We start from the raw sequence: 72089 nt of genomic DNA on the forward strand, positions 1-72089 counted from the left end.
AAGTACTATCCCCGCCAAATATGAAATTTTACTAGTATGTTACCAAAAACGACTTTTTCTCCCCCAAATATTATAAATTTTCAAAAAATATATCAAATGTAAATATCGTAAAAATAAAGTATTAAATCAGTTATGTAAAATTTGTACCTAAAGAGATCTAAAATTTTATGTTATCAAATGTAAGTATCTCACTTTTTACCACAGGCATATAAATCTTCAAATACCGGCTTTACTCTTTCCATCCTTCAAATTTGCCACTAGAAATACTTTTCAATGCTTTCCACGTTGGACGACAGTTGATGTGATCTTGATTATTGATATGAGATAATATTCTTATATGTCATTTAATTTAATCAATGCATTTATAATAATCTAATTAATTTACCATATCACATATCAATATGTTTTCAATCTCAGGGCTTTTTATAAAATTAATTACTTACTTACGTGGCTTCTAAGTATTTCTCAATGGTTACTAATCGGGATAGGAAAGAAAAGAGTAAAATAATACACACATATGGGTTACAATTATAATCAAAATATGGTTTATTTTATTTAAATGGCAATCACTGCAAATGGCAATCTTATTTCCTTTTGGTTTCCAATTGAAAGTTTTTATTAACATTTAACTATTAGGATTTATTAGCAACAATTCTATTTAAGTTTGATGAAGCTTTTCTGATATTATTGATTATGTTCTTCAATTTTAAATGTGGTATTTAATACGAAATACCCATACATTCATGTCCAAACAAATGAGACTGACCTTTTTCTGGTGAACTGAGAATGTCTTCACACAAGACCCGTTTCCTGCTATCCTTGGCTGCGATCAAAACCTCGTCCTGGCTTCCAGTAATGTTCTCCTTTGAAAACTAGCTCGTATAGCTCCCGTTCCTGCTTCTGTCGTGATGCCGTGTTTCTACCTTTTTCGAAACTTCAATCAGCTACCGGGACACTCTTGGCTCAAGGAGGTTCTTTACTCTCGACCTGGCCTACCTCTCGTTCCACGATAGATACTCCACACTCACGGAACTATACCGGCTTTCTCACTCTCCGTAAACTACCGTCTACTACTGGACTTCACTTCTCGACAGCTCAAAACATTCTGCCCTCTATTTTTCATTCATTCCCCTACTTTCTAAATATCCCTTCCAGATTCACAAATCAACCTTCCACCACCAACTCTCATTCGCAGTATTCCTCAAAACCAATTTTTAATCTTTCTAAAAATGCTTAATGGATTTCAAAAAAAAAAATAGTTAATTCCCATTCTAAAATTACTTTCTACTATTTACAAAATTTAATGACCTATTATCTACTTCAACTGAGTCTTATTTAGCATAGGCTAATGATCGAACCTTCCGCGAACAACGATAATGACCTATTATGTATTTCAACTGAGTCTTATTTAGCATAGGCTAATGATCGAACCTTCCGCGAACAACGATAATGGTACGCGCCATTCACTTTGTTTATTCTCGGCGCATTGTCCCGAGTTTCGTAAGCTTCTTCTAATCACTTCTTAAAATTACATATAACAATTTGTTGTATACAGGTTGTTCTAAATTTATATGCCCGTGGTTGAGAAAATTGAAAATATTTTATATTAAATTGAATTCTGTTTATAATTATCAAAATTTAATTTTCATATCAAATAGAAATATAACAGTATGTATGTGGAAAAGTTAAACCGATCTGAATTTTTTTTTCTGTGTTTCAATAGGGTGTGAGCGCCGATTCAGAACCGGTCTAATTTTTGAATTCTGACTACCCGTAAGTTAGCTAGAGGACTAAGTAGATACAAAATAGCATATTTTTTGGGCGTATATATCTTAGGTTCAAGAAAAGACAGGAAAACCGCAAATACACCAAATTAATAGGGTTGAGTTAAGCTTTCAAATGGCCCTTAAGTGATCAAGCTGAGACATACGCACTACTCACCATAGCCAAAAAACTGAAAAATTAAACTTTGAAAATTTTGGTTTTTCGACAATTACTCAAAATTTCAACCTACGAATTGCGCCAATAACTGAGCGTTTGTAGAAGGACTCAGGATGCGTCTAACGGTGTATACCTTATATCTGGGAAAATTCGAATTTTTAAGTTATAGGGTTCATAAATATGATCAAATCTATTTCTTACGGGAAAAACGGTTTTTCAAGCTCAATAATTCCTGTAATACGTTCAGTTATCATACTCGATCTTGGATGCATCAGATACTACTTGTCAATACGTTTCAAATTCATGTTTAGTGATCAACATCAGGTAAGCCGTTCAGAAATTATAGAGTTCCAAAAGTATAATTAGTCCAGGAACTGAAATTTTTCACTTCGCAATTTTTACAGAATGGATAGATTTGTTTAAAAATTTGACAATAAGTAGTGGAGAGTCCAAGGATCAAAATCTATATGATGCCGAAAGACGCTTTTACCAAGGGGGTAGTTGCTACCTCATCTCGAGGGTGGAAATTTTTTTTTTATATTTTGACCGCAAATGCTGGTAAAAATATTAATTATAAACAAAAAATGTTCATTATACATTTTTTTGATAAAATTAATAGTTTTCGATTTATTAGTTATCGAAGCTGTTAGTTTTATATCGGAAAGAATACCAGATAACGGCAGTTCTCGCCAGTGGCGCAGAAATACACCCCCCTACACGCGACACTATTATATACACGAAATTTTCAATTTTCTAAATCTGACTGAATTGAAAATTGTGCCAACTCCCATCTTCAAGTTCAGAAAAAGACTCACCCATTCATATGTCAACCATCCATTTTGGTCCAAGGGTGTCGATTTTACGGCCCTTCCTATTTAGGGTCTGTTTTTCGTTCTGGTCCCCAAAACTCCCAAAAACTTCGAAAATTTAAGTCCAACCTTTGCGGTTTCTAATAGAACTGATCATTACCTTTCCAACGCATGTCTAATTTTGAAAATCGGTTATACCATTCAAAAGTTATAGAGCTTAGAAATGTGACTCAATTTTTATTTAAAAAAGGGAAAATGTTTGTGGATATGTATGTATGTGTGTTTGAAAGTTAAACCGATTTGATATTTTTTCTCTGTATTTAAAGAGGGGATCAGGGCCGATTTAGAACCGGTGTAGTTTGTGACTTTTGACCACCCATAAGCCAGCTATAGGACTTTGTAGGTACAAAACGGCATATTTTTTGGGGGTATATATATTCGGATCAAGAAGAGGCAGGAGAACCGCAAATACATCAAATCAATAGTGTTGACTTAAGCTTTCAAATGGTGTCTAAGCCGTCAGGATCAGACATACACACGGCTCAGTATAGCCGAAAAACTGAAAAACTAAACTTTGAAAATTTTGGTTTTTCGACAATTACTCAACATTTCAACGTACGAATTGTGCCAATAACTTAGCGTTTGTATAAGGACTCAAGACGAATCTAACGATGTTTACCTCATATCCGGGAAAATTCAAATTTTTAGGTTATAGGCTTCATAAATATGATAAAATCTATTTTCTGTGGGAAAAACGGTTTCGAAAGCTAAATAATTCCTGTACCTAATAGCTTCAGTTATCATACTTGACCTTAGATCCATCAGATACTACTGGTCAATACGTTTCAAACTCATGTTTACTGATCAAAATCGGTTAAGCCGTTTAGAGAAGTTATTAAGATACAAAAGTATAATCCAATTAACGATTATTCCTAAAATGGTTTATGAGTTGTAGTGGTTACGACGCTAAATTTGATCTGGCAACGGGCAATCCGACTTCATTTACCGGCCATCTCAATATATTTTTTTTTCAATCTATTTCGAATAGAAAAAAATCTAGTGTACATTCGATGGACACTAGATGATTTGGGAGATAATGCAACAAAGGTGACCATTTATAAAGCTTGACGTGTAATAGAGGAACATTGCATTCAACTTCATACATTTAATTTATAAATAACTTTGAAAAACTCCTGATACAAGAATAAAAAACCGCTAAACGCCGTAAAAATGAGTGGCGCATAAAATATTCCAGCTACAAAAGATCTGATATGAATGTTACGTGGCGCGAAAATGGATTTTCATTTGATGCAAAACAAAATTCTAGTTTTATTTTAAAAGATTTTTCCATAATATTTGCTAATTTTGAAGTAAACGCGAAACAAAAGAGTTTCAAAATTCAAACTGTATCAAAGTTACTCTTTTGTGGCGCGTTTACTTCAAATTTAGCAAATATTATGGAAAAATCTTTTAAAATAAAACTAGAATTTTGTTTTGCATCAAATGAAAATCCATTTTCGCGCCACGTAACATTCATATCAGATCTTTTGTAGCTGGAATATTTTATGCGCCACTCATTTTTACGGCGTTTAGCGGTTTTTTATTCTTGTATTTATTTATACACAGGGTACAAAAAAAATTTTTTTGAATTAAATTTATTGACATAATAAAAAGAATGTGTGTAATTGATTTAACTCAAAATACATTTTACTGCTATCAGAAAACAGGAAAAAATGTTTATTTGACAAATAAATATTGTTTTTTGTTTAAATTCAATATTAAAGCCGCCACCCACCTTCCTCTTGACAGTTTGAACATTTAATTTAAGCGAAAAGTAATGAATATTGTTCAAATAAACATTTTTTTCTGTTTTCTGAGGGCAGTAAAATGTATTTTGGACTAAATAAATTACATGCATTCTTCTTTTTATGTCAATAAATTTATTTAAAAAAATATTTTTTGGACACCCTGTATAAATAACTATGTAAATGTTTATATTACTGAATAGAGAATTAAATTACCTTTCAAATTGGCTATCACACGACCCCTATTCCCATTTAAAAAATCATCGATGACGTCATCGCGCCCAAATGGGTGACGTCACTAGTATGACATATGTTTCAAAAACTCATAATTTAAAAATAAAAATTGACCTGTTGCGGAATTTTTTTCCAAAATCGTCCATTCTCGAGAAAATGAATTTATTCCAACCTTTACGTGCTCACTGTATATTATAATAGCATTGATGGAACAGGTTAATGCAGCAAAGAGTGGTGGAAGAACCAATAACAATGCTTTTTATTTTATTAAACAAGGTACAAAAGAAAGGGAGTGCAAAGTTTTTTTCACTTCGACTTTATGTATTACTTTAGGTCTTTAGGTAGAAGTCTTCGTTAAGTGATGTTTCAATACTGAAAGTCGAAAAGGATACATAGCATTTTCCTGTATAAAATTTCCTTTAACGAATTTTATTTTAAAATGGTCAACTTCTTCAAAGAAGTATGAACCATAAATCCTAACAAAATATTCTCTTAGACATTGAAATTAATAGGGTGTATCAAAATGAAATTCCAATTGCAAGAAAAAGTATTAAGATCTAATGTATCTTATTCGATCGAATGCAATTGTTAAAATTCACAGTAAATTTTACATCAACTTACATTCCATGTTTTTATTCTTGTTTCTATAAACAAGGTTTTTCTATAACTGATAATCATTTTAAGATTCTTTTTTAGTTATTCGTAAGAAAAATATTGTTGTATTCATATAGTATATCTTTAGTACGAATAAAAACATTATTAAGAAATAAAAAAAAACGTTTATTTTATGAACTCTTTATGCCACTACTTACAACCGACTATCTTTGCCAAAAAACTATAAAACTTCAATTTAATACTGGCATATTTATATCAAAGTTCTCGAAATTCATACAATGGCAAAAATGTAATATCTAAACTTTCATTTTCAAGTATTAGGTTTCTTCTATCGACCTCTTATCCATAAAGTGTAATTTTGAATGGTATTTGATGACGTCATGAAACTTCATGGTTAATTATCTCAGAACTTCATTTTTGCGGTTTGCCACTAATGAACTCAGTGAGCGACTTGTTAGTTATAACAATAATATAATAACATAAAATTCGAAGAGATTCGTTCAAGAATTTGACTATAATTGAGGCAAAGAAAGTATTCTCACGTCTATTCCTATTTCGGTCGACCTTGTATGTAGATAGGAGATGTTCAGGGGGTCACTCACCCCCTGACGAGGGGGTGAAAAAAATTATGTTCAAAATAGGTCTGGAAACGGATACTGTGACTAATTATAAGCAACTTTTTTCTATAGAGAATTTTCACTAAGTCAATAGTTTTCGAGTTATTTGCGAGTGAATGTGTTCATTTTTCAACAAAAAAAAAACCACGTCTTTATACGGTTTTTCGCAAACAACGCAGAAAGTAGTTAGTACTCTAGCGACAAAAACAATCTTAGCAAAAATATAGCATATAAAAAAGTAAAAAAATAGTGTACGACATGAGATATATAGACTTAGTACAAGCAGAGTTGTAGCTAATGAAAAGTAGGTTCATATTCTTTAAATTTCAAATCGAATACTTCAACGTGGAATAACCAAAAAATAACGAATTGTTTGTGGAAAACTCATTGCAAGTTTTATTTTTATTTTTAAAAAAGCTTTGGTTCCTTTATTTAAAAGAAATAAGGTTGGTCCATTTTTTTTTGGTAAAAAAAATGGGAAATCACCCTCTAATTAGCATCTCAAATGAAATGAATCATTACCGCTTCACAAGTTGCCTTACTTATGTTTTATTTATATGATCTGTAAGTTTTATCAGTTCAAAGTGCTTATTTAGGTTTTAAAGTGAAAAAATTTTGTTTTAAAGTAAAATATTTAAGTGTCAAAAAAATGCTTCTTCTTCAAAATAACTTTATTTTATAAAATACTGTATAAAATTATTAGCAATACCATAAATCTCAGTGAGTAAAAAAATGTAGGTTTTGGTTTTCTGAATATTTTGTATGTTTTCTTTTACGGTAAGTCAAAAATTAGTTAAGATACGGCTGTTCAAAATTTGCATACACTCGTGGTTAGTGACTCATTCAAGCCCGTTCAACTACAGCCCTTTCAAAAATAAGCACTTTGAACCATGAAACTTACAGATCATATAACTCAGTGTTTCCCAAAGTGTGGGTCGCGACCCCCTGGGGGGTCGCAATGAGGTACTAGGGGGGTCGCCGGAAATTTCCAAAATAAGACAAAAACACTACTTTGTTAAATCATGTATTTTTATTTTAATAAAGCCGTAAATAAAAATTAACAATTAATTATCAAACGAAACATAAAACTAAATATTGAAAGTCCTTAAAAGTAAAAGAAAAAAATAAAGTCAAATATTACAATGTTAATGAGACCCATGCGCCTGTTTTTTTGAAACTAGTCTTTCAAATCTAGGCTGTGTATTTGAGACACACACAATTATATCGTTTTCAAGTACGAGACGATTTCTCACTTTTGTTTTAATGGCAGTCATAGACGAGAAACTTAACTCACATAAATATGATGTTACAAATGGAACCAAACATTTTACAGCTTCATTCGCCAACTGAGAGTATTCCTGCATCTTTTTGGTCCAAAATTCATCCGGGTTCTGGGAAAAAAATTGGAGCTTCAACATTCCATCACTTGATATTTCAATAAGTTGTTCTTTCATGTTTATTGGTATTTTAGCATGTTGAAAAGAATCGGCTAAAAACGGATTCAGTATCCATCTGCAACTGTCATAACTGTTTTGAATTTCTTCGGGGAAATAATCACAGAGCTGTTGTTTTAAATTAAGCAAAGTAACTTGCATGCCTGCATAAATTTGTTCAAAATTTGTAGCACTGTAACATACATTTTCTATAATTTCCTGAACGCACTGGAATGAATCGAGCTGCTTTTTGTCAAGTGAAGTTGACCATAAATCGATTTTTCTTATAAACCCCTTAATTTTATCTGTGGCTGTAATTATATTAATGTCGCGACCTTGCAAATTACTGTTCAAAATATTTAATTGTTCGAATATATTAGCAAGGAAACCTAGTTTCAAAAGTCAAATAGGATCGGAAAATTGATTTTCATATGGGGACTTCTCATCTTTCAAATACATTAAAAGCTCTGCTCTTAAGTCAAATACTCTTTTTAAGACGTTGCCCCTTGAAAGCCACCTTACTTCGGTGTGATAAAGAAGATTTTGAAATATAGCACCCATGTCTTCGCAGATTTTTCGAAAAATACGGGTCTGTAAAGCTTTTCCTTTAATGGAATTTACAACTTTAATGATGGATTTCATAACACAGTCCATTTCAGGAGGTAAAGCTTTTGACGCCAAAACTTCTCGATGTAAAAAACAATGTCTCCATGTGGCATTAGGCATTATTTCTTGTAATCTGACGACAAGACCAGATTGATATCCTGTCATAGCTTTAGCGCCATCTGTGCATATAGCAATACATTTTCCACAGTCAACAACATATTTACTTGTGCGTTTCACAAAACTGTCGAATAAACATTTTCCAGTGGTATTGGTCTCCAATGGGGAACAAAATAAAATATCTTCTTGAATGCCATTATTTGTATCATATCTTACAAACGTAATAAATTGGGCACAGTTAGATATATCCGTGGATTCGTCCATTTGAAGAGAGAAGTACGTGCATTTATTAAGATTTTCCACAACTTGCGCTTGAATATCTTCTGCCATATCACTAATTCTTCTTTGGATAGTATTATTTGACAGAGGTATTGTTTTTAACTTTGCAGACTCTTTTTCACCAATTATTATAATATGTACCATTTCAACAGCTGCTGGCAAAATCAGATTTTCAGCAATTGTGTGCGGATTACTAGTTTTGGCAACGCGATAAGCAACTTTATAACTTGCTAATAATGCTTTTTCGTTAGTAGTGGTTGCCAATTGAAAAGTATCTTGCTGTTTGTGAAGGACGTTCAGCTTTCTTTCAAAGAATTCTACGGGTTTGTCTTTTTTATCTGGATGTTTGCTATTTAAATGTCGAAGTAACTTTGATGGCTTCATGCTTTCGTTTGACAATACTTCTCCACAAATAACACATTGTGGTTTATTGGAAATAATGGTAAAACCATATTTAAGATATTCATCACTGTAAAGTCTGTTTTTCTTTTTATTACTGCCACTTTCAGACGTAGATGGTTCTGCACTTCTTTTTAAAAACTTATCCATAATTTGTAATTTATCGTAGACGTAAATACGTAAACGGGAATACGTAAGTCGCAAAATATTTACGCATTAGTTAATACCGCTGCATTCGCCACAACGTGCTGTTTCGAACTGAGGTCTCATTGCACATCGCCGCTTATATAAAGCCAAAACGAGGCTACGAGAACGTTCCAGAGTGCCATCTAGTAGCGAAGTAAGGAGTAGAGCCTTCGCGAATATCATGGAAAAGTATTGCGATGTAGACACAAAGATGTCGCGGTGTACAATGTGCAGTCGACTTTTTATTATTTATTTTTATTGTAAATGCTAGTATGGCAGAAGTACTACTAGTGTACTAGTGGGACAGATCGCAATTATTAAAATAATTGTTGAATTTTTTAAATGTATTTAGTTTGAATTTAAACAGTAAAGTAAAATAAAATTTGAGAAACCATCAGTTGTAAATAAGGCACGCTATTTTTGTCGCTATTTGGGTTTGGGTGATGAGTAGGGGGTCGTGAACAATTTTTTTAACAAAAAGGGGTCGCGCTTTAGATAAGTTTGGGAAACACTGATATAACTAATACATACACGTGTACCTATGTATTACACGAGTAAAGCAACTTGTGGAGCGGTAACGGTTAATTTCATTTGGGTTGCTAATTTGGGGGTGATTTTCACAATTTTTTTTACGAAAAAAAGACCAACTTTATTTTGAGCGTAACTTGCTTACTTTTGATACCATTTGATACTTTTGAAACTTAAAAAAAACACAAATGAAGCTTTTTTTAAACACTTCAAAAAAGTGATAATGATTGTTTCCCAGAAAGTGCTTCATTTTTTGGTTATTTCGGTATATAGAGACCTAATATATACACCATTTTTGAAATTTTTTTAATAAAATATGTTTTATAATATATATTTTTACTAGGTTTATTCTTTTTCGATAAAATACTTACTTTTTGAGTTATTTAAATGCGTGGTATTTTTTGTTGAAAAATGAACATTTTCACTCGCAAATAGCTCAAAAATATTAACTCAGTGAAAAACCGCTATAGAACAAAAGTTGCTTAGAATTAGTCAGTTTATCCATTTCCGGACTTATTTTGAACGTATATTTTTTCACTCCCTAGAAGTAGGGTGGTATGTCAAAATTGCATGTAAATTTAAGCGGTTCTTTAAGGCTCTGGGTACATAATTCGCAAATATTTTACGTGTATCCCTACTTTTTCTGTCTTTACACGGCAAATTACGTGTAGTAAAATTCACACTGGTATTGATATGTAAACATTACTAGAATGTCATTCTACTTGAAAATGTCATCATCAATTTAAGGAGATGGGTTTTGAATGTTCTTGGATAACTGTTATTTTTATAATTGGAAATTATTAATTCAGTTAATAAATGTGATAATTTTTTCACTAACTATGTATTCAGTGACTGTAATAATTTATTTGTACAACAAAGACTAATACTCAATCGAGAAAAGAAGAAAAGTGTTAAAGTGATTTTTTAATAATATATTGTTATGGAACGCTTACAATTTTGAACATCTTTAACAACAAAATACTTGGATCACAGAATATATTATCCTGATGTATTCTCTGCTTGGATCTTCCACAAATAATACACAATAAATAACTTTTTATTAAGTTCACGTCTTAAATCAATTATTTATCAAATACACTATATTTCAATAATATTTAATCAATAACTCAATATATTCCCGATGCAATGTCAAATATTTAAAGTTGTCGCTGATTGTCAGTGTCTGACTGACAATATATGCTGACAATATTATATTCGGCTGAGTGCGTTGTAAGACAAAGATAGATTTGGAACATATTACCACGGCATTGTGTTTATTTTTTTCGAATCCTGAAAAAACCAATAAATATTTTTGAAAAATTTAAACGCAGAATGAAAGACTAAATTATTACCGAGGGCCGAAAGTCCCTTAGAATAAATAAAAAGTTTATTTTGAATAATATATTTGAAATTAAAAATCACACTAAATTTTCTCTTAGTTTTCCACCCCTGTAACTTATTAAAATAAACATTATAGAAGTTCTCAGGGACTTTTGGCCCTTGCTAATAACGTGATCTTTCATTCTGCGTTTAAATTGTTCAAAAATACTTGTTAGTTTTCTCAGGATTCGAAAAAAATGAATCCCCATTTGAACAGCATTGCAGCCGAAAATACGTACCGATCCTCTTAAAATTTAGAGGTTTTGCGATATTTTACAGTTAGAGTATGGACTATAGTAAATTTTACAGAAAATATGCAATTTGTTAGTATTAAAAGTTCATTGGACAGCACGTTGATTTACTCCAAATAATTCTGCTAGCTTTTGTGTAGTGACAGTTAACATTTAAACAAGATCAATAGCAGTCTCTCCAAAAACAGCTATTTTAAGTGTCTAAGATAGCTAGTTCAAATGTGTTTGTGTTTATTATTAGTATGTTTGTTTGGTTCTTGCTTATTAAAAATTATATAAGGTTTGAGATAGAGATAAAGGCAGTTTTTGTTTTTATTTGACTCAGAGTTGGACCACCATCTCCATATAGCTATTTCAGCATCTATGCATCCTCAGTGAAGCTAGGCAGTCACAACTCTGAAACAAATATTAACAATCCTGCTATTTAAGGGAAAACATCGCGATGCAATCTGTACACCTTTTGAGACGCAAAGCAGCGGCATCTTTCGTAATACGAGAAAGACGAAACGAACTAGATACAAAGTTTGCTACTTTTATACAATTAGAGTAATTGAAATAAAAATAATAAACAATATTTTAAATCCAAGACTTTTCGTTAAGAAGCTGCTTTCTGGCTGCATCCTGTATCTCCGGCTTTTACAATAGCTTCAGTTGCTACTTTTATACAATTAGAGTAATTGAAATAAAAATAATAAACAATATTTTAAATCCAAGACTTTTCGTTAAGAAACTGTTTTCTGGCTGCATCCTGTATCTCCGGCTTTTACAATATATAAGCACAAGAGACGACGAATATAGAAGAAAGCAAATAAAGCACCAGTGTGTCCTTTATTTGCTTTCCTCTATATTCGTCGTCAAGGTAGGTCAGGGTAAAGTTGGAGAAAATGTCGGTGAATACGGCTTAGGTAATAGAAATGAAAGGGGTGATCGTTTAGTTCAGTTTTGTCAAAGCGAAGATTTAATAATAACTAATACATTCTTTAAATTACCCCCAAGGAGACTGTATACGTGGACGTCACCTCAACACACACAAGAAAAAGTAATCAGAAACCAAATAGATTACATAATGGTGACAAAAAGATACCGCAATGCCGTGAAATCTACTAAAACTTACCCTGGAACTGATATCGGTTCGGATCATAATCCAGTAGTATCTGTGTTAAAAGCTAGACCAAAGAAAATGAGAAAAACCATCATCCCAGCGTTAGACTTAAGTCAGCTTAAAAGTGAACACCGACGACAAACAGTGCGCGAAGAAATCAACACCGACCTCAGTGTAGCAGAAAACCAACTCCGCAGAACAGACAACATAGATGAAAAACTGAAGTACATAAACACTATAATAAGAACTACGGGAAAGAAACATCTAAACAAATCTCCAAAGAAACATAAGGTGTGGATGACACCAGACATACTAGAACTAATGGATGAAAGACGCAAATTGAAGAATAATTCAGAAAAATACAGAGAGGTTGATAAAAACATAAAGCAAATAATAAAGAAGGCCGAAGAATCATGGATTAAAGAACAATGTGTAGAAATGGAAGACTATGAAAGAAAGTATGACACATTCAATATACATAAAAAAGTAAAAGAACTTACAGGAACACAAAGAAGACATCAAATAATTTTGCTTAAGGACAAAGACGGAAATATTATTGTAGACTTAACAGAAAAAATTAATAGATGGAGTGAATACATAAGAGAATTGTTTGAGGACAACAGAAATAACATTGACAAAGTAAATGGTGAAACGGGACCTGAAATCCTAAAATGTGAAGTAGAAATGGCACTTAGAATTTCCAAAACTGGAAAGGCAAATGGACCCGATGAGGTTCCTACTGAATTACTAAAGCTCTTGAATGATGAATCAATAGGTATAATATTGCACTTATTTAACACAGTATACAATACTGGTATTATACTTCAAGAGTGGCTGCTGTCTACATTCGTTACACTGCCAAAGAAATCCAATGCAAAAGAATGTTCAGAACATCGAACAATATCTTTAATGAGCCATCTACTAAAGATATTTCTAAAAATCATCCACAACCGAGCTTATCAAAAGTTGGAGTCAGATATTAGTAATACACAGATGGGGTTCAGAAAAGGACTACGTACTCTAGAAGCTCTCTTCGGTTTGAATGTTCTTACACACAGATGCCTAGACGTTAATCAAGAAGTACATGCATGTTTTATCGATTTTGAAAAAGCGTTTGACAGAGTACGCCACGATAGGCTAAGAGACATTCTTGAAAGGAAAGACATAGATAATAAAGATCTGCGAATAATTCTCAACTTATATTGGAATCAGAAAGCTAACATCAAAATAGAAAACGAGATATCAAAAGCAATAGAAATACGTAGAGGAGTAAGACAGGGATGCATTTTGTCACCACTGATATTTAATTTATATAGTGAAAGCATCTGTCAGGAAGCCCTTTTGCAAGCAAATGAAGGAATCGTAATCAATGGAGAGGTTGTAAATAATATTCGATACGCAGACGACACTGTACTAGTTGCAAGAACAGTAGAAGAATTACAACGATTATTTACAAACATAAATATTGCTTGCAACAATTATGGCATAAACATTAATATCAAAAAAACCAAGTATATGGTCTTCAGTAAAATCATGACACAACCAGCACATAGTATAAACGGCATTCAAATTGAAAAAGTATCAAGTTATAAATACTTGGGAACTTTAATAAACGAAACTGGAGACCAAAACAATGAAATAAAAAGACGTATCGAAATTGCCAGGGCCATCTTCATAAAGATGAGAAAATTCTTCTGCAACAGAGATATAAGCATCCCTCTACGATTAAGAATGCTAAGTGGCTACGTATTTAACACGCTATTATACGGTGTAGAGGCCTGGACTCTCAAACAGAACAACATAAAAAATATTGAAAGTTTCGAGATGTGGTGCTACCGTCGAATGCTGAAGATAAGTTGGGTTGAAAGAATCACAAATCTTGAAGTAATACGAAGGATAGGAAGAGACCCAGAAATTTTATTAACGATAAAACGAAGAAAACTCGAGTATTTGGGTCACCTGATGAGAGGTCATAAATACGCATTACTTCAAAATATAATGCAAGGAAAAATATAAGGAAAACGGAATCCAGGAATCCAGGATGCGGAATTTGAGAGAGTGGTTTGGCTGCACCACTAATGAACTCTTTAGGTCAGCTGTAAACAAAGTAAGGGTAGCCTTGATGATTTCCAATCTCCGATAGGAGTGGCACAAGAAGAAGAAGATATTCGTCGTCTCTTGTGCTTATATATTGTAAAAGCCAAAGATACAGGATGCAGCCAGAAAGCAGTTTTTTAACGAAAGGTCTTGGATTTAAAATATTGTTTACTATTTTTATTTCAATTATTCTAATTGTATAAAAGTAGCAACTGAAGTAGTAACTGAATAAAAATGTTATACATTTATATTTTATATTAGTATTACCCTTTTGAGTAACATAGGTCCCTTTTCTGTTGGAATTTACCATGCTGAACAGACGGGATCGTGAATTGCAAGTTCTAGAATTGCCTCTTGTCTTCTTCGCTTCAGCATCTGACTAGCAATTTTTAAAGCCATGGAGGTGTTACCAGGAATATGGTCCAATAAGTTTTCAATTAAATATCTTTTAAAAGGGCACGCGAGCTTTCCTTAATACGACTCTACCTTATCGGCAGAGTCTATGAGAAGTGTACGGTAAATTGAAGCTGTAATTACAAAAAAAGGAATATGTATGTCTTTGTACTCACTTTATAACGCTCATAATATTACGGGATCTGGATTTCAATGCATATTTTTTTTTATAATTCTCGTATCAAAGTTACGCGTGAAGTTAGTCGTATTGATGACAGTTGGGGAAACGTCCGCGACCCCTTTTAAAAATATTTTTAAATATTTTTATCAGGATGAAAACTTTTACTTTTATTTAGCAGATGGCGCTACGCACCTACTATAGTCTGTTCGCTAAACTCAGACGCAACTGGCTACATATTTTAGTCAATAATTTTTTTGTTTTTTGCCAATTTTGTAAAAATTGGCGAAATTACTAACTATTTAGTGATTATTAACTATTTAGTAATTATTTTTTGCCTATTTTACTAACATTTGCAAAATTACCGACTAAAATATCTAGAAAGTTGCGTCTGAGTTTAGCGCACAGACTATATATACCATCTCGTCAGTTGCAATGCGTGGACTAATAGAGTCGAAAATATCTACTTAGGACAGAGATAGCAACCTATGCATTTTTTGAAGAACCACTAAAAAGTGGTAAAAGCGTCGATAAGTGTGCTGGTTCCACTCTCTGAACTATTTAAAAATTAAGACAGTTTTGGCTTCGCTTTGCAACTGAATAAAAATGGTATACATTCTTATGTTAATTAACAATTTAATTGTTGCTAAACCGTTGATTTAATTTCCATTGGCTTCTGGAAACATTATCTCTACCAAAAGGGCTTTTATATCAAAAAGTTATTTAATTATTGATAAATAAATACTTACCTAAAATTTTAGTTGAAAATTACAGATTTTGTTGGAAAAAACCGCATTTTCCGTGGAAAATTTTCGTCGAAATAAATCGGGAAAAACATGCCTCTATGCAGAATATAATTACGGTGAATTTTTATTTGAGTGTTTTTGGTGTAAAGTTAAAATATTTGGAGTTATAGAGCAATAATAAAAAAAACACGATTTGGGGTGCCATTTTGTTTATAAAAAAAGTAACACACTATCTGCGGACGTTGCATACCTACATACAGGGTGGTTCATCTTATTCGCCTCGGTGTCTGTACGGAAAACCACTTGATATTTTAAAAAAAATTTCTTCACAGTAATATACAGGGCCATTAATACTACAATCTAAAAATAATGTGAATTATACAGGGTGCTCCAAAAAAGAGTGGTATATCAAAGTTATATTTTTTCTTATGGAATGCCCTATATATGATGACATTTTTGAATTGACCTTAAAAAATAAGCTATACTTTTATAAGAGTTCCCTATACCTAAATACAGGGTGTTTTGATTTATTTCGATTTTTATGAAAATGTAAGGTTTTAGAAAAAAATAAATATCTACGAATCTAAGAATCAGTAACAAATTCCTTTTTGGATCTTAATAACAGACTATTTAGCATACTTAAACAGATGCTTACTGCAACAAAATTTCTTACAGGGTGGTCAAAATATGAGATTGTTCTATTAACAAATTCAAGCTGTAATAACTTACTTAATTTAAATGGAACACCCTGTATCTTACCAGTCTATCGCGTAGAAAATATACTTATCTTTCAATTTGTATTAGAGTTTCCTATACCTATCTTTTTACAGGGTGGTCAAAATATTAGATTGTTCTATTAACAAATTCAAGCTGCAATAACTTATTTATTTTAAATAGAACACCCTGTATCTTACTAGCCTATCGCGTAGAAAATTTATTTAGCTTTGAATTCTTATTAGGGTTTCCTATACCTATCTCCCTTCATTTGTTAAATATTTAAAGATTTCCTAATTTGCAAGCTTTAAAAATTAGAATTAAGTAAATATGTCGTGGTTACATATTATCTACAACACATCACCAACACCGGCAATATACTTAGACATGATACTGTCAATAATACAATTTTCATTGTTATCATGTAATCACACAGAGTGTTGTATTATTTTAGTTGATTTTGGCCTACATGTGACATTGAATAATATGTTTCTATTAAACTGCCTACCCTATAATATTAGATGCCGTATTCTGGAAGATACTTAAATTATATTTCATTCCTTATAAGTATTTTCCATATCTTAAACCAACGGTTATTAAATAGTTTTATGAACACCACTTTTTGTTTGAATCTTTGAATCGCAATTACAGACAATTAAATGCAATGGCTACTATGACGAAAACGAGCCTATTGTACAAAAATATGTAAAAATGGGCATTTACAGAATAACATGGGAATTAACATTTACAGAATAACATGTGTATTGAGAATGTTTACATGGAATTGAAGAGATTCTAAATATCTTCCATTATAAAGAATAGAATATCGAGTATGTCATTTAAAATAAGAACACTCTGTGTGATTAAATGATAAAAATATGAATTTTATTAACAAAAGTATCTTGACTAAGATATTTAAGTATATTGCCGGTGTTGGTGATGTGTTTGTTGTACGACATAGGTACTTAATTCTAATTTTTAAAGCTTACAAATTAGGAAATCTTAAAATATTTCAAAAATGAAGGGATATAGGCATAGGAAACCCTAATATGAATTGAAAGCAAAGTAAATTTTATACGCGATAGACTAGTAAGATACAGGGTGTTCCATTTAAAATAAGTAAGTTATTACAGCTTGAATTTTTTAATAGAACAATCTAATATTTTGACCACCCTGTAAAAGATAGGTATAGGAAACGCTAATATAAATTGAAAGCTAAGTAAATTTTCTACGCGATAGACTAGTAAGATACAGGGTGTTCTATTTAAAACAAGTAAGTTATTACAGCTTGAATTTGTTAATAGAACAATCTCATATTTTGACCACCCTGTAAGAAATTTTGTTGCAGTAAGCATCTGTTTAAGTATACTAATTAGTCTATTATTAATATCCAAGAAGTAATTTGTTACTGATTCTTAGATTCGTAGATTCGTAGATATTTATTTTTCTCTAAAACCTTACATTTTCATAAAAATCGAAATAAATCACAACACCCTGTATTTAGGTATAGGGAACCCTTATAAAAGTATAGCTTATTTTTTAAGGTCAATTCAGTAATGTCATCAGATATAGGGCATTCCATAAGAAAAAATATAACTTTGATATACCACTCTTTTTTGGAGCACCCTGTATAATTCACATTATTTTTAGGTTGTAGTATTAAAGGCCCTGTATATTTATGTGAAGAAATTTTTTTTAAATATCAAGTGGTTTTCCGTACAGAGACCGAGGCGAATAAGATGAACCACCCTGTATATTATCAATATATAGAATCATAAGATTCGATTCCAACAATAAAATTGCGGGTAAATAATAACTTTTCCTCGTATTTTGCTAATTAACCCAGAGTAAATTAAGTTGATTTTGAGTTGAATATTCATGTACTCAAATATTTTTCTAGTAGCTGGACAAAGAATAAAAATATTTTTGAGTAACACAGACATCACTGAATTTATCTATTTGTAAATATTTTTTTAGCAAAAAATGTCGTTTTAAAAGACGTTTTAACAGTTCTTAAATTGAGTAAATAAATGGTTTGTTCGACTTTTATTGCGGAAGAGTATACTTATTGATTTTCTGACCTATCGCAATCACTTGACATGAGTGGCTACCCTTGCCACCCAAAATCATATTATTCATGTAGTCGTTTTAAGCTCAGATAATTTTCAATAATTAAGCGCAATGATTAATCTCAACGAACTATGTCGAAGTCCCATTACGGCGCTAAAGAGATGTTGGGGTTTGAAGGGCTCCGGAAATGAGGCCGGAGCAGGTTTCAGAAGTGTGACAGGTCAGTGCCTTTTCAGAGATTACTTGGTTTCCTGAAATGAGGGGTCCGAATCACATCTGCTGACGTCTTTTACTTACAATTTCCGAAATTTCGCCTTGAATTACTAATCTCGATCCCTAAACTAGAAAGAAAACTTCTACGGGAAGTTTTTCAGTTTGACAGTTCAACAAAGAATTGGGAGTTTTTATTTATTCATCTTTACAAAGTTTTACGTACGTTACTTATATTAATATTATTTATTTATTTATTTATTTATTAAAGAAAAGTTACCGCATCCACCAAGAGGTTATTAGCGGAATTACTTGATAAAAATTAAATTATAATTAAAGGTTAACAATGATTTTTAACAAATAACTAATAGCTAGATTTGGTACAAAAATATTGATTTAGATTAGATAGTAAGTCTTTTACTGAACAGTTTTCTCCTGATAAAGCTGGTAGGGTGTTTGGTAGATTGTTTATTGAACGTCACTGTGATATTTTGGACCCTCAATTAACAGATGGGTGACAGTAGTACGTAGGTCGCACCTGGGACGTTCACTAGCCGAAAGTAAATATGAGTGTGTAATCTTGGTGTGTCCTATACGTAGGCACGTTAGAACCGTTTGAATAAACCGTGAACTAGCACTTGTTTTCCACTGTCGTGTATCTGGTTTTACCGATCTTAGATTAGATTTCGACAGAAACCATTCGGGTTGCCACTGATCAATCACTTTTTATGAAGCACATATTTGTTCGGAATACACTGTAACTAGAAGCGAACGAAGGTGATATTTTGGCATAAATTGGTAACATTTATTTGAGAGTTGCGGTGATGCCACTTCATTTTTGTTTATATTCTTTACTATGTATTTGTTTCATTATATTTGCTGTTTTTATTAAGTACTTTAACGTAAGATTATAACTTAATTCTTGTTTTCTATTTTTAAAGTTTTTATTTATTTGCATTTAATATTAATTTGTTTTGCTGCATAATCCACTTCCGCAAAAATTGTGTGATGTATTGGATTTAAAATGAATTCAAGAATTTTTTGTAATTGGGCAACAATGTCAACTCAAATCTCTAACGTAGATAATGACGTGCAACGGTAAGTAAATTACACGGACTGTATATAAATAACACTTTATATGGGTATTGAGTAACTGTCGCATCTTTAAGATGTTTTTTGCCTGTCCTATTCTACATTTAACCTCTTCTTCTTGGTCTAAGGTTTCATGTATCCAACGTCCTAGGTACTTAAACTGTTTCTCTTGTTCAACCAGATTTTTGTTGACTAGTATGTTTATAACTGGTGTGTGCTTTTTTGAAATTACCATTGTTTTAGTGTTTTTTACATTCATCTTAAGGCCATATAGTTCTCCTTCTCGCACTACTTTGGTTAACAGAATTTGTTGTTCTTTTTAATTGCCAGCAATCAGTACTGTATTATCGGCGTACCTGATGTTATTCACGATTTTTCCGTTGACTTTAATTCCTTCTTGTGCTTCATTTAGAGCTCGTGCAAGGATTTCCTCTGAGTACAAGTTGAATAATAATGGTGATAGTATACAATCTTATCTAACTCCTCTTTGGATGCTTATGGTTTCAGTATCACCCATTTCGGTTCTGACAGAGGCGTTTTGGTTCCAGTAGAGTTCACGTATTGTATTAGTGTCATTTGGATCCAGGTTATTTTTTGCAAGCATTCTATTAGCTGATCGTGTTTGACTTTGTCAAAAGCCATTTCATAATCTATAAAGCACAACTAGACACATTTTTATTGATGCCGACACTTTTGCATGAGAACAATAAAACTGAACAAAGCTTCTCGAGTTCCCATACCGTTTCGAAAGCCAAATTGCTCCGGACCCATATCTTCTTCGCATTTTTTGTAAATCTGTTATGAATAATTTTTAGAAATAGCTTGAGAATATGAGGCATGCGACTTATTAATCGAAAGTCGTTACATTTTTTCCGTAGTTTGATTTAGGTATGTGTAGGCATAAACGTAGATGTTAATCAAACTTGTGGAATTGTACCAGTTGTATATACTGTTGAGGAGTCTTGATAATAGTTCTAAATCGTCTTCTTCCAAAAGTTGCATAATTTTACTATGAACGTAGGCAGGTCCAGAGGCTTTTCCGGTTTTCATATTTTTTAAGGCGTATTTTATTTCTGATGTTAAGATGGGCAAGTCGTTATTTTCTATGTTTTTTCTATTGTTTGAGAATAGGTTTTGTATGTATGTTTGCCATTTAACTCTTATGTCGTCTATTGTGGTCAGGACTCTATCATTGTTATTGTGCCACATTGCACCACACATTTCTTATGGAGAAGTCTATCATCATGTTTACTCTGTAGGTCTTTTATCTCTTTGCAAGTTTCTACAAGCCACTGTGCTTTTGCTTTCACTATCTTTTTTCTTATTAGTCTTTGTATTTCGTTATTCCAGTCCGTATTCCAGTCTTTGTTCTTGTGTTGTTGTCTCACATTAATTATTTCTAAATAATTAATTAGTTATCCATGGTTTTTTGCCTCTTTGATTTGTGCGTTTAAGGTTGTCTTCAACATTTTTTAGAAATACAGTTTTAAGTTCTTTCCAATATCTGGTTTGTCGTCGGACTCTTCTGGTACATCATTTTTCTGTTGTCTGTTTTTAAGTTCTCGACATTCGTGGTTAATTCTTTGTGATATCTTCTGTTTCGTTTCTACTTCCTTGAATAAGCTGATGTCTGGTCTCTGTTCCCTCTTCTTTCTTTTTATGCTTTTTAACATGTTTTTGAATTTAGCGACAAGCAAGTTATGGTCGGAGGGAACATCTGCATCGGGGTAACTTTTTGCGCTTTGTATGCTATTTCGGTATTTCTGGTTGATCGTAATGTAATATATTTGGTTTCTGAGGCAATTTTTATCATTGTCTTGTGGCGGATTTCCATCTGTATAGTCTGCGGGCAGGTAATTTGAACCATGTATTCATAATAGTAATATTCTGTTTTTGACAAAATTGAAACAGCATATCGCCTCTTTCATTTCGCTGACCAAATCCATGTTCTCCAATGGTATTATCAGATCTACCTTTTTGCATTGAGATTTCCCATTATTATCGATATTTCATGGTTTTTTTAAGCTCATTAATCCTTGTAGGTATTCGTAGAACTCTTCATTTTCAGTGTCGGGTTTATCAGTTGTTGGAGCATATAGCTGTACGATATTGATGTCGATTGGACTTCCATGTAATTGTAGAAGTAGCATACGATGCGAGTGGTAGACCACATTTTTAATGCATTTTCCTATACCTTCGCTTATTATGATACCAACTCCATTCCAGTCCTGTCTTTGATCGTTACCTGCCTGAGTGGTATATTGTCTTGTCAATTTTCATTGTTCCTGAATTTGGCCACCTCATCTCACTGATACCAAAAATCCGAATGTCAAGCCTATTTATTTCTTGGATAGTGTTGTATATTTTGCCGGCTTCAAACATATCTACTGTTGACATTCCAGGTTCCAATTTGTATCATTAGTCTATGTTTAACTCTTTCCAATTTCGGGTGGGTCCTAGCGTTCGAAGACCGTAAAAAGAGCTTTTGTCTTTTTCAATACGAGTTTTTATTTCGTAGCTGTGATTCCAGGTATCCTTAATATTATGTATGTTACTCCGGTTAAAGCACAAAAATTATTGGATATTTGATATTCTTTAAATTAAATAAAATAAGCATTACCAATTATATCGAACAGTATTTCGTAGTTTAATTGGCATAATCGTAAATGGAATAAAAGATATCCAATGTTAATTCGTTTTTGATTGTATCACATTTAATTTTGAAGCAAAGTAAGTAGATACTAATGAAAAATCCTCGCATTTCCGGAAACCTCATTTTAGTCACGCCTCGAAGATTTACTTTGAAAAATAAATTTTCGGCTGCCCCAGTTATCGATGGTGCAAAGTATTGTATCTGGAAGGGTAAAAATTAATTCCCCAGTTCATTTTAGTCTACATCAAACTTTTTTGTTCGTGATCAACTTACTAGTTTCACAAATCCTTTTTCGGGTTTCTGCACTTCATTACTTCGTGTAGCACGCACATTCATGTAACTTTCGGACTTTGTGACAGACATCGAGCTAGGATTTAAATCTACTTTTGGTGATCGGAAAAAGTATAATTTTGTAATCCATGGAAACGATTCGTCGAAGCTTTACATTCATTTTAGAGGCATGTAAAGCTGGTTCCTAAAAAAACTGATACGACTCTTATATTTATTATGACAGACAAATAATAAAATAAACAAACAAACAACAAGCAACTGATTACATAATGTTAATTCATAAATGGGCTGAATGACTAATGTCTATGCCATTAAATAAAAAAAATTCATAATTATTAAGGTCTGAATTTTGATATTATTTTTTTAATTCTTGCATTTTATAAAGAGTTTATAAATAATTGTTTTTACATAAAATAGTTGTTGTTATTATTTTTATTATGATTAAAGAATAAAACATACTACTTAACTCAACAATATGTATATAAAAGCAAGAATTGTAACCAAATTAAAAGATAAGTGGGCACTATCAGAGGCAGCAAAACATAAGCAGAACGACAGTTTTTTTGCTGTAGTTCGGTAGGTACCTAAAACATGCGATGCTTTAATTCTGCGCCAAGTTGTTGTCTTTCTTCCCGGAAACTGTGACATAATTCTTGCAGTTTTCGCATCTTCAAAAGGATTCTCTTCTAATCTCTCCAAAAGCATACGATCTTCATGAGCGGTAGATATTTTTGGTCTTCCAGAACCTTGCCTTCTTTCGAGAGTTTCTTGTTCTCTCCATCAGATCTTTTATTAATATTAAAAACTGTTATTCTGCTTACGTTAAAATGGTTCGCTACGGCAGATAGTTACAAACCATCTTCTAATTTCGTCATAATTCTTGCTTTTAGTTCTTTGCTAGCATGTGGAGCCAATTTTTGAGGTTGAACATAATAAGTTATCTGACAAATTTTAAGATTTGGCAGTGACAGTGGCAGTGTATAAATAATAAGTATTTATCCTTCAAAATACACTGCTCAATTTTCTACAAAATATGCTTCAAGAGTCGTATCACTTTTTTTTTGGAACCAGTTCTACATCGGATGCATCCGATGGTTTGTCGACAATGCCTCTGTATATACCTTATTTATTTACTATGCTCCATTGGCCTTGTAGGCCTAGGACTTTACAATTTTACACAATACACATGACAGTACATATTATCAACTAATGTCTTATATTATATAATTTTATTTAATTATGTAAAAACTGTTAAATTCCGGTTCTCCACTGCATCATATTTTTCGCTTTCACTTTCCAGTCTGTAATTTCTATAGATCCTATATCTTCCCGTAATTTGTCATTATATCTTTTTTTTGTGTATCTCGCCTCCTTGTCCCAATTGGTCTTCTTATCAGTACCGTTTTTGGCATTCTTTTCCTATACATTCTCTCGACATGACCTGCCCACCTGAATGTTTGTGCTCGTGTGCCCTTGTGTTCTTGTTATACTTGGTTCTTTGTAAAGTATCCATAATTCTTGATTGGTTTTTCTTTGCCCGTATTACGGTTTCTTAAACTGCCGATCTTTCGGTTACTTTTTGTGATGCTGTGCTTTAGTTCATTTTGCTCGTGTCCTTTTTCATCTATTACAAACACCTAGATATGTAAATTGCTCTACTATTTTAAATATACTCTCTTTTCCATCGAACGCTGTTAACTTTAGCATATCTTTAGGTTACATTTCTGTGTTTCCTAGCACCATGTATTTCGGTTTTTTTCATTTATTTCTAGACCGAAATTTTTTGCTTCTCTCACTAATCTTCTCATAATTTCTTTAATTCGTTATTCGTTTTTTGCTAGCAGCGTAAGGTCGTCGGCGTAGACCATGCATTGATGCTCGTTACGGTAGATGGTTTCTTGCGTTTCTATTCTGCTTTTCCTAACACATATTTCCAAAACCAGATTAAATAATACTGTCGATAGAGGGTCACATTGTCTAAGTCCTTTTTAACTACAAACTCTTCAAGATGTGTGACTGTTACTCACTATTTCCTTGCTTTCATATTTAGGGTCATTCTTATTAGTTTGACTAGTTTTTTTGGTACTTTCAGTTGTCTTAGTGCTTCGTACATTTTTTCTCTAACACTTTTATCAGAAGTCTGTTTAAAATCTATGAATATCGCATACAAAACAATTTTAGGTTCGTAGCAAGTTGTTTGGATTTTTTTTTATTTTAAATATTTGTTCTGTCGTCGATCTCTTATTTCTAAAGCCTGCTTGGTTCTCTTATTAGTTTTTCTGCGTATACTTTTGATCTTTTTGTCATAATCATTTTTGCACTATCGTTTCGTCCCGTTTTTAATGTAATGGGATTATCCAGGCTCTGGACCACACTTCAGGCATCTTTTCTTCTTTCCACATAAGTTTTATCAGCTCATATACCTTTGCATATAGTTTTCTCCCCTTGCTTTCAGCATTTCTGCACTTATTTCATTTTTACCTGGGCTTTTATTGTTTCTCACTTTGCTTACAACTCTTTGCACTTCGTCTTTAGTTGGTTCGAATATTCTTATATCTGTTTCCTCTATTTTGTCTTAGTTCTCCCCCTGATCTTCTTCATCACTGCTGTAGGTTGTTTTACTTTGGTATCCTTTTTCTACTTTCTTTCATCATCCAGCCTCAAAAGTCCACTGCTGAACATAGGCCTCCTCCCCTCGTTTCCATCCCCATCTATCCTGCGCCGCCCTCATCCAGTTTTTATTTACCTTTCTTAAGTCGTCAGTCCATCTTGTAGGCGGTTGACCGACGCTTCTCTTGTCTTCTCTTGGCCTCCATTCCAATAACCTCTTCGTCCATCGCCCATCTGTCATTCTGGCTACGTGTCCTGCCCATCTCCACTTCAACCTGGCTATCCTCTCGATGACGTCAGTCACCTTTGTTCTTCTCCTGATTTCTTCGTTTCTGATTTTGTCTCGCAGAGTTATTCCTAACATTGACCGCTCCATTCTTCTCTGCGTGACTCTTAGTTTGGTAGCCGAGGCTTTAGTTAAGGTAAGTGTTTCTGATCCGTACGTCAAGACTGGGAGGACACACTGATCGAATACCTTTCTCTTTAGACATGTGGGTAACTCACTTTTAAAAGTTTCTCTCAGTTTTCCAAATGCTGCCCACCCAAGACCGATTCTTCTCCTCAGCTCATGAGTCTGGTTATCCCTGCCAATCGTAATTTCATGTCCCAGGTATTTATATCTATCTACGAGTTCTATTTCCTTCCCACCAATACTGATATTCTGGTTAGGTACCAAATTTGTCATTATTTTTGTTTTTGAGATGTTTATATTTAAACCTACATTTTCTGTAGCTACAACGAGTTCTTGTACCATTTTTCTTGCCATACCTAGATCCTCAGTTACTATGACTATATCATCGGCGAAACGTAAGTTGTTTAGGTATTCTCCATCTATTTTTATTCCCTTTGTCATCCAATCCAAACTCTTGAAAGCATGTTCTAAGACCGTATTAAAAAGTTTAGGTGACATTGGGTCTCCTTGTCTAACCCCCCGTTCTATTTTTATGCGATTACTGTTAGTATGTAATTTGACAGTGGTTGTTGCCTGTAAGTATATTTTGTGTAATAATTTTGTATACCTATAATCTAGCCTGCATTCTTTAAGCGCCTGTAATATTTTGCTAAGTTCAACTGTGTCAAAGGCTTTATGAAAATCGATAAAAACTAAAACTAGGGGTTTATTGTATTCCACTACTTTCTCTATCAGGGTTTTTATACTTTGTAGATGGTCATTTGTTCCGTAATTTTTTCGGAATCCTGCCTGTTCTCTTGGTTGATGTCTCTAACTTTCTTTCCATTCTCTTAACTATTATTCGCGTAAATAACTTATATAAATGGCTGAGGAGGCTAATCGGTCTGTAATTCTCTAAATTGGCTTTGTCTCCTGCGACCAGTGTAAACCAACCCTATTCAAAGTGCGTCAAAAATATAAACCTCAACATCGCCACATATAATGCTCGGTCGCTCTCTACCGAAGAAAGGTTCGAAAAATGGAGGAAGAACTTCCAAAAGTGAATTGGGATATTGTGGGTATCAGCGAAGTTAGAAAAAAAGGAGAGAACCTTATCTCACTCCCATCAGGCCATCTGTGGTACTACAAAGGAGAAGAGGAATCGACAGTCTCTACTTTCTTTACCTCTTGATAAATTGCTCTTATTTTATTGTATTTAAATTTTTCTTTTATCTCTTGCAACTTTGTTCCATTAACTTATCTCTTTTTTTTCTGCAACTTTTCTTTAACTGTTTTCATAACTGGTTATACGCTCGACTATTTTTATCTTAGTTCTTGTCTGTTTTCTAATTCTGGGTATACATTTTCTACTTACTTGGCCCTGTTTTAAATAGAGAAAGCTTACGCATTATTCGACACTGAATAGTCTTTAAACTTTTAAGATATTAAGCATTACTAATTATATCGAACAATATTTCGTAGTTTAGTTGGCATAATCGTAAATGAAATAAAAGATATCCAATCTTAATTCGTTTTTGATTGTATCACATTTAATTTTGAAGCAAACTAAGTAGATACTAATTAAATGAAAAATCCTCGAATTTCCGGAAACCTCATTTTAGTCACGCCTCGAAGATTTACCTTGAAAAATAAATTTTCCGCTGCCCCACTTATCGATTGTGCAAAGTATTGTATCTGGAAGGGTAAAAATTAATTCCCCAGTTCATTTTAGTCTACATCAAACTTTTTTTGTTCGCGATCAACTTACTAGTCTCACAAATCCTTTCTCGGGTTTCTGCACTTCATTACTTCGTGTAGCGGCGCACATTCATGTAACTTTCGGACTTTGTGACAGACATCGAGCTAGGATTTTAATCTACTTTTGGTGACCGGGAAAAGCATAGTTTTGTAATCCACGGAGACGATTAGTCGAAGCTTTTCATTCATTTTAGAGGCATGTATATTGGGTGCATCTGATGATTTGTCGACGATGCCTCTGTATGTACACATTTTGTATAAATGCCGAATACTATTTACGTTTTCAAATTAAACCTACGCGCATTTGTAGAAAGATTGAACCATTAGCTAAATGAATGCCGATGCATGTTTACTTTATGGATTGGGGAAAATATAGGCAAATTTATTAAACCCAGTGCTTTTAGTTTGCGTTTAAAAAATTGTTAACGTTTTTATTTTTTTACGGGGTGTATACAGGGTACGTAAGAAGGCGTGTTGTCACCTGACTTATTTAACATTTATGGTGATCATGTCATGAGGATGGTTTTAGAAGGATGGGCCGGTGGAGTGACAGTAGCTGGTAGGAAAATCTCCAATTTAAGATTTGCTGATGACACTACACTTATAGCAGCAAATGAGCAAGAAATGTTTGATCTTCTGCGAAGAGTTGAGTACGAAAGCAATAAAGTTGGTCTGAAAATCAATAAAGCTAAGACAAAAATAATGGTGGTCGACAGATTTGACACTATCCAACTGACTAACATATTAGAGGAATACCAGATAGTAAACACCTTTGTCTATCTCGGATCTAGTATAAGTAACGATGGTAACTGTGAAGCAGAAGTTCGGAGACGTATTGGTATGGCAAAAAATGCGATGAGTCGCCTAACAAAAGTTTGGAAAGACAGATCTATCTCTCAAAATATCAAGATGAGACTGGTGAATGCCCTTGTGTTCCCAATATTTCTATACGGAGCAGAGACTTGGAATCTTCGCGCATGCGAACGCCAAAAAATTGATGCCTTTAAGATGTGGTGCTGGAGAAGAATGCATACCTTGGACAGCTCAGAGGACAAACGTTTCCATTCTAAACCAACTCAATATTAAAAAAAGGCTGTCCACAATATGTCTGCAATGAATTCTGCAATTCTTTGGTCACGTGGTTCGCAGAGGTGACGACAGTTTGGAGAGATTAATTGTTTCTGGAAACGTTCCGGGGAAAAGATCAAGAGGACGATCACCAACTAGACGGTCTGACCAAATAAAGCATTCAGCTGGAAACTCATTCTGCGAAGCTCTTAGAGCAGCTGAAGATAGAGACCAATGGAGAAACATTGTTAGGAATATTGGAAGAAATCACGATCCTCAGTAATGGGGAAACGACAGGAGAGAGAAATACAGGGTACTTCTATATTTTATATAAAGGGTATCCAGAGCCTCTCCTGAAAAACGTAGACTTGAGATTCCTCAGATAATTTTAAGACAATTTAATCCCATTCACCTAGTCCGAAAATGCTTCGTAAAGGAGCTAGAACTTTTTAAAGATGGCGTCTTGTCATTAGTTTTTTTTAAATATCTTCAGAACGCTACTATTTAGAAAACCAAAACTGGTATGCCTATCTGTCTTCCAGAGATAACTCGATTCCATTAGCCCTTATCCGGGCGACACATTTTACTTACGTAACCGGGCAACTTGGGTCCGTTGGGCCCACCATTTTTCTTGAATGTACTATTCATATTTACCCATATATTTCTAATATTCTTTTTGGATTTTTTATTAAAGTTAAATTTAAATGGTCTAGATTAAAAAGAGGTGCTACTATAGTATGCGGTCTACCTCATAACTTGGTACTTACTCTTTGAAAAAAATGCAAGAACACTTTTGTAAAAAAAATATTTATTTACAAGTAATAAACATTTGGAGCCAAATAAAGACTTAAATAATAAATAAATAAAAACTTTTGTCAATCTACGAGGCCATTTTATTTGAAAAGAGGGGTTGATGTTTACGCATACCCTGGAAGAAGATTACGGTGTTATTGCCTTTCATTATTGTGTGAAAACCCTTCTGAGAAAACATTATGGAAATTAGGGCACTCAGTTACCCTGCAGTGAGTAGTAGTGCAATAAAGGCATATAGCTCTGTGGAGTCGTAATATTTCCAGTTCTCTATCTCCAGCCCTTTTTGGCTTATTTATTTGTACACTTCACTACATATTTCGTTCACAATTTTTTCGTCCACAAACAAACAAAAGGAATCAACAGGATCACCTACACTTTGACCAAGGGCTAACATTACTTTGTGTACTTTGCTTTTTATCATGTCGCAGGATCGCATACGCCCTGTCGGTTGTGGTTGACTCTTCCAGTTAATTCTATCCTTAGTTTCGAAAATTGCACACTCTGAAATCTTGAAACTTGTAGCTACACATTTTCCTTATTATCGCTCAATACTACTTGCTGATCATTCTCTTCACTTGATTCGGAAAGATGATCCTCAATTTCAGAGTCACTTTCAATTCCACCTACTTCAGTAGATCCTTCATCATCGGAATCCCATAAATTATTAGCAATATCTTGCAATTCTGCAGCTGATAATGCTTTTCGGGACATTTTATTCGCACTATCCACTTTTACTGTAATTCAATATAATTTTAGGAGCTTAGCGACACTAATATCGATATCAAACGACTGATAGCAGATGCATTATTTATTTCAAAATATTTATATGTACCTACCTAACAATATTATTGCATTCCAACAATGATTATTAGCTTTTAAAATTCATTTAGAATAGATATTACACCTATTGATGTTCACATCAAAGAGATGTTTACATTGTTTGTTACACGTTTAGACTTTATTATTGGATTTCCGGAATCATAAAAGTCGTTTAAATAATACACAAAACATTACCTGGCTGCATTAACTTCTGTAACAAAGATTTAGACTTAAGTATAAATACAAATAGGGTCCGATGGGCCCCTGTTGCCACTTTACGTGACAAAATTCTCTCGACGTAATAATTTCAAAAATGATAATAAATATTTTGAATAGCTCATGGCTATGTTGAAGGAAACATACTTCTAAACAAATTCAGTAATGCATAAAATTCAATAATTTTTTTTTATCAGTTTATGATCAAAAAATTGGCGTCTCGGACCCGTTGGACCCACCTTGCACGGATAAGGGTTAATTGCGAAGTTCTAGTACCGGTCATAAGCGTCTGTTTGGGGTAGGGCGACGGTTTTTATCTCAATCTTTTTTTGCCTTCAACTTTTAAGCATTTTTGACACTGGATTATTAAATTGTGAGGTATTCTAGTACTAAAAGATACTCTTGCTTTAAGTCTGTAGGATGCACCGTTTTCTAGAAAAATCGATTTGAAATTTTTTTGCTTTTCGAATTTAAGAAAAATTCTAAAAAAAGTTTTCAAAAGAAAACGGTGTATTTTACAGTAGTGTCAAAAATGCTTAGAAATTAAAGACAAAAAAGTTATGAGATAAAATAACCGTTCACCTACCCAAAACGGACGCATATGACCGGTACTAGAAATTCGCAATTGATGAAATCGATTAATCTCGGAAAGATAAAAAAACGCATCAGTTTTCGTTTTTATAAATAGGTTTGTTTTTGAAAATTTTTTTCAGTCATGAAACGAAAAATTTTCAATTCGATTTTTCTAGAAAACGGTGTATCCCACCAACTTAAAGCAAGAGAGCCTATTAGTATTATAATATAATTATATGTAATACCTCACAATTTAATATTCCAGTATCAAAAACGCTAAAAAGTTGAAGAGAAAATAGTTACACGATAAAATAACCGTTGCCCTACCCAAAACGGACGCCTATGACCAGTACTAGAAATCGGACCATCGCAATTGATGGAGCCGATTTATCTCTGGAGAATAAATAGGGTAACAATTTTCGTTTTCTCAATAGAAGCGTTCTGGGGATATTAAAAACACCGATTACAAGACGCCATCTTTAAAGAGCTCCAGCTCCCTCAAAAATAATTTTCGGACCATGTGAATTTGGGTTAAATTGTCTTAAAAATTATCTGAGAAATCACCGGTCTTCATTTGTCAGGAGACTTTGTGGGCACCCTGTATATGTAAGTATAGCATTAACAAGCCTTTTAGATTCATTGCTGGATGGATAATTTCCATTTTTTTTTGTTCTTAGCTGCCACATTCCAATCTCTGATTACCATCGGTCTTACATCTTCCATTACTACATCTCTCCATTTATTTCTCGGTTTTCTTTCTTCTTTTTTGCCCTCAGGTACTCTTTAACCAATATTCTTGACTGGTCGATTACCTTGCATTCTTTCTAGATGTTCGAGCCATTCTAGTCTACGTTATTTACTAGTTTTGTGCAATCGATTCACTTGTATAATATACTTATTCACTAAACATTCTGCTAAGTATAATTATTTCCCATGCTTCCAATCTGTTCTGTATGGTTTTGTTCATAGTCCCTGTGTGGGCAGAGAATAGAATTGTGCGTCTAATTATAGTTTTGTATATCTTTGAGCTTAATTATTTTGTTTATGGCCCCAGCACATCTGTTTCTCTTGGCCAACCTTCTCGAATTCTACAACTGATCCATCCTCCACTTCTAATTTAAAACAGCCCCTGGTGTCTATTCAATTTTTGCTTAAGACTTACATATACTTGGATTTATTAATATTAACATTCAGTCCCATTTTCGTCAACAAAGAAAGAGGATATAGAATGGGAAACAAAGAAGTAAAAATACTCTGCTACGCAGACGACGCAATATTGATAGCCCAAAATGAAGACAGTCTGCAAAGATTAGTCCATAGATTTAACATAAGAGCAAAAGAATTCAATATGACAATTTCATCTCAGCAAACCAAAACAATAGTAATTAGTAAAGAACCAATCAGTAAAGAATCAGATGCAAAATAGAAATTGATGGTATTAGTATTGAACAAGTAATGGAAGTAAAATACCTTGGAATGACATTGTCAAGTTACGGAGGCCTAGACAAGGAAGTGAGAAATCAAGTACAAAAAGCAAATATATTGGGAGGATGCCTTAATAACACTATATAGCGAAACCGGCCTATTAACACTGAGATGAAGTCAAGAATTTATAAAGCCAGTGTAAGACCAATAATGATATATGCATCAGAAACAAGACCCGATGCAGCCACAACACAAAGACTACTGGAAACGGCAGAGATGAGAGTACTGAGAAGAATAACAGGAAATACACTGAGAGATCGAAAGAGGAGCGAAGATATTAGAAGACAATGTAACGTACAGTGTATAAACGAATGGACACTAAATAGAAAAAAAGAATGGAACAACCACATAACCAGAATGGGGGAGACAGGTATGCTCAAAATAGCACGAGATAAATCACCAATCGGTAGAAGAAGTATCGGCCGATCGCGCAAAAGATGGAGTGACAACCTTCCATAGAGGTATCCATCCGCCAACGAACAAGCAGAATTACTTAAAAAAGGGGAAGAAGAAGAAGAAGTCCCATTTTAGAGCTTTTCCGAATCAATCTTTTTGCTATACAAGCCAATTATTTTCCATTTCTTGCAATGGAACCAGATTATCAGTGCACGCTAAACATTGGTGATCTTTGTAGAAAAAAATACCGAACCTATTTATCCCACCATCCCTTACAATTTTTTGTAGAACTATATTGAATAGCAGGGTAGACAACGGGTCTTCCTGTCTTGTTAATATTTTTTGTTTGTAATTCCTAACGTAATTTGTTTTAGTAAATGAGTATTTATTGCAATTCCATTTTACTTAAGTAAATAATTTTGGTTAAGTAATATGGTCAGTAATGAAAGACCTGCAAATCCCGCAAAAGATAGTAAGCGTGGTAAAAAGACTTATAGAAATATACTTGCTAGAGTACAAATAAACGGAAACAGATCGTCAATAATAAACCTAAGGAGAGGAATAAAACAAGGGGACAGTCTCAGCCCAGTTTTGTTTATATTAGTAATGGATAGAGTAATAAAGAGCGCTAAAAGAAGGTCAAGGCAATTACAGTCAACAATAGGGTACAGGAATTTAGTACCAGTGAGAATGGAGGGATTACTCTATGCAGATGACCTAGTCATAATAGCAGACAATAAACAGAAAATGCAAAAATTAATCGATATCTGGGTGGAAGAAATAGAAAATTTGAAGATGGAGGTAAATGTAAAGAAAACGAAGACCATGTAGCCCAAAAGAAAAGGGAAGAAAGAAACCAAACGATATTTAGGTGCAAAAACGAAATAATAGAAACAGTCTCGACGTTTGAACACCTGGGAATAATAATATCAGAGGATGGAAAGATAGATCCAGAAAACTCATACAGGGCGAAAAAAGCAAATAAGATCTACTATGCACTAAATAAAACAATATTTCGAAAGGAAGAAATAGATAAAGAAATAAAACTAAAGGTATACAATGCAATATCTGTATCAACTTTATATGCAAGTGAGACCTGGGTAAACAATGCAAAAAGAGACAGTACAATAAATGCAGCGGAGATGAAGTAGCTGAGAAAAATAGCATGAAAACCGAAATTGGACAGAATAAGGTATGAAGATATTCAACAAAGACTGAAACAGAAATCGATAATAACCAAGATCCAAAAAAAGAAAATTAAAATGGTATGGACACATTAACAGAATGGATCAAGGAAGACTACCAAAGTAGGTGATGGAATCAAAAAGATATGGTAAAAGAAGGAAAGGGAGGCCAAGGAAGAGATGGATCGATCGGATTATATAAATTGGACAGGAAAAAGGAAAAACACATCAACAAATGAAAGAGTTAGCAAAGGACCGCAAGAAATGGAAGATATGGATAGAGGATGAATAAAACCTCCGACGCCCCTGAGGGGCATAAGGAGTTTTGAGAAAGAAGAAGAAGTATTGCATGATATTGTATACGTTTAATTTCTGATTTATATTTTCAATGACCATTTTAAGATATGAGGAGAGAACTTTTTGTTTCCTACCAATATGAAGGATTTATACACATTATCCATAATGACGGCAATCAAAAATACCGAATTTGTTCTGAAATTAAATTTTAGTACAGACGAGAGTTTTATCACATCCAATAATCCTCAGGATGAGTTTTATAACCCTAATTGATGTATCCATTATGGTGAGTAATTGATATTATCGGAGGATTTAAGAACTCTTTTTCTCTTTAATGAAACGAAAAATATTAGTTTTTAAAAACTTACCAACTTGCTCCTTATATCAGATACTTACTAAGATTTGTATGGACATTTTCTTTACCATTTTTTTTGTTAGCGCTTAGAAATTTTATTTATATAATACATGTATATAATGAGCTATTTCACTTTTTTTAAAATTGTTTTAGTTGATAGAATTAATAGATCAAAAATAAATAAACATTTTCAATTTCCTTGCAACAAGAAACTACAGCCGCATCATTATCCCAGTTCAATCAGAGAGTGCAGCAAGCACCTCTACCGGTTTCGAAACTTATTAGTCTCTCATCAGGAGGCACATATGCTGCTCTCTCTGACCCAACTAGGACAAACCCCGGTGTGCAGTCACGGATTGCAACGAACGAAATGGCAGGGATGCCCTAGCGGCAACTGCTAGCAAAAAACTATATTTTCAATCTAATAGCACATAAAGCAGGGGGTAGCGGGTAGACTCTCTTTACGATCCCAGTAAAGACAAGTCTGCTTCAGGGATGCGCCCCTGCCCTTGCGTACGCGAGCTCGGCTTTTTCTCCCAATCCTCTTCCGGGAGAGAAGCGGATCCTAGTCCCTATATCCTACACACCAACCCAAACCTACCCAAATCCTTCCCTCCTCAAGCCGCACTGGACCAGCGTGAGGAGATAACGGTCCAAACCTTCAAGTCAATGGATAGCACAAAAAAGAAAAGGCCCCAGTCCCCAGCACTTCCCAAAGTCTTGATCAAGGCAGCGATCAAACAAGAGACGAAAGAGGGGGTGCTAAGAATCCCTGGACAGGACCCGGCTGCCACAAGATGACAATTTGGCTATGTTCTTACAATATTCGAACTTTGACGGACGACAATAGATTCCCAGAAATAGAAAATGAGCTAAAGGATATAAAATGGGATATCCTGGGTATATGCGAAACCAGAAGAAAAAGTGATGAGTATGTAATACTAAAAAATGGCACACATTTTATGCATAAAGGTGGCGAATACACTGGAGTGGGATTCTTGGTAAAACAAAGCCTCACACAGTGTATCGAAGAATTCAAGCCCATATCAGACAGAATAGCATACCTTATCATCAGAATTAATAAAAGAACCACTCTGAAAGTGATCCAAGTATACGCCCCAACCAAAAGCCACGATGAAGAAGAAGTAGAAATATTTTATGATGAAATAAGAACAGCTATAGAAACAAATAAAGCAAACTACGAAATACTATTAGGAGATTTTAATGCTAAATTGGGCAAAAAATAAGAAGATTATGAACATTTAATTGGCAATTATGGCTACGGGCAAAGAAACGATAGAGGAGAAATGCTTCTCAATTTCATGAATGAACATAACATGTACTCAATGAACTCCTTTTTCAATAAAAACCAAGCAGAAAATAGACATGGATGAGCCCCGATAAAAAGACAAAGAATGAAATAGATTATATCTTAACGAAAAATAGAAACCTAGTAAAAGACGTATCGATATTAAATCAGTTTGACCTAGGAAGCGACTAATAAGAACAAAACTAGTAATAAACAAAAAACTAGAAAGAAAAAGAATACATGAAAAAAGATACAAATGGACATCTGAAGAAATAAAAAATAGTGAATTTAATAAAAAGATAATGCATGCATTAAATCAAGTTAACGTGCAGCAGATAAACTCAAATGATATTGATGATTTGAATAACCTTATAACCGAAACAGTGAACAAAAGCATTCTGCAACTGAAAAAACCAAAAACAACACACAATGAATTAGATCAAGAAATATTACAACAAATAGAAAAAAGGAAGATCTTAAATAAATCTAACAAAAACGGAACCGTAGAATATAGAGAACTTAATAGGCAGATTAGAAAAGGAATCAGAAAACAAAAAAGAAAAGAAGAAGAAAAATTAATAACAACAACTATTGAAAAAAATAAGAGGATGAAATGCCTCAGACCGACACTAGGACGACGTCAGATAATATCATTAAAGGGAAAAGACGAAAATGAAATTACAACTAGAGAAAATATACTGAAACGAATAGAAGAATTTTACACGGAACTCTACAGAACACATCAACAAGACGATGAAATGAGACCAGCACGGAAATTAATAAAAAATGTTGGATCGGAAATAATGCCAAAAGTAACAATTTCAGAGGTAACTACAGCATTGGGAAACATGAAGAGAAATAAAGCTGCAGGAGAAGATAGTATTACTACAGATATGATATTAGAAGCAGGTAAGGAACTCATTGCAATTGTAACTAAGCTTATAGACAGTTGTTCACACCAGGGCAAAGTCCCTAAGAGCTGGAACAACTCTAAAGTAATCTTATTACACAAGAAAGGTGATAATCGAAAGTTGGAAAACTACAGGCCCATCAGTCTATTGTCACACCTATTTAAAATACTCACCAAAGTCATAACTACCCGACTAACAAGAAAATTAGATGAATACCAACCATATGAACAGGCAGGTTTTAGAAAAGGCTATTCAACTTCCGATCACCTGTTAACCACAAAAATATTAATAGAAAAATGTAACGAATACAAGTCTCCAGTTTTTATAGCATTTGTAGACTACGAAAAAGCTTTTGACACTATAGAACACACGGCCGTAATAAACGCAATGCAAAATTGTAGAATAGACAGCAGATATATTAACTTAATAAAAGAAACTATGAACCAAGCTACTGCTGCATACTACCTAAATGAAAATGAATACTCGAACCCTGTACCATTAAACAGGGGAGTCAAACAGGGAGACACTCTATCACCCAAACTGTTTACCTTAGTTTTGGAGGACGTTTTTAAAAATCTAAATTGGAAATATAAGGGAATAAATATCAATGGCCGCTATCTCAGTAATCTAAGATTTGCGGATGACATAATCCTGATAGCTACTGACCTACAAGAACTGCAAACCATGCTTTCAGAACTACACACAGAATCTTCTAAAATAGGACTGAAAATGAATTTAAACAAAACAAAAGTCATGCACTCCGAAGAAACGATGACAATAATAAACAACAAAGTTCTTAGATCTAAAGTCTTTGATGCATGCATTATTCCGATATTAACATATGGGGCACAAACATGGACAATCACAAAAAAGAATATGAACATACTCAGAGTCACTCAACACGCGATGGAAAGAGCAATGCTTGGCATATCACTTAAGGACAGAAAAACAAACACATGGATAAGACAGAAAACCAAAGTCACCGATGTGGTACAAAAATCACTAAAATTGAAATGGGAATACGCTGGACATGTAGCTAGGAGCGATCTTAACAAATGGCACAGAACAATTCTAACCTGGAGACCATACGAACACAAAAGACCCAGAGGCAGACCTCCTATGAGATGGACAGATGATCTGAAACGAACTGCCGGGAAAAATTGGCTACAAGTAGCGTACAACAAAAAACAATGGAAAGGAAGACTTGAAGAGGCTTATGTTCAGATGTGGACGTGAATGGCTAGACGAAGAAGAAGAAGAAGAAGCACATAAAGCAACATCCAAAAATGTTATTCTACATCCTACCAGACCGAAAACAATGGGAACCTTCTCTGGTAACACCTCCGAGGCGTCTACAATTTGCAAGCCATAACGGATGCGGAGACTAAGGAAGATGAGGGAATTTTACAATTTATAATTCACGTCCATTTGTCATTTCGTTCGTTGCAATCCGTGACTGCACGCCGGGGTTTGTCCTAGTTGGGTCAGAGAGAGCAGCATATGTGCCTTCTGATGAGAGACTAACAAGTTTCGAAACCGGTAGAGGTGCTTGCTGCACTCTCTGATTGAACTGGAATAATGATGCGGCTGTAGTTTCGTGTTGCAACGAAATTGAAAATGTTTATTCATTTTTGATTTACATGTTTACTCTGATTGGAGTACGAAGGGAACCATTCTCTTTGAAATTTTACCGCGCTGAGCAGATGGGACGTGAATTATAAATTGTAAAATTCCCTCATCTTCCTTAGTCTCAGCATCCGTTATGACTTGCAATTGTAGAAGCCTCGGAGGTGTTACCAGAGAAGGTTCCGATTGTTTTCGGTCTGGTAGGATGTAGAATAGGGTGGAACGAAAAAGGTCAAAAAAATAAAAGAAAAGAAAAATTCTTGTGGCTATCCTTTAAAAGTTGTGTCAGGTGATGAAAACAAATGGTGCGAGAGCATTTTGAAATAAAAAAATATCTTGAGGTTCCATATTGGATTTGAAAAATGAAAAAACAAAAAAATTATTTTTGTCGAAAAAATCAATATGGCTCTGATCAAATTTCAATGATCGTGTTTTACCAACTAAGTGCGACATTCTAAAGTGCTTTCTCTTTATTCGTAATGAACTTAAGTTGACAAAAATAATAATAAAGATCCATCTATCGCCGACGCGACGTCTTCAATGCCGTTGTAACGATAGTAGAACAAATATGAATAAAAGCTTCTATTCCAACATTATCGCATAAGTGCATTCAAAATATGATTAAAAATATTTATACAGAGTATCAAAATCTTAAGCGATAGGTACACAACAACTCAGCAAGCATCTGATTCATAAATAGAAAAGATTTGCTAGTTTCGAAAGGAGTGTAAAAAGTTATTGAACATAGCGGCTTGCAAGTGCAACGTGACTGGAACTGTGTGTGTGTATTTGTGATAAAATCAAGAAAGTACCATAAAATAAGGGAATTTTTCTTCAAGATCAACGATCCTGTCGAAAAATGGCAATTGGGCCAGTGGATATTGCAGCAATAAGGAAGAAAATGGAAAGAACCATGAAGGCAAAGGAAAGTTCTCAAAAATATAATACTGACGAAATTGTTCTTAAAGCATGTATCGTAGATTCCTCTAATTCTTCCATAAGTAGCAGCTTGTCTGACTCAAATTCTTCTGATGCAGTTGATCATGAAGAAAAATTCATTGCTTCTTTGTCAACAGTTACAGTCCAACCACCTACGTCACAAATACTGCGGCACTTCACTTCAATGACTAGTATGCTTATTTCATTGCAATGAGCTACCTCTACGTGATTTAATTCAACAGTTAGATGGACGCATCAGTGGACCACTTGGTTTTTCAGGGCCAATAGGGAAACTTCTGGAACGCTGTAAAGAGAAGGCTGTTGTCGATTTTGTCGCAATAGAAAACAACCTAGCAATATTATTAGAAACAACAGCCCTTAGTACCGATCAGAAGTACTTGTACCAAATCAGTTAAGCAGTTGCTGCGGGAAAATGTCCTAATGATTTCAGCCTTAAAAAACCTGGGAAAATATCATACGCAACGTGGCTGACAGTGGATAATCGGTTGTTTCGATTGTATGTTGGAACTGAGTGTCCCAGCCTCCAATTAATTATGTTAGTAAGTTTCATCCAAAAAGTGTATGCACCAGTTTAGTTTTATATAAAACTGTATCCTAGCTGTTCTTATGGTTCAAAACATTTATGGCGAATAATCCATTATTCACGATTTCTACCAGTTGACCAAAGAAAAATTGTCGATGCCGTTATCCAAAGGAATGCTTATTTTGCCCATCCCGAAAATGTATTACTCGGTATGATGAAAGATGAACTAAAACATATACGGGAGCTAAGACTATGCAGAGTGCCGAAAGCTAGAGAAAGTCATAAAGAACAAAAGATCCGCAGATTCAAAATACCAACATTAAATTTTAGTGCTGCAGATTATATTGACTTAATTTTGGTTTCTGGATTCAAAGTTACTGCTCCTCCTTTGCTAAAACATATGAAGATGTAAGGGATATGATTGATTCTGGGAATTACAACAACATAGAGGTCTTAAACTGCCCTTGTCATACAAAATCCGTGGAAAGAACTGGTAAGTTCTTAAGTATAAAGCTGCTCTTTGTGGATCAGAATCAAGGGATGGCTTTATTCGTCCAAGGTTGCAGTCTAGAAATATGCCGTTTTTTAACACAAAATCAGACTACCAATCTTAAAATGTATATTGTATCATAAAACAATTATTTAGACTCAAAGAACTGATAAAAAAAATAAATTTTTAAAATTTTATTTTTTTTTGTTATTACCAAAAAAAACTTAATATGGAACCTGAAGATAGGGTCCAATACAAAAAAGATTTCTTGCAGTTTTATTATACATCAAAACACAACTTTTTCGCACTAGCCCCATAAAAAATAATGACTTCGAATTTTTCGTTCCACCCTAATGTAGAATAACATTTTTGGATGTTGTTTTATATGCTATTAGATTGAAAATATACTTTTGTTTTTCATTTTTTTTTAGAATTAATAGACTTGAAGGAGGACGGATGATCTCGTTTGATTTTGAAACATATCTTCTTCTTCATCTCGTAGCAACCCGGGGGGGCAAGAATGGGGGGTTTGGCTGACTGCAAAACTCGCTTCCATCTCGAACGGTCGTCCATGATAGTTGGATCAGTGAGTAACCCCATTGTTCTCAAATCCGACCATACATCGTCTCTCCATCACATTCGTGGTCATCCTAAGGGTCTTCTTCCTGTGGGGGCTTCCTCCCAGATTAACTTGACAAGGCTGTTACTACGGGGTTTATGAACATGTCCAGCCCATCTTAGACGTTGGGATTTAATTTCTTGAACTATGTCGCTCGCAGACATTTACTTGAGCTCAGTATTTGTTCTCATTCGATATTAGTTGGTATTATATTCGTGATAAGGTCCATCACTTCTTCTGAGAATTTGTCTCTCAAAACATCCAAGTTTTTTAATGACTTTGACCAAATTGCTTTCGTCAAAGTCTACGTCTCACACCCAGACCTACATAAGCACAGGTCTAGTCACTGTTTTATATATACTGATCTTTGATTAATTTAACATTATCAATTAATGAAAATTTAAAAATTCTGACATTAGAGGTGAAACAGGCAATTAAAAGGTCGAAAAGTGGTAAAGCTCCAGGTCCCGATGAAATTCCTGTAGAAATATTAAAATCCTTAATGATGAAAATATAGAATGTCTAACTAAATTATTTAGCAAAATATACCACGACGGTCAACTCCCTGATGAATGGTTGAAATCTATCCTTCTCCTAGAAAAATAATCCAAAATCTTGCGATGAGTACCGATTAATTAGTCTTATGAGCCACACCTTAAAAATACTACTCAAACTTATTCAACGGCGTATTTTTAAAAAAATTGAAGAACAATTAGACAACACACAGTTTGGATTTAGAGGTGGAATGGGAACAAGAAGGCATTGTGCGCAATGACGGTACTATTACAAAATGGCAGCAAATACAATAAAAACGTATTCATATATTATATAGATTTCCAAAAGGCGTGTGACAGAGTTCAACATGGTAAACTCATACATGCATTGAAACATATACAGCTAGATCCCATGGATATTAATTTAATCAAAAATCTATACTACAATCAAACAGCGGTCGTACGGGTAGAAGATAGTGAGACAAACCAAGTGGAAATTCAAAGAGGTGTCAGACAGGGATACGTGCTGTCGCCACAATTATTCAATGTGTACTCCCAACTAATATTTGAGGAGGCATTAACAGAGGCATTAACAGAGAAAGCAAAATATGGGACTAACAATGAATATAAATAAAACCAAATTCATGGTGATATCAAAAAACCCTGTTGACAACATACATCTGACATTGGAGGGTAAACCGATAGAAAGGGTCGAGAAGTATAAATACCTAGGAGCAATTATAAACTCATAATTAGATCAAGATAAAGAGATAAATAACGTAACAATTGGTAATGACTCAATTGAACGAGTAAGCAATCTTGTATATCTGGGTACTCATATTAATGAAAGGTGGAACCCTAGTACAGAAATAAAAAGTAGAATTTCCAAAGCAGGAACAAGTTTTATGAAATTTAAGAAAATCCTGTGCAGTCATGATCTAAATTTAGATCTTCGCATAAAAATGGTTCGATGTTATATATTCCCAGTACTACTTTACGGGGTTGAAGCATGCACCCTGGCAGAATCGCTTTTAAAAAACCTAGAAGCATTTGAGATGTGGGTCTACCGCCGTATTTTGAAGATCAGTTGGGTTAACACGGTTAAAAGGCGCAAATTGGAATACTTTGGTCATATAATGCGTCACCCAGAAAAATATGACATACGTCACCTTGTCATGCAAGGTAAAATAATGGGAAAAAGAAGTGTGGGCCGCCGTACAACTTCTTGGCTTAAAAACCTACGCCAATGGTTTGGGAAAACTAGCACTGAACTATTTCGTGCGGCTATAGATAAGACAGTGATTGTTCATATGCTGGGCAACATGAGAGCCAACGATCGACAAGCGGTCTCGGCAACTTAAGTAGAAAAAGAAGAGATAAAGGTCAGAATAGAAATAGCTCGAAAAGGATTTATAAAATTGAAGTTACTGTTTACAAATAAGAAATTGAGCATGGACATTAGATTGAGGTTCGTCGAATGTTATTCTTGGTCGCAACTACTATTATAGCAGATGGATTTTCCGCTATAATGTATTATTAATATCATTCATTAATTTAATATCCTAATCCCCAAAAAAATACCTATTTTTCTAATTTGTTTCTTGAAGTAATTTACCATAAGTATTTTAAAGCCGTCCCTGTTTGAAAATTGCAGAATGTTACGGATTATTGCGTAATTTTGGATCAGTACCCCTACCTCCTTTTATAAAAATTTTTGGACTCGTCCAGAGTACCGAATCTTGCAAAGTTGCAGCATTAAGGGCGAAAATCGCTTTTAACTGCGCAACAGGCTCTCGGTGGTACCCCACCGCCGAGAAGAAATTCAGTCCAGTTTTAAGATCTGAGGGAGTAGCATCTGCTCCGCTCGCTGGTACTCGCTTGAAAAGGGCGTTGCCTCTCGTTGGTAATGTGTAGAATTGTCGTTTTGTGAAGATATGAAGATCTAAATCTGTAGTGAGTGCCCTAGGAAGATTTTTTTACCCATGATAATGGATTTGTATGGTGAAAATCAGTACTCCTACGACTTAATGACGCAGTTCTAGAAGCCGGCATGGTCCTTTGTTTCCTGTCTTATTTGTGATGTTCAAGCCCTGATTTCACAGAAGAAATGTCTTTCCTGTCCCGTTTTGCATGCCCTGCCACTTTTCGTGTCAAAAAGACACCGATGTCTTGTTTCCCGTTCTATTGAAGATGAAGCCTTTGTGTCGAAATTATGAAACCCTTTTCCCGTGTAGTTTGTGACCCGTGACGATGGATTTTGTTGAAATAAAGAGGTATGAGACGTTTTTTAAATTTTGCTAAATTCCAAGTGGAAATATACTAAGATTTGCTGGTAAATAATTAGATTTTTTTATAGTGCTTTCACGATGAAAATTGTTTGTAAGTAAAACAAAATGGTAGTGACTTATGACATCTGTCAAAGTCAAACTTTTGTGTTGAAATAAGTGGGTCAAATTTTATTTGGCATATATACTGCCCAACAAGTTTATTTGTAATTGTTTTGTTAGTAATATTTAAAACCAGTCAAAAGTTTTGAATAAACATAATAAAAGTTTGAAGTTTGAAATAAACGTTTTTGTAAGTGTATCTACCATTTTATTTCTGTAACCTTTCTTGGAAAAATATTAACTAGGTTCTAATACAAATGAAATAAATTTTAGTATAGAAGAAAGAAAATGGCATTGAAGCCAAAAATGATGATAAAGTTGCCCAGTTTAACCCCAAAGAGGAATTGATGATGATTGTCCCCCCATTTGGTACCCGTAAGTAAGGAATATGTCCAGTAAGTACTCGTATATGAACCAGAGGATTTGTTTCGAACGGCGTCCTGTTTTTTAAATAGTAGAAAGATCCTCTAGTCTGAGTAAGTACCTTTTTGTATTGATTATGGTAGTTTAGTCTTCTTAACACCCTCCTACCCCCCTTAACGAATCTACGACCCAGCCACCGCACAACAAATGAGCTGTCGTTCGCATGAAGGTTTGCGTGTCTGAACCTTCTACTAGCCCCATTTCGAGCCCCCCCCCCCAGTATCTTAGTAGATAGTCTATCCCTGTCCCCATAAGAGCAGCCATGTAAAACGCTTCACTATTATGGGGTAGGAAGAAGCTTGGACTCTAAAAGCACAATCCTTAAAAAAATTTGAGACATTCGACATGTGCCTATATAGGCGTATTCTGAAAATTCCTTGGACTGCAAAAGTCCCAACCGAAAAAGTGTTAAGAAGAATTGGAAATGGCAGGAAGCTTATGAACACAATTAAAATAGAAAAACATCGTATCTGGGCCACATAGTTCTTAATGATAATTAAAGCTCGGATTTATAGGCAACACAAATTGAAGAAGAAGGCGCCTATATAGGCAAAGATTTTTATTAAAAAAGGCAGGAATATTAACATTTAGGCAAAATATAGACAATAAAGGAATATAACTTATTATTTATTGTACAAAGTGAATTAACGTATTATTAACTTAAGGCAGGTATATTTACACATCATAATCATAACATTAGTATAAATAAACTAGTAATTAAATAACTCTTAATTAATAATTAAACATTGTAACCACTTAAAATTTTATCATTAATAGAAACAACTAAATGTTTTTCAATATTCTCGGTCTTAAAACTATGTCTTCGATCACCTAAAATTAATTTGGACATTGAAAACGAACGTTCGACGTCGACAGATGTAATTGGAGCATATTTCAGAGCGGATAATACATCTGGCATAATTTGTAATTCCTCGGAAAATGTCCCATTCAAAACTTTAGCAACATTAGATAAAAACGAAAAACCCTCATTCTTGTCGAAAACATATTTAATTTTTTTTTAAATTAATTGACCGTTACTTCCAGGTGCCGATTTAATTTTCGTCTTTAAATTATCTATTAATTTTACTGACTCACATAAATTTATCTCTTGTTTTTCTAATAAGGTAATTGTGGTAACTATTAATTTATAATTGTCATTGATATAAGCGAGTTCCTGTTTCAATTTGGGATTTTTTAATATTTTTTTTGCTTCTCGAATGGCTTCGGAAATATCATCAACAAATTCTGACATAACTAATTCTATTTAATTGCAGTGTTCAAAGTAAAAAAAACTGCTTCGAGCCAGGTTCCCCACCTTGTAATTACTGGTTTAGGTGGCAAAGGGACACCGGGAAGTCTTTCTTTATATATTGGCACCCTCAACGGAGCCTTTACAAAAACTTTTTTCATAAAATTTATAAAATTATTTACCAACGGAAACAGATTTCTTATTTCTTCAGTAATTCTATTTACCCCGTGGGCTACACGAGTGCAATGAATTAAATTAGGATAAAAAATCTTTAAATTAACAGCAGCTTTTAACATATATGCCGCAGCATCTGAAAGCATTAAAACTATTTTATTCACTGGTATAGGGTTGGGTAAAAAGAGGTTTGTTAAACTATCTTGTATAAATCGACTTATTGTTAAATTGTTTGTTTTTTCCAATTCTTTAAAGGCAACTAAATAAGGTTTTCTCGCAAAGTTTTCGTTCAAAATTTCAATTATTAAATTAGCTATATACCTGCCGCATACATCTGTCGTTTCATCCACGATAATATACAAAAAATTGCCCTCTAACTCCCGCTTAATTTTTGAAATATATTCCACATAACATTTTTCCACATTATGTTTTCTCAATGTACTCTCGTCCGGTAAGGATTTATTAAGATATTTTTCGAAAAAGCATTTAAAACTAGGGTTATTAACTTTATATAGAGGAATGTTGGATGCAATCATCATCTGGCATAAATCAAATTTTAATGCGTCTTCCTCCTTTTTTTAACTGCTTAAATTATCCCGCAGAGATATTTGGGCTAACTTAGAGGAATTTAATTTTTCCAAATTACGTTTATGAAGTGGGGTTCCACAATGCTGGTCATAAAGTACTTTTTTCTACTTGAAATCTGAGAATTAAAAAAAAAATAAATAGAATTCTAAAACCGCTTTAGAATTTAGTTATGTTGTGGGACGAGAAAAAAAGAGAAAAAATAAAACTTACCGATTTGCCGCATGGTTTACAAAATGCTCCATCTCCTTCTAGAGAAAGTTCCGAATAAGGTGCGATCCATAGCCTTAATTTAGATGTCATCTTTTCACACAAATATCTAAAACGTTTTAAAACGTGTTCTTTGCTTTTCGGCATACGCAACAAAACTAAACTAGGATATAGCAATTTGTGACTAAACTCTGATACAGTAACCGACTGTACAACTGATAATAAACTAATAAAGCTTAGGGATTTCCAAATAGATAATCCTCAAGTCTCGATCAGGTACATTTTTCTAGAAATCTGTTATATAAACAAACCATTGATATTTTATTATTGACCCAAAATTTTATTATAGAATGGTTTAGTAATAGAATAATATCATGGGTAGTACCATGAAATTTTAAAAAAGGCACAAATAGGCGGAATTTACGAAAAAAGGCAAAAAGTGCAAAAAACAATTATAATAGGCAAAATAGGCAAAAAAAGGCATTTTGCCTATAATCCGAGCTTTAATGATAATACTTTCTGCTACACGTCATCATGCGAGGACGAGTAGAGGGGAAAAAGGCTTGGGAAGAAAGAAGAAATCTTGGCTGAGGAATATCAGAGATTGTACTAACCTCAGTGTTGAATAAATATTTCACGTTGCAAAAGACAGAGAAGCGTTCAAAAAAGTGATCGCCAACCTTCGTTAGAAGACGGAATAAGAAGAAGAAGAAGATCTTTGATGTTCGTGTTAGACTCTTAGATTTAATAGTGTTGTATAGGCTATAGATACATCTGTTTGCTGCATGCATTCTCCCTTTTATCTCTTCCGTGATATCGTTATCTGCAGTGATTGTCACTCCGAGATATCTAAAACTTTCTTCTCTTTCAAAGTTTTATGCATATGTTGGAACATTTTGCCCTATTCTATTTTCGTCTCGTTTGTCTGTTAATGCACATATATTTGGTTTTCTCTTCACTGACCCTTAAATAAGCTTTTTGCCTCTACCTCTAATTTATTAAAAGTCGCTTTCACGTTAGTGACTGTTTATCCCACAATATCAATGTCATCCGTGTATGCCAGTAGTAACATACTACATAATAACAATGTAGTATGGTATAACTAGACCCAAACCCAGACATTCAAAGTGAAAGTTATCCTCCAACACCAAATTGTTCTCATATGGTCCACATAATGTTCGGAAAAATCACACCATTTTGAACGTCGGGTTTGGGGGGAGAGTGGAGAGAAATCCGTAAATTCGTGGTTTTTTACCTTTTTCGTCAATAGTTCTAAAACTGTGCGGTTTAGCATGATCAACCTTCTATACAAAAATGTTCTACATAAAATTTGAATTCCAAAGTAAAAGTTTTCCTCCATCACCAAATTGTTCTATATTATTGTTAACATATTGTTCAGTCAAAAGTTACACCATTTTGAACGTCCGGTTTGGGGAGGGGGAGATGGGGGAGAAGTCGGGAAATTAGTAGTTTTTTTAGGGTTTCGTCAATATTTCTAAAACCATGCTTTAGCGTAAACAATGTTCTATACAAAAATGTTCTACATAAAATTTAAAACAGAAAAAGGTCCTAAACATAATTATTATAAAATCAACGGTTCCAGAGTTACGAAGGGAGAAAATTGGAGGTTTTCGTTACTTTTTATATTTTTTGGGCAATTTATAATATTATTACTGATGAAAGAAATTTTCTTTAACAGGATTGTGTTTTGTAAATAAAACTCGCTATTTCAGTGGCCAATGGTATGTTAGTTACAAGCCCTTGAAGAAACGTCAACCTCACCACCCAAAATCATCATCAAATGCCCAAAAAATATAAAAAGTATAGAAAACCTCCACTTTTCACCCTCCGTAACTCTGGAACCGTTGATTTTATAACAATTATGTATAGTACCTTTTTTGTTTAAAATTTTATGTAGAACATTTTTGTATAGAACATTGTTTACGCTAAAGCATAGTTTTAGAAATATTGACGAAAAACTTAAAAAACTACTAATTTACCGACTTCTTCCCCTTCTCTTCCCCAAAACGGACGCTAAAAATGGTGTAACTTTTTACTGAACAATATGTGGACCACATAGAACTGGTTTGGAACAATTTGGTGTTGGAGGAAAACTTTTACTTTCGATGTCTGGGCTAGGCTTTTTTTTGGACTAATTATACTATATTACCTCCGTAACTTTGGAACCGTTCATTTTAGAAGAATTATGCATAGGGCCTTTTTTTATTTCAAATTTAATGTAGAACATTTTTGTATAGAAGGTTGTTCATGCTAAACCGCATAGTTTTAGAAATATATTAACGAAAAACGTAAAAAACTACGAATTTACCGATTTCTTCTCCCCCCCCCCCAAACCCGACGCTCAAAATGGTGTGACTTTTTTATGAACATTATGTGGACCATATAGAACAAATTGGTGTTGGAGGATAACTTTCACATTGGATGTCTGGGTTATGCCATCTTTTGGATCAATTGTATCATACTAATGGTGCTAAACTGAATTTTGTTATATTCAATTTAAATTTTCTAGCCGGTTTCCGAGCCTACTATACGATTATATATATAGTTCAGCTCAACAGGCCTTAGGGGCTAAAGGCTTTAATTGTTTTCTTCCATTTCTTTCTGTCTTGTGCTAGGTTTTTCCAATCTTGTACCCTCAGCGACTTCAGATCTTCTTTTGCAGACTCCAACCATCTTCTTCGGGGGGCGTCCTCTTTTTCTTTTTGTACCAGCATCCGTGTTTATTAGTTGATTGGGAACTCTTCCTTCTTCCATTCTTGCTATATGCCCAAGCCATCTTAATCTTTGAATTTTGGCGAGTGTTGTTATTTTTGGTTGTCCATATATTTGCATTATTTCTTCATTCGTTCTTCTTCGCCAGATATTCCCCTCTTTTAAACCTCCATATATCCTTCTGAGGATCTTTCGTTCCCATCTATCTAATTTTACTTCCATATCTTTATTTAATGTCCAGGTCTCGCTAGCATAGAGTACCGTAGGTCGGATAACTGTTGTATATATTCGTTTTTTTGCTTTTCTGGATATTATCTTCGACCTCAGTATCTTATTTAGACTTCCAGCACTCTTACTACCTTTCGCCATTCTTTTTGCTATTTCTTGGTTCTCTTCGTTCCTATTTGTTAGTGTTACTCCCAAGTAATCGAATTGGCCGACAATTTCGAAGTTATATTCTTTATTTGGGCTTTGTATCTTAAAGGACTGTCCCAGATGATTTTCATTTCCCTTCATCACCATATATTTCGTTTTCTCTTCGTTTATTTCTAAACCATATTCCTTGGCTGTTCTTTCTAGTCTATTGAAGATTTCTCTTAATTCTGCAGGTCTCCTTGTTATTAAGGTAATATCATCTGCATATGCTACACATTGATGCCTGTGATGATAAACTGTGCCTTTAGTATAGATATTGCATTCTCGTATAATCTTCTCTAAAATTAAATTGAAGAAATCTGTTGATAACGGGTCACCTTGTCGCAGGCCTCTATTGGTGATAAAGCTATCCGAAACCCGTCCTTCTATCATAACTTTACTTTTAGTGTCACTAAGTATGCATTTAGTCAATCTTACTATTTTTGGTGGAAATTCAAAATATTCTAGCGTTTCATATACTTTACTTCTTTTTATGGTATCGTATGCCTGTTTAAAATCAATAAATAACATATTTAATACTAGGTTGAATTCATATGAGCTAGATAAAATTTGTTTCATTGCAAAAATTTGGTCTATTACCGATCTTTGTGCTCTAAAACCCGCTTGATATTCACCTAGACAATTTTCCACTTTTGTTTTAATTTTATTTCTAATTAATATGGCCAGAATCTTATATACTGTATCTTGTAGAGCTATTCCCCTGTAATTTCTACAATCTGTAACGTCTCCTTTTTGATGTACAGGACATAGGATAGCTTCTTTCCACTGATTGGGTATATTTTCTTTGATCCACACTTCGCATATTAACTCGGTGATTTCTTCTTGAAGCCCTTCGCCACCATCTTATAATAACTCTGCAATGATACCGTTTTCTCCCGGTGCTTTGTTGTTTTTTAAGTTTTCTATGATATCTATAATTTCTTCCTTGGTAGGTACTTCTTCATTCACATTTGGGTCTCTTTCTTCTTCATGTGGTAGTTGCATTTGCTCTATTTCGTCTTGATCGTCTGTGCATAATATATTCTGGAAATAATTGGCCCATCTTCTTAATTTTTCATCTATTCCACCTATCAGATTTCCCTCTTCATCTTTATAATATCTTGATGCGGTTTTGTACTGGGTTCGGTCGTGTTTTATTTCTTGGTAGAAATTCCTGACTTGTTTATTTAAAAAATCTTCTTCAATTCGGTCTAATTTCTGCTCTAGATTTAACCGTTTCTTTCTTCTACAGATCTTCTTTGCTTCCCGTCTTTTTTCAGCATAGGCTTGTTTACTTTCTTCATTATTTCTCATTATGCTGTTTATTCTGGCTTTATTTCGGTCCCTAATTGCTTTCTTACAATCTTCATCGTACCAGTCTGTTTGTTTACTTTGACTTTTTCTTAGTAATACTAAGTCGGCTGCCTCTTGAATGTTTCCCCTTAGCTGTACCCATCTGCTTTCTATATCATCTACTGTTGTCTGGCTTTCTATTTTCTGTTCAATTTTATGCTTGAATTTTTTCTTAACCTCTTCATTCTGAAGTAATGCACCGTTATATCTTTTCATTTTTGTGCAACTGGTCTTAGGGATTGTGGGAATTATTTGCCCCATTTTGACTTTGACCAAAAAGTGATCAGAATTTGCATCTGCACCTCTATAACTTCGGCTATCTTGTATGGCTCTTGCATGTTTGGCTTCTATTAGCAAATGATCTATTTGATTTACTGTTTGTCCATCTGGTGATACCCAGGTACCTTTATGGATTTCTTTGTGGTCGAAATAAGTGCTCATAATTCGCATATTGTGTTCGAAAGCAAATTCTATTACTCTTTTTCCATTCAGGTTACTCTCCCTGTGTTTACTTTTCCCCCCTGTTATTTGTTTGTATACGTCCTCTGCCAATCTTGGCATTGAAATCTCCTACAATTATTTTTGTGTTGTATGATGGTATTTGGTAGAACAGATGCTCTAACTGTTTATAAAAGCTATCTTTAACATCTTCTTCTGTATTTTCCGTTGGTGCATGTACATTTATAAGGGATATTTTTCTGTATTTTCCCCTCATTCTTATTTTGCATAATCTGCTTGTGACTGCCTCAAAATCTATCACCAGACTGGCAAATTTTTTCTTTATAAGGAATCCAACTCCAAATATACGTTCATTGTCTCCACTGTTAAAGAATACATAGCTTCCCACATCTATGCAGAAATTTTCTTTTTGTTTAGTTTATTGTATAGCAGCAATATCTATCTCATATTTCTCCAATGTATCTGATACATTTTTTAGTGCCCCTACTTCAAAAGTCCCTCTAACATTCCATTGTCCTATCATAATCATATTTCGTGCCTTATTCGTTTCCGTATTTATCTGTCCACTGTGTTTGTTTAGACTTAGTTTTTTTCCATTTTCTCTAATTTTTCGGTACTATCGTTCCATTTCCACCATTCATCGTTTATACATATTTTCTGATAGCCGACTTTCGTTTCATTACCTTTTCCTTTTTCTTCTCTCGCCATATCTCTTAACTCTTTCTGTAGTCTGGCTTCGGTTTGTGTTAGATCACTTTCAATGAAGTACCGCGTTCCTCTTAATTTTCTCTTGTTCTTCATAATAAGTTCTTTATCCTTCATTCTATCCATTTTTACTATCGCCACTGGCAGTTTCCCTTGAGAGGTTCTTATTTTCTGCACATCTTTTATTTTAACGTTCACATTCAATTGATTTGCTATGAAGTTGGTGGCATCTTCAATTTCCTCATTTTCTTTGAAATCATGTCCTTTAATCACAATGTTTTGTTTTCGAAATTGTTTATCCATCTTTTCAATCCTGCTTTCTAGGAAATTTACCTTTCCCTTCAACTCACAATTTTCTTTTTTTAGATTGCGAATTTCCTCTTGAAAGCTCTGCTGGTCTTTTCGTATTCCCTTAACTTCGTTCATAAGAGCGATGATCATTTCTTTCAGTTCTGTATTATCACAATCTTTCTTAGCTGGAGACCTAAATAATTTTCTGCTTTTTGTGAAAGGGTTTTCATCTTGGTCGTCTTTTTTTCCATCCCTTTTTCTCTTACTATCATCAGATTCTTCACCATCCATCTGAGTCAGTTCTTTACACGTGGCCATATCGTTAAATATAATAATAAATAAAATATAATAAATCTATTACCTTTTTCGGAGCAGTGTTTTGAAGGTAAAAACTCTCACTTACACGCCACTGTATTGTTTTGTAAATAAACACTAATAATTGGGCCTTGTTATGCAAAAAGCAACCAACCCACATTTTTGAGGAAAACAAGATAATGTCACATATCGATTTAAAAATGTGTATTCTACATTGTGTAAAAAGCAACCAAGCCATTCTAAATATTAAACCATGAAAAATACTACTCCAAATTATTTCTGTTTAATAATAGTTCACTTAAGATTTCGCATAAGACAACCAACCCACTTGGATTGTTTGTGTGTATCACTGGACTGAACATATTATTACATTGCACTGTCGAAAAGTACCAGCCAAGTGGGTTGATATTGTTATGCCGATTACGTTTCCTGGAATGTTGCATCTTTTTGTTTTTACGTGTAGGTACTGACCAATATTAGTTCGTGCTTAAATATTAAAATATTTGTTGTGTTATATCTATTATATTATGAAGAAATCTTTGAATCTTTAATGCGAAAAATATGTTTAAATCAAGAACTGTTAAAATAATTAAAGCGGCTCGCGAAATTGCAGAAAATGGTAAGTTTCAGGATTAAGGCTATGTTTATCTTACTTTTTAAATATTATGGTTTGTTGTTTTGACTGATTATCGCATATTTTTTATTTGTATTGATATTATGTTTAATAGGAGAAATTCTACTGTATGGTATTATTGAGTTGACTGAAATTATTCGGTTTTATTCATGGATTTTGTGGGTTGTTTGGATTTTGCAGATTGCATTTTATTAGATATATTTCCAACAGCAAAAAGAAACCAACCCTCAATATGGCTATTTTTTTTTTGTAAAAATTTATTAGGATAATTTTGATACTACTCTGATAAAATTGCTCTAAAATTAAAATATTGATTAGTGAAGTTATCGTTTAAAAAAATACGACGGAAAATTAAATATTTAGAAAAACATAAAAAGTTAATTTTCTCTTAATTTACAAATTGAGGGTTGGTTGCTTTTTGTTTAACATGGCCCAATTATCCTTATCGTAATGGTCCCCGCGCACCCCACTCTACTTGCCTCTTCAACCGAGCGGAGCAAATAGAAGTTTATTGTTTAGGTTATCCGTATGCAATCTCTAAAAATTCAATTTTATTCACAATTTTCTAAATACACTCGATTCGCACAGCCACTATTTCGTCGGAGAAGCACTTTGTTGTTAAAAGAACTCGATATTATCCGAAATTTACGAATTAGATATCGGAGCCGTTTTAAACACGTCTTTCTCGATAGCTTAACAGTGACCTTCCTACGATTAGTATTATAATATAAAATCTTTTGACTTTAATTACTGAACAATATTTTACATACTGCATATTTGTAAAGATAAATGTCATTTTATTCCTCTAATATCAGTTCTCTTAAAGTCATACGTTGCAGTCTGGATGATTTAAATAGCGAAACGTGTTTAAAATGACCTTTTCAATGCTCAAGCACCTCTTTGGTATAAAATAGAATTCGATTTTGTTCGACGATAATTGGTCGTTTTTCAGTTTAAGGTTAAATATTTTCTCGCATCAACGAATTTTCATTTTGAGGAAAAGTACTACGTTTTACTTTTTACGATATCCTTAGATCCCACTTTTTATAAATTCTCTTAATACGTATCTTCCAAGTCATATAAAAAAATCACAAATTTCATGTCTTAAATTTGAATCAAACTTTTCAAATTTGAAATAAATTACTATACAGGGTGTATATGTGTGTGGGTATCAAATTAGACAAAGAAAAATGGATGATTATACGGTGCAACAAAATGGAGAATGTAATATTTAGGCACGACTTATTTAATGTGTACAAAAAAGTAAAATAAATAAGCAATATAGTATTTAAAAAAACGATTATATACAACATATTTTCTCTGTAAAAGTTGAAAATAACAACAAAATTATTGCAGCTGTATATATCAGAGTTGTTTGAAGATGACAGAAATAATAATAGATGAAGATAAAATAAACAACTGAGTAATTCCCACAGACTGGCTCAAATCAGTCAAATCCATCTTTGTTACAATACCTAAAAAAACAAAATACAAGAAAGTACTCAGAATATAGATTAATTAGCCGGATGAGCCACACTCTTAAGATTTTTCTAAGAATACTTCACAAGAGAATTAGACACAAATACGAAGAAGAACGAAGACACTCATACGATGTTTTAATCATCGTATCACAAACATCCTATTACAAAAATTCCGTACTTACATCCTGGTTATATAACTAGTTTTACATCCCTATCTATAAACCCAGAGCACTTGTAATCTACAAAGCATTTCAACAGGATAACACAATACCTCATATTGCCCGTTAAACCATGGAGTTAGTTCATATAAGAATCTGGTATAGACACTTTGAAGCGGCCATCCAGATCAACTGATTTGTTTCCCATCGAATATGTGTGGGTTATGGTAGGTCGAAATCTAAATCGATTGCCATGTCCTCCAGCAAACTTAGAAGAAATGATGTTGCATGCCATAATAGGCGAAGCAACGAAGGACTAAAAAGCCGAAAACCTAGGAATTTTTTGCAGTAAGATGAATCGTCACTCAACTTTTTGCATTCGATTCAAGAGAGTGTCAGGCAATTTTGTGAACTAAACTGATCTCCGCAAAAAATTTTGTGCATAAGAAAATGCATTTTAAAAGTGCATCTCGAAGAGATGGAAAATGAACAATTTAGAACTCAGGAAATATTGACGGACAAGAGTTTTCAATTTTTATAATTGGGGGTTTGGAGGTCAATGAACATGAATTTTATGACGGTGATGGTCTCCGAGGTACCTGGTGCCCAGGGTGGAACAAGCAAGCAAGCAATTTGATTCAACCCGACCTGTGGGAGATGTCCACCCTATCAAAAAGTACATTCGGGTGTAACAATTCATTGGGGCGAGGTGTTTTGACCCGAGTAAAAAACAGGGATCACTCCACCTCGCTCCAATGCCCCAGGCCATCCCTTCCCCCCCCATAGCACGCTGATGCGCAATGGGGGCACAAATATCGTAGCCAAATGCTCTTCACAATGGAATCCTGGGTAATAAGATTCCATGTGGTGCCCTAATCGAATGCAAAAACTAGGCCAGCGTGAAGCGCTCTATGCCTTTATCTTCTAATTACCTATCCGCGGTACTAAAATTGCTTGCTTGGGCCCCAAGTCATCGTACCAAGCCCCACTGAGCTCAGTTCAATGGCTTGGAATTCAAGAATTTTATGATTTTTTTTGTTTTTTATGATTTTTTTGGTGGCTTACGCCTTTTTTGGATATTTTTTATAATTGTCTTACCTTAAGGTGATCGTGGTATTGAACCTACGTTTGTGTTACGTTTTTCTTCGGCACTTGTTGTTTTCGAGCTAAGAACCGTTCACTGTTATCACTATTTTACTTATTTATCTCACTTTACACTGTTTGTTGTTTAGGACGTTTGTGCTTCCACCGGTGGAAAGCGTCGTACCTTAGCATCTCTCGCAGTATTGGGCTTGGATAATGCTCCAGCTCCGCGAATTTTTCCCTGGCTTTGTCTGTCATTATCTCCGTGACTCTAACTTGCTCTAGTTCTCTGAAGATGAATCGTTCGGCTACGTATTTTGGGACTTTGGCTGCTTCTCTTAGGCTGTTGTTGTGGACTGCCTGTATCTTCTTTTTTGTTGTATCACACACGTGTCCCCATGCGAGAGATGTGTACGTTAATATCGGAAGTATTATACTATTTATAAGCCTTATTTTAGTTTTCAGTCTTATTTTACTTTTCTTTCCTGTGAGTTCTCTTAGTGTTGCTCTTGCCATGTTGGCTTTTTGGACTGTGGCTTCTACATGTTTCTTGAAGGTTAATCCTTTGTCCATGATGACTCCTAGGTATTTGGCTTCGTCTTTCCACTGGATGGGGGTGTTCTGCACCGTAAGTTGTTCTTCTGGCTGTTGTCTACCTTTCTTATATAGTACCGCTTGCGTTTTCTTGGAGTTGATGGCTATCTTCCACTTTATACTCCATTCCTCGATGTCTTCTAACGCTGTTTATAGGTTGGTCACCGGTGTACCTGGTGTATAAGGGTACCTGGTGTTCTAGGTACGTCTGCGGTGTATATTGTGTACAGCAGGGGTGACAGTACTGCTCCCTGTGGTACTCCAGCCTCCGGGCTCCCGAGCTCGGACAGGACTTGTCCTATCCGAACCCTGAAACTCCGGCCGCCCAAGTACGAAGAGATCAGCCTCGTCATCGCCCCGCTGTACCCATAGCTTCGCATTTTATATATGAGCCCCTTATGCCATACTCTGTCGAAAGCTTTGCTTACGTCCAGGAATGCTGCTCCAGTGTACTGCTTATCGTTGAAACCAGCTGCTATGTACTCGGTTAGTCTGAATACTTGTAGCTCACTGAAGTGGTCTGCTCTGAATCCAAATTGAGCTTCTGGGATTATCTCTAATCTGTTTGTTTCTGCTAGCAGTCTGCTGAGGATGATTCTTTCCACTATCTTGCTGATCGCTGGGAGTAAGCTGATTGGCCTGTAGTTCTGCGGGAACGTGTGGTTTTTGCCAGGTTTTGGGATCATGATGACATGGGCCTCTTTTCATCTGTTTGGGAATATTTTGTATCTTAATATCGCGTTTACTATGTTTGTAAAATACACTATAGCTCTTCTGGGGAGGTATTTTAAGGCTCTATTTGATATTTCGTCTAGACCAGGCGCTTTTCTCGGTGAACTGTTTCTTATGTGTTCGTTTATTTCTTCCGGTGATGTTGGGGGGATGATGTCTTCTGGGTCCTCTGGTCTTTCTTCTTGCTCTTCGACTTCTTCCATGGAGTCTGGGTCCTCATCTTCATGGAAGTTTAGCCTGCATTCTCTTTTGAGTGTGGACCTCATCGCCTCAGCTTTTTCTTCTATAGAGTATAATATGCCGATTTCTCCATGTAATGGGGGGATGGGTTTTCTGTCGCTTCTTAACATTTTCTGGAGCTTCCAGACGTTTTTCATGTTTGAATCTAGTTCTTCCATCTCTTGTACATAGTTGTCCCATTTTTCGCTGCGGTGTTGTCGAAGAGCCGTCTTCACCTCTCCGTTTAATGTATTTGCCCAGGCTTTATCTACTCTGTTTCTCGTTATTCTGGCTATTTGCTTCGCTCTGTTCTTTTCCCTTATAAGGTCTTTTACTTCTTGTGGTATGTCTTTGAACCTTCCCGTATCGATTTCGACTTCTTATTCCGTTGTGCTGTTTCTAATTGCTTCTTGTATGATGTTTTCTAGCTCTAGGACTTTTTCTTCTATTTGTTCTGGATCGTTTATAATTGGCACTATATTTATATTCTCACTAACTAATCTGTTATAATTTGTCCACTTTATTTTCTTTTTAATTTTTTTCGGTTGGTTTGTTTCTTCCCATGTTCCTAGTTCTAGTAGAATGGGGTTGTGATCTGTGGTTCCTTCGTCTAGCGTGATTAGGTCTGCTTGAAGTCCTAGGTTTTTAGCAACAACGATGTCTATGTGGGTGGGAAGTCCATTTCCTGGGAAGTGTGTTGGATTTTCTGGGCCCATTGCCACTATATCTTCGTTGTTTTCTATATAGCTGTTTAGTAATCTTCCGTTTTGGTTAGTAGCTCTATCATTCCAGTTGGGGATCTCGCATTTAGGTCTCCTATTATTATTGTTGATTCGGCGATGTTTAGGAACGCATCTTCATCCATTAATGGGTCTTGCGGTCTTACGTAGGCTGATGTTATTCTAACTGCGACTTGCCTCATTTTCACTTCTATTGTTGTTGCCTCCATGTTAACTAGTGGTGGAGTCGTGAATCTTGTGTGTTTAATTCCCTTCTTGACTAGGATGGCCGTTCCTCCTGATCTTCTTGTGTGGTAGTTCCTATATACATCGTACCCAGGAAACTTTAGGTTAAAGTTGTTGGTAAGCTTGGTTTCCTGTATTGCTACGATCGTTGCTACTTTCGTCTAGGATGTTTTAGTTCGTTTATATGCCACCCGGATTCCAGGAGCCTATCCTCAAGTGTCCCCTGTCCGCCAGCATTACTTCTGTGCCTCCCTGGTGCCCAGTATCACTTCTTTGACTACCTTAGTCACTATGTTGGTGACCATTCTGACTAGGTAGTCTTCGTCTGGGATCGCTGTGTTGTTCTGCGCGGCCTGGGCGTAGGAAACCCCGGTTGCTTGCGGTCGTTTTTGTTGCGCTTGTTATTGTGGCCTCCTTGGTGGTGGTCTTCCCCATGTTGGGCACCTAGGGCATCCTCGGTAGCTGGCTGGATGGCTGCCTTTGCAGTTGGCGCATGTTGCTTTTTCCTTTCTGGCACGTTTGCACTGCTTTGTAGGGTGGTCTTCGCCGCATTTAACACACTTTGGATCTTTGTGGCACGCGTTCTGGGCGTGGTGGTATCCCTGGCAGTTGAAACACTGCGTTGGTCCGGTTGCCTTCCGTAGGTCCTCTACCACGACCTTCATGTGGCACAGGTTGGTTATCCGCTTTGCTCCCTCGATGTCCTCGTGATCCAGAGTCAGAACGAACATTGGAAGCTATCTCTTGGGGCCAGCTCTGGTGGACATATTTTTTGCTGAGTGGCAGACAATATTGTATTGTGCTGCCATTTCTTGTTTTATTGTTTCCTCGGTGGTGTTAGTGGGTCCCCCTCTTAAAACCACTCTGGGTTTTTTCTCTTCGTCCAACGGGAAGACTATCCATTGTAGCCTCTTGTTTTTGTCTTTGGCGTCATATACCTTCGCATATTCTTCCACTATCCTGACCATATTTCTAGTCTTCGGGGCTTTTTGCTTGGATGAGGGTTTTCCTACCGCTCCTGGAGATCTTGTTTACCGTTATTATTTTTTTTTTGGGCTATGCTAAGGATGGCATCTGTTTCACTCACGCTCTGTAATTTTATTACAGGCGGTTTTCGTTGATGTGTTACCTGTTGTTCAGGCAACACGGCGGTGTCTTCAGCTTGATTCGTTTCCATTATTTCCGACTCTGAAATACTGGGACGTCGCGGGGCAGGCGTACCACCACCTGTGCTCGTAGCTGGGTAGATCGGTTGGATTGGTCCTTATGGTAGGATGAGCATTTCCTCTTGTGGGGGTGACTTGGTCCTCATTGCGTTCTCAGCTTGACGGTCCCATGTCGTTAGTTCTTCTTTCTTAGAGGTAGATGTTCTCAGCGACGGGAATTCTTCTCTCTTTTTTGTGTTTTCTTTCTTCGTAGTTCCGGTGGGCTTTTGGTGGTTTCCAGTCGGTGGTTTTGTCAGCTTTGCCGGTTGGCTTTTGATGTTGTTGTCCTGTTGTTGCTTCTCGATTTGTGGTCTCGGCAGCTTTGGTGACTGCTTTTCCTGTTGGTGGCTCTTCTCTAGTAGTTTCCGAGTTTCTTTCAACTCTTTCAGCAGGTCGTCCATCCGGTTTGATATCTTCATCATCTCTTCTCTTTGTTGCGCCATTACGGCATTTTGTCGCTTGATTTCGGCCCTTTGTCGGGTTACCTCTTCTTCTTTTTTGCCATTTGGTCATCAAACTGGGCACTCATCTTTTTTAGCAGTTCCCTCATGACTGCTAGTTCTTCTTTTGCGCTTTTCTCATCTTCGCTCTCGGATTTGGCTGTCCGAACTCTTTTGGTAGTGCCTCTGCCTGCCGCATCTACCTCGTATTCTTCCATGTCCTCTGCTTCACTCTGAGGTTTATCTTCACTCTTTTCGCTTTTTTCCTCTCTATTATTTGACTTTTTCTTCTTAGACGATTTCCTGGGAATTTGAAAATCCCCGTCTTTCTGTGACCGCTGGTCGTCAACGGTCGGGTAGCCGTCGCTTTCTTCTGGAAGTTTCTGGAAAATATTAGAACCCTCTTTTCGAGAGTCCCCATATGCCGGCTGGGAGTGCGCCTTGGAACGGGGGGTGACCGAGATCTAACTCGAGACATCATGGGTTGGGACGAATGGTCCTAATTTTGACGAAGCCCTTTTGTCTGCCGACTGGCCCGACGCCAGCTCGGCTTCAGGGTTGGCTCCCTGCACCAAACGCGGTTGTTCTCTTACTCAGACAGAACTAGGTACGGGATCCTCTTGACGTTCTCGTCCTACAGACCTAGAGGCCGGGGCTGCCCGATGTAGATCCTAAAAAACTACACCTTGCAGTGTCGATACCCTTTCGAAAGCACTGTAGTATCCCGTAACGGGCTCAAGTCGAGCCCGTTTTTCTTTTTCCTCTAGCCGATCTCTAGCTGTAGCGTCTCAGAGAACCTATAAGAATAAAATTCCCTGAGTTCACCCAGTAGACTGGCTTTTGCCTCTCCTTATTGCCTAAGGGGTTAGAAGTGCCCGACTCGCTACCACGCTTACATTCGTGGTCGGAATAAAAATTCCTGCTAATCGAGCTACTCCCTTCACCCTCAGCTCCTCGTCGACTTCTCGCCTCAGAGAGTGAGATGCGCTCAACTGCTGTCGCGCTTACACTCGCGACTGAACTAAAAAGTTCACAGTCAAGCCACCCCCACCTCGTCGGCTGCTTTCGCTTCTATTCCGCTCCACTGGCACGCGTGTTGCTCCTCCGGTGTCTGGCACCGGACTGCTGCAACTACTTTACTACTCTCCCCAGGGTGGAACTCGTGGCCTGTAATGATTAAATAATTCGCGGGACGATCGAATAATTCGCGAAATGAAGATTGGATCGAAAAACTGAAAAGTACGTGTTCAATATTTTTCAAAAGTCTATCTAACAACACTAAACACGACCCCCACTCCACCCCCTGGAGGTGGGGTGAGGGTAACTATAAAATATTAAATGGAAACTCCCATTTGTTATTGCATATTTGGATTGCTTACGTAAAAATAAGCAACTTTTCTTCGAGACATTTTTTCGAAATGTGGATAGATGGCGCTATAATCGGAAAAAAACAATCTATCGTGATACCATAGGTAAATTATAGAAATGGGCTAATATCTCGAGAAATACACTTCCAAATAAAAAGCCAAAAAAATACGTGTTAATTCGCTTTTTATACTTGGGCGTCTTGCAGGTCACTGAACACGAATTTCATGACGGCGATATTCTTCGAGATACCTGGTGCCCACGGTTGAACTCGTCGTCTGGAACAATCGAATAAATCACGGGACAATCGAATAATTCACAAAATGAAGATTGGAAAGAAAAACTGAAAAATACACGTTCAATATTTTTCAAAAATCAAACGAATGACACTACACACAACTCTCCACTCCACCACCTGGAGGTGGGGTGGGGGGTCGTGTTTGATGTTATTTTATAGGATCTTGAAAAATATTAAACACGTATTTTTTGGTGTTTTATTCGGAAGTGTATTTCTCGAGATATTAGACCGTTTGTATAGATTTTCCTATGGTATCACGATATATGGTTTTTCCCGATTATAACGCCGTCTATCCAGATTTCGAAAAAATATCTCGTATAAAAGTTGCTTATTTTTACTTAAGAAATCCAAATCTGCAATAACAAGTGGGGGTTTCTCTTTAAAATTTTAAAATTACCCCCAACCCACCTCCAGGGGGTGGAGTGAGGGGTCGCCTTTGGTGTAATTCGATAGATTTTTGAAAAATATGGAAGACGTATTTTTAAGTTTTTCGATCCAATCTTTATTTCAGGAATTTTTCGATCGTTCCGCAAATTATTTGATCGTCCCAGGCGGCGAGTTCCACCATAGGCACCAGGTACCTCAGAGACCATCGCCATAATGAAATTCGTGTTCAGTGACCTCCAAAACCTTCAAGTATAAAAATTGAACTCATTTCCGTCAATATTTTCTGAGTTCTAAATTTTTCATTTTCAATCTCCTCGAGATGCACTTTAAAAATGCATTTTCTCATGCAAAAAAATTTTTGCAAAATTCAGTTCACAAAATTGCCTGACCCTCTCTCAAATCGAATGCAAAAAGTTTCATGGCGATTTATATTACGGCACAAAATTTCTAGGTTTAATGCTTCGTTTTCTCGCCTATAAGAAGGAACTTTTTTTTTATTTTATTTATTTATTGTTTATACATAACCTGGCCTCTAGTGACTAATCCAGGTCGTTTTTGCCTGATGGGATTACAGATATTTTTTTATATTTTTACATTTTTACTAAACTACTTAATCTACTTTTACAATTAACAAATACATTTAACACATTTAAATAAACAACATACATTTGTTAAAATATTTTTGGTACTATCAACTCCCTTCTAAGTTATAAAGACAGTCCCTCTATTTTCAGAAGAGAGTTGGTAGACTTTTTTTTTTAATTTAATGAATTAGTTTTTGAATTATTTATTGAATTAATATTTTTATTTATTTATTTTATATTGAATTATTATTATTATAATTGTAAATATCTATTTTTGAATTTATTATTTTATTTATTTTAACTTTATCTTACTCAACTTCATCAGGGTTGGATTATTTGTTGTCTTCTTCTATTATTATAGATTTCTTGTTGTTTTTTAGATATTATTTCTGTTAGATTGTTTAATATTTCAAAATATTCTTCATTTTGTAATATATCTTTTATTTCAATTCTTTCTAATCTTCTTCTCATTTCTCTATGTTCTTCATTTTCTATAGTATTTTCACAATGTAACACTATATGTTCTGGTGTACCTAGTTCTCCACATTCACAATATGCATCATCTTTTAAGTTAAATCTTTCCAAATATGTTGGGTACGGTCATAAGTTAAATAAGAAGGAACTGGATGAGTATTCCACAAGACCATATAGATCACTTAATTCGATCAATGCCTCATAGAGTAACTGAGTGTGTAGAAAATCAAGAAGAGCCACTCATAAATTTTTTGACGAAAATAACGTTGCAAATTTGTTTATTCAAATGCATTCATTTTTTTTAAGAATATTATGTTTACGTTCATAAATGAATATTTAAGAATTTGTCATTCTAGGTGTTCACATCTAAAATTACATCTAAAATTCATGCTTTAATTCATCACATTCAACAATTTTGCTCAAAGACAAACTAAGGATTCACTAATTAGAGCAAGCAAACATCGGAGTCTGAAATACACGCTGAAAAGAACATGGATCAAATACAAAGTAGCTCCTTCGAATTCTGAATATAAAAAAAGACATTTAAGTGCTATAAAAGGGTACAGTTCTGTGCACATTTAAAATTTTTTGTATAAATGTATTTAATTTTATATTTCGTTATTGTAATTAATTAAAACAAGAATAAAAAACCGCTACGCCGTAAAAATGAGTGGCGCATACAATATTCGAGCTACAAAAGATCTGATATGAATATTACGTGTCGCTAAAATGTATTTTCATTTTGATGGAAAATAAAATTCTAGTTTTATTTTAAAAGATTTTTTCCACAATATTTGCTAAATTTGAAGTAAAACGCGCCACAAAAGAGCTTTAAATGCAAACTGTATTAAAGTTACTCTTTTGTGGGCGCGTTTTACTTTAAATTTAGCAAGTATTGTGGAAAAAATCTTTCAAAATAAAACTAGAATTTTACTTCCATCAAAATTCCAGCTACAAAAGAGCTGATATGAGTATTACGTGTAGCGAAAACGTATTTTCATTTTGATGGAAAATAAAATTTTAGTTTTATTTTGAAAGCTTTTTTCCACAATATTTGCTAAATTTGAAGTAAAACGCGCCACAAAAGAGCTTTAAATGCAAACTGTATTAAAGTTACTCTTTTGTGGACGCGTTTTACTTCAAATTTAGCAAATATTGTGGAAAAAATCTTTCAAAATAAAACTAGAATTTTACTTTCCATCAAAATTCCAGCTTCAAAAGAACTGATATGAGTATTACGTGTAGCGAAAACGTATTTTCATTTTGATGGAAAATAAAATTCTAGTTTTATTTTGAAAGATTTTTTCCACAATATTTGCTAAATTTGAAGTAAAACGCGCCACAAAAGAGCCTCAAATGCAAACTGTATTAAAGTTACTCTTTTGTGGGCGCGTTTTACTTCAGGAAATATTGTGGAAAAAATCTTTCAAAATAAAACTAGAATTTTATTTTACCATCAAAATGAAAATACGTTTTCGCGTCACGTAATACTCATATCAGCTCTTTTGTAGCTGGAATATTGTATGCGCCACTCATTTTTACGGCGTTTAGCGGTTTTTTATTTTTTTAAAATTTACATGAATAGACTGGTTTCGTAATTTAAAGAAATTCATATAATTGCGGCATTTCTGAATTATCATTCTCTGATGTTTGGGAAAAAGGGCTTAAGTCATAAAATCAAAGTTTACAGGGGGAATACTTGAATGTTTCAAAAATTGTAATAAATCGCACATGTTACCTTTAATCAATTTAGTACAATAGTACCATTCAATGTGCCATATTAAAATTATTATTTCATTCATAGGAGATTCTGACCAATAGAAAGCTAGAGAAATCTGAATTAAATCGATAATTTTTGATAATCTCCCGTCGTTAAGTATATTACGTCAGATGCCCTTCGTTGCTACGAAAAAATACATTCAGTGACATTAATGACAATTAGGGCCGGTTGTTCAAACGCTAATCAACAATGATCATTATCAAATATTTAATGACTCTCACCAACTGTCAATGTCAACTTTGTTTGGGTTGCTGAAAACATAATTGATTACAATTATGAAATTACTTAATCAATTATGTTAAGAATTGTTATGTTAATTGATTAACTAATCTCATAATTATAATCAATTATGTTTTCAGCAACCCAATAATAGTTGACGTTGATAGTTTTGGTGACAGTAATTAAATACTTGATAGTGATCATTGTTGATTAGCGTTCGAACAACCGGCCCTAAATGTTTTAAAAATTATAAAAGTGATGACTTTCAATCGTCAAATATTTATAAAAACTATGTGTTTAATGGTACTTACATAAATAAATTACAATAAAATTTTGGTTTTGAACAGTTTTATTCATGAAATAATCGCAACAAATTGCACTCGACCTCTGAAATTAATATAGAGTTTTTGCTCTCGTGACACTATGAAACTGTTAAAGTGTCACTCGGGAAAAATTCAATAATTTCAGAGCTCTTGTGCAATTACTGTTGATAATTATAGCAAGAAGACGATTTTCGTAGATTTTTAAACGCTTTTATTTAGTTCAATAGTTTGCGTCAAATTTTTAGACGTTAATTTGACTGCCTTTTCTTCAATGCAAATGAATGAAAATTTGCAGACATATGCATTCGCGGGAACAATACACTAATAGTCAATAAAAAAATGTTTCATGTTTATTAAATGTTTAAATAAAAAAAAAACAATTTTAATGGAAAACGCTTCAATTAAACTTGCTTAAATTTACAATGTAAAAACTTGAAACTTTTACGGATTGTAAATTTAATTGTAAATTGTAATTTCACTTTTTACGTTAATTGTTTACGTTATGCTTCATTAATAAACAAGAAAGTTTCAAATTTTTTGCCGATTCCGACTACTTTTCATGTTAGTACATCTTATGTTTTATACATATTTTAATAAACATGACGATATATTTTAATGTTTGAAAAGTGTAAGACTACAAAGTAAAAAATAAAAAAATATGAAAAAAAAATTTTTAGGAAGCGCTTTTCTTTAGTTACGAGTGACTAAAATTAAAAATATCTATTATAAAAAAATCAACTGAAAAGCAAAAATTAAAAAAAAATTGAAAAAATCTAACACATTCGTTAAAGAAAAGCGTGGGGCGAAAACCGTTTATACGATGAACACGCGCCACGTTTTTCTTTGACGGATGTGTTAGATTTTTTCAATTTTTTTTTTATTTTTTGCTTTTCAGTTGATTTTTTTATAATACATATTTTTAATTTTAGTCACTCGTAACTAAAGAAAGGCACCTGGACCTGATGAAATCCCTTCAGAAATACTCAAACTACTAGATGAAAGGGGAATTTCAGCACTACATAAAATATTTAATTTTATTTATGAAACTGGTTGCTATCCTCAGCAGTGGTTGCTCTCTACATTTATTCCCCTACCCAAAAAAGTCAATGCAAAAAGATGTGAAGATCACAGACTCATTAGCCTGATGAGTCACACTTTAAAAATATTCTTAAAAATACTACATCAAAGATTATACAAAAAATGTGAATGGGACATGAGTGATTCTCAGTTTGGGTTTAGGCAAGGTTTGGGAACAAGAGAAGCAATAGTAGCAACACAAGTGTTGGTCCAAAATTGTTACGATCAGAGGAAGGACGTATTCCTGTGCTTTTTAGACTACGAGAAAGCGTTTGATCGTGTCCAACATCACAAGTTAATGCAGATCCTCAAGAAGCTTGATATAGACCAAAAAGACATAAGATGCATTGAAAACTTGTACTGGTATCCGGCAGCACAATTAAAAATAGACAATTCTATATCCAAATCCATACATATAAGAAGAAGTGTTCGGCAGGGATGTGTGCTTTCCCCTCTTTTATTTAACATTTATTCGGAAGCCATATTTCAAGAGCCTTTGGAAGATGCAGAGATGGGAATCAAAGTGAATGGAGTATTGATCAACAACATACGATATGCTGATGATGCTGTCTTAATTTGCGACAACGTAGAAGATCTTCAACAACTTGTCACTATAATTGGAGAATACAGTAAGCGAATGGGACTAGAGATTAATACCAAAAAGACCAAATTCATGATCATCTCCAGAAACTTGGATGCATTTGAAAACTCCACCATAACACTGAATACTAAGTCCATTGAGAGAGTGAGCAAATTCAAATACCTAGGAACGTGGCTTTTTGAAGACTGGGCATCGGACAGGGAAGTAAAATGTCGCATTGAGCAAGCTCGACGAGCTTTCGTAAAATTCAGGAAGGTACTGACCTGCTCAGAGTTCGACCTTACACTGAGACTAAGGTTTACTAAATGCTACGTGTGGTCGGTGCTGCTATATGGCATAGAGGGCTGGACACTCAAAACGAGGGATATAAACAGATTAGAAGCCTTCGAAATGTGGCTTTATCGCCGTATCCTAAAGATACCATGGACGGCGAAAGTCACAAATGTGGATATCCTTAAAAGAATCAACCAAGAACGTCAGCTTTTCGAAAACATCAAGAAAAGAAAAACGGCGTATTTGGGTCACATCATGCGAAACGAAAAATACCAGTTCCTTCAACTTATAATCCAGGGTAAAATTGAAGGCAGGAGAGGAATAGGACGCAAGAAAATGTCCTGGCTCCGAAACATAAGGCAATGGACAGGGATTAACGACATACAATCTCTGATAAACATTGCAAGAAACAGAGAGTTAATGGAAAACGTGATCGCCAACATCCATTAGTGGATTTGCATTTGAAGAAGAGAAGAAGAACTAAAGAAAAGCGTTTCTTAAATATTTTTTTTCATATTTTTTTATTAATAGTTTAAATGCACTTAAGACATATAGATCTTACTATTTACTGACTTAAGACCTACTGACCGCAACGTTTCTATCCCGAACAGGGAGAAGTTGGTTTTTTGCGGTTTCCCAACTTCATTGCACAATTATACCTGTTCGTCCCAAGAAAATAGCCGCAACTATTTTCATCACTCGAACGCTCACTGTCCACGCTGCGCTCAAAGGCCACCTCCTGACCGCCGACGAGGGACGCAGGTTCGCCTGTCGTTGTACAAGGGTTTCTAGGGAGACTGGTCGAGAGCAAAGCACGGACAGTACACGTAAATGTCTATGGAACCAACAACAACTCCATCAAACTTTCTTCTCTGTCGTCTTTTTAGCCTTCTGAACACCACCGTCCGGCATAACCCAGGAACACCAGAAACACCAGGACACGACACTTGCCCCAGTGTGTTTTTCGGACTGTTTGCTTTTACGGCCACATTTTACATTCACTACAAACCCTGAAGAGGACAAAATCCTAAACGGGGACACTCATTGATAGCATTTCTACATAGCAATTTTTATTCTATACACGCAAATCAAACAATGAGAAGAAAAAGAACGTTTCTATAACTATATTTTTGTGTATCTACCATTAAAAGTGATAGTCGGAGAGATAGCAGCGGATTTTGTGCGTGATAAGTAATATGGAAAAACTATACGGGGATATGTTGAATTAGTTGTGTACATGACTTTCCCCAACGGGCGGAAACCAGAGTGGGGCACGAAGGGGTCAAAGTCGCGGTATTTATTATTTTTTTTGTGACGCTCATGATCGAGATAGTGCACCAAAATTTGGAAATAAAAAGGTTATGACGTAACTGAGTAAAATTTCCAGGGGCGGAAAGCTGCGCGGCCGACAAAGGGGTGGGTGTAGGGGTGAATATAAAAATTATAAGGGGTTTTTTGTGAAGTTCCTGATCGAGATAGTGCACCAAAATTTGGGAATAAGTAGACCATGACATAACTAAGTGAAATCCCCAGAGGTGGAAACCAGAGTGGGGGAAGTGGGTAGTTATAAAGGGTCAAAATCGCGGTTTTTATTTTTTTTTGTGACGCTCATGATCGAGATAATGCACTAAAATTTGGTAGTAAGTAGGTCATGACGCAACTAAGTAAAATCTCCATGGGCGGAACGCTTCGAGGCCGACAAAGGGGAGGGGGCAGGGGTGAATATAAAAATTATAAGGGATTTTGTGACGTTCGTGATCAAGATAGTGAACCAAAATTTGGGAGTAAGTAGACTATGACGTAACTAAGCAAAATCTCCAGGGACGGAAACCAGAGTGGGGACGAGGGTAGTTATAAGGGGTCAAATTCTCGGTTTTTATTATTTTTTTGTGACGCATCACAACATTTGTCCCCCCACGCAGCCTTTATTTTGCCTTATTTTGCCAATACAACTAAAATAAAAAAGTGCTGTGCTAGAAAATAGATAACTATTTAGTAAGTAATGAAAATATAACTAATGTCAATATTATTATTTATTAGAAGCCAAAACTTTTATTTTTCGGTATATATACAATATTTTTATAAAAAACATTTACCTATTAATCAAATAACCGAAAATAAATTAAGATCAGCAAGGCTTATGTCAAGACATATGCCTTCTAGATCAGGGGTCACCAATTAGCGGACCGCGGTCCGCATCCGGACCGTGAGCTACTTTTTTGAGGAGCGTCATTAAATTCAGAATATAATAGCGTTTGGCAATTTTGAAAATGTTTGGCCATGAAATTGTATATTATGTTTGACTCAACTTATGTGTGCAAAGCCGCTTTATCAAGAATGAACTTTATTAAAAATCGTACAGATCTCAGCTAACAGAAGAATATCTCAACTCCTCAATGAGAATCAGTTGCACCAACCTCACTCCAAACTTCAGACAGGTTGTACATAATAAAAAAATGTCATTTTTTTCACTGATAATTTAATTTTGTAAAGAATGACAAATTTTCTGATTCGGCTTTTTTTTGTGGATTCCTTTTAAAAGATATCCCCTTAAACAAATCAGAAGGAGCCCGGGATGCCGGGCAAAACAATATTTTTATACAAATTCAAAATTACCTTTTAGCCCCGAAAATTGTATTTAAAAAAATGTCTCTTGTAATTTTTTTCAAAAGTTGATGGTTTTCGAGTTATAAGCGAATTAACATCTGAAAAATGTGAAAATACCTACGCATTTTCGAGGTTTATCATATGTAAATTATTAGTTTTCAGGTTGCCAAGTGCGTAAATTGAAGTTTATAAATTCAATTTTAAAGATTCTAACGAGTAATCGGGACTTACTTCAATATAGACCATTGTTTTTAATTTTTAATTATGCGAGTCCTCTCGACTTTTAAGTCGCCGCACATCGCAATTTATGGTGCGTCTCTGTCGCACTTGTAGGATGACCCAAAAATGCTAAAAACATATTTTCGGGAACAAAAAATGTGATGTTTTGGATTTATTAAAAAACTGTTAAAAACGATTTCTGCCTAAAAATTTCGCACTGCACCCTTCTGATTTGTTTACCGAATTGGAACAACCAGGCAGGTAGTGTTAACTCCGGACCCCGGAAGTGTCATAGGTTTTCGAAACGGACCCTCAGGAAATATAATTGGTGACCCATCTTCTAGATCATATCAGTTATTCTCCAATATATGGTACAAGAGACGTAAATTGACTTAAGTCTTTTTGCCATACCATATTGAACAATCATGTTTGTGCCCTTCATATCATCGTGAATAACTTTGAATTATAATGTGGTAGACTTAAACCGTTTGTACCAATAAAAAAAGCTGACTTTTTTGGTCCAGAAATTATCAAAAAATTTTTTTGCGAAATTCTGACTTATAGTCCTGTCGCCAGTGGGGGTACAACGGCCTCCTTAATTCAGATGGACTTACCCAAGTTTTTTTATGTATTTTGACCCGTAGAATACGAATTTTTTGGGTAACAGTCGATCCGGATGTCGATAAGATTGTTATAAACAAAGAACTTGAGGAATTACATAACAGCGATTTTTCGCAAAACAAAACATTGTTTTGTAGTTTTTGGGTCATTCTGAGCAAAAAATAATTTTACAAGTTTTTTCGTAGGATGCATAGTTTTTGACATAAACGCGGTTGAACTTTCAAAAAATCGAAAAATTGCAATTTTTGAACCCGAATAACTTTTGATTGAAAAAAAAAGTAGCAATTCTGCTTACCGCATTTGAAAGTTCAAGTTAAATTCTATCGGTTTTGATTACTTTCATTGCTAAAAATTAATTTTTATATTGTTAAACAAAGCTATAAACACATTGTGATGGAATGATGTTTTTAATGCATTTCCCATTTGAAATCGAACGAGTAGGTGCGCATACACACAATTTCTACGTAGATTACGTACATTAAAACGCATGCATTGGGCAAGGGAAACACTATGTGTTTATGGCTTTGTTTAACAAATAAAAACTTAATTTTTAGCAATGCAAATAATCAAAACCGATAAAATCTGACTTGAACTTTCAAATGCAGTAAGCAGAATTGCTATTTTGTTTTTTATTCAAAAGTTATTCGGGTTCAAAAATTACACTTTTTCGATTTTTTGAAAGTTCAACCGCGTTTATCTTTAAAACTATGCTTCCTACGAAAAAACTTGTAGGACCATTTTTTACTGAGGATCACCCAAAAAATACAAAAAATCTTTTGTTTTGCGAAAAATCACTTATGTAATTCCTC

Source organism: Diabrotica virgifera, chromosome 5, assembly GCF_917563875.1.
Source record: "Diabrotica virgifera virgifera chromosome 5, PGI_DIABVI_V3a".
In the NCBI taxonomy this organism is placed as follows: domain Eukaryota; kingdom Metazoa; phylum Arthropoda; class Insecta; order Coleoptera; family Chrysomelidae; genus Diabrotica; species Diabrotica virgifera.